Below are 72,089 nucleotides of genomic sequence, written 5' to 3' on the forward strand. Positions count from 1 at the left end.
AGCTTGTCTTTAGGGAGATGGTACTATGATTGATTTTCATCTGAAGAAATTAAGTTTACTCCAGAGATCCCTTGAGTTCTGGAACTGGTCACCCCTGGAAGTGCCCGAGGTGTGTTTCCAAGACCCTATACCAGCCAGGCTGAAACAGGACCAGATCATCTCTCAAATCTCCACCCTATGTTCTTGCTTGGCCACCTATTGCCCGGAGTGAGGGCCACAGAAGTGGGAGTGGAGAAAGACTTGCCTGCCCAGACTGAGCCACAGAATACGGGGAGCCAGCCTCAAGGTCCAGTCAAGCAGTGCTCAGACCCACTGCTAGGATTTAGAAGAAAGCAGAAGGGGATGATGAGCCATTGCAGATTTTAAACTAAGCTGGTGAGTACAGAGTCTCTTCTGTACCATGAGTTTTGTGAAGGTTCTAATTCTGTGGTCTTTTTCCAGAATGCTACATTCTTAATCACTAAGTTGCCTTAAGTGACTTGACTAATTAGTACCCTCAGGATGGGAAAGGCCTTACATGAGTAGCAGGAAATTTCCTGAGAATTTCTGAGAAAAGGTGGGCTGAAAGAAAGGGAAGGATCTGATAGGGGGCAGAAGAGTGTGAACAGAGCTTTGGCTCCCTTCTCCAGGTTTATGCTGTCAGCAGCAAAACCAAACTCTGCAAAACATTTCAAAGAGGTTTATTCTGAGTCAAGATGAGTGACCATGGCCCAGGGAAAACATAAACCCAAGAAATCATGAGTAATGGGTTCCAAGGGAGTCAGACTGTAACTCTGTTTTAAGCATTTCAAGGAAGCAGAAGCTACAGGCAAAGTTGTAAATTGATACATGGAAGTTAAACATTGGTTCAGTCCCAAAAGACGAGATATCTTGAATTAGGGGGCTTACAGGTCATAGGTGGGATCAAAGATTCTTTCATTTGTAATTGGTTAAAAAAGCTCTATGTAAAAACTTGGAGTCAGCATAAAGAATGTTTAAGTGAAAGGAAGGAAGTTTGCGGGTCAGAGTCAGGTTATGAGAGCAATACATATATATATTGGGTCAAAATGATGTTTAGCAAGATTGATGGTCTGTAGATATGACTCTCTCCAGGCCTTTTTGGAAAGAATTTTTAGTAAAGAGGAAAAGGTCAGAGTTCAGTACTCAATGCTCTCCACAAAGACTGCTCTGCCTGAACCCTATGATATAAGTCATGCCATGGGACATAGGCCTGCTCCTCCCCAAAGGCCATTGGCTGGGTCTCTTAGGGTCCAAACCAGAATCTCCTGATTCTCATTCTCATACAATATTATGCAAGGAAAACTCTCTTTTGGAAAAATTCCCTTTTGGAATTCTTAATTTGGCAATCTTCCAATTTGCTTAACATACTATAATAAATATCTGATAGGCCTGGCATGGTGGCTTATGCCTGTAATCCCAGCACTTTGGGAGGCCAAGGTGGGCAGATCACGAGGTCAGGAGTTCCAGACGAGCCTGACCAACATGGGGAAACCTTGTGTCTACTAAAAATACAAAAAATAGATGGGCTTGGTGGCAGGCATCTGTAATCCCTGCTACTCAGGAGGCTGAGGCAGGAGAATTGCTTAAACCCGGGAGGCAGAGGTTGCAGTGAGCTGAGATTGCACCACTGCACTCCAGCCTGGGGCAACAAAGTGAGACTTCATCTCAAAAAAAAAAATACTTGATAAAGAGGTAAGTGTGTATGCATGTGTGTGTAGGGGGACACCAGGGAGGTTGGGGAGAGGGTGTCATGTGACCCACACACTGCACAGTTCTCTGGCTACTTCCTCCCCCGACTCTGATTTGACTGGAGTGGACATTAATGCCCAGTCCAGCCTCATCACCTCTCCAGAGAGCTGACACTGCTTGGGAAGCTGAATTGTTCTTTTTGAAGGGAGAATTATATACGAGAGACTGAAAATTGAAACAAACTAAAAAGAATGCAAGGTCACTATGAATTAGTTAAGACTGCTGCATGTGTTATGGCAAATTTATCACTTTCTCCCTGAATTTTAGGTTCCCTTGGTTGGAGAAAGTAGATATGAATGAGTTCCCTAGGGCTGCCATAACAAAGTACTACAAACTTAATGGCTTAAATTAAAGCAACAGAAATCCATTCTCTCACAGTTCTGTAGGGCAGAAATCAGAAATCAAGATGCCAGCAGGGCTACGCTCCCTCTGGAGGCTCTAGGGGTCCTTCATTGCTTCGCCAGTTCAAGAGGCTCCAGGTGTTCCTTGGCTTGTGGCTGCATCACTCTAATCACTTCACATGGCCTTCTCCCCTATGTGAGTTTGCTGGAACTCCTTTGTCATCTCTCTTACAAGGATACATGTGATTGCATTTTGGGCCTACCTAAAAAATACAAAATAAACTCCTCTCCTCAAGATCCTTAATTAACCATCATTTGTGCCACGTAAGATCACATTTACAGAATCCAGGATTTGAATATGGGCATGTCTTTGGTGCCAATGTTTAGCCCACTACACTAGGTAATTCTTTTCTCTGTCTTAACACAGAACAGGCCCTCCTGCACATAAAGTTGGTTGCTTTCTAAATTCCATGAGTTTTCAAATTTTGTTTCCATTCTTCCCCTTTCTTAATGACCTAAATAGAAATATGATTCACGTTGACTTCTTCCTTTGTATTTAATCTTGCACTATGAAAACAAACTTCTGTCTCTGATGCCCTACCAACTTAATAGTGTTTCTGATCTTTTGAAAATCAAAGGTTTGTGTTTACAAGAACATACCTTCTAGACTCAAGCTTACATCTCTAAAAGCCTTGTGGCTGGTACATTAGGGTAATCAGCAAGAAACTAGTCCTGTTTCTCTTAAACTCACTTTGTCAACTGAGAACAAACTTGGAGATCTCCTACAAAACTGGAGTTGATGCTCATCTCTTGATTACTTCTACAGGCCTTTGAGAGTTCCAGAGAAGTTCTCCGTGTGCTCTATACATTAAACTTACTGTTTTTGTTTTTGCTCTATATTAAACTTACTGTTAATGTTTTCCTTTAAATCATCAAGAGCAGCACATTGGATAATGTGTTTATTCCTTTCTCTGCTCCTTAGGATTATCTTTCTTTTAAAGTCATAGACCCTTCCCCATCTACTCTAAATGAATGATTTCATGTTCCATCCTGACAAATCTGGTTAAAATGACATTGCATCTCCTTATATCATCTGTCCAAATTGTACAAAGAAAGAGTGTCTAATGGGCACTCTCTAGCAAAGTTACTGCCTATAAAGTGCTTAGAGATCCAGGCTGTCCTAAAAATAGAAGAAAGTCTTGAATAGGTTTCTCCTTTCTCTGAGGTTTACAGATTCAGAAGCAGGGGATGGGGAGAAAGCATTTCCCTCATTATCTTTCTAATATTCTTGAAGCATATTCTGCTCCTTGAAAACCTGATATTCAAAAGTTAGCTCTGGGAGTGTAGGATTGATTTTTTTCACTTTGTTTGTTCTAAATGTTTTAATTAATTTTTTTTTTTTTCTGAGGCAGTCTTGCTCTGACACCTAGGCTGGAGTGCAATGGTGTGATCCCAGCTCACTGCAGCCACAACCTCTCCAGCTCAAGCAATCCTCACACTTCAGCTTCTTGAGTAGTAGAGACTACAGACACATGCCACCATGCCCGGCTAATGTTTGTATATATATTTTTTAAGAGATGGGGTCTTACTGTGTTGCTCAGGCTGCTCTCAAACTCTGGGACTCAAGAGATCTTCCTGCCTCAGCTTCCCAAAGTGCTGGGGTTATAGGAGTGAGCCACTGCATCCAGCCCACTTTATTTATTTTAATGAGATGAACATTAGTCAATTAATGAAGCTTTTTTTTTTTTTTGAAACAGTCTCACTCAGTCACCCAGGCTAGAGTACAGTGGCACGATCTTGGCTCACTGCAACCTCCGCCTTCCAGGTTCAAGTGATTCTCCTACCTCAGCCTCCCAAGTAGCTGGGACTATAGGCACGCACCACCATGCCCAGCTAATTTTTGTATTTTTAGTAGATACAGAGTTTCACCATATTGACCAGGTGGGTTTCAATCTCCTGACCTCATGATCTGCCTACCTTGGCCTCCCAAAGTGCTGGAATTACAGGTGTGAGCCACTGTGCCAGCCAATTGGGCTTTTATTGGAGGAGAATGAATATCTGTGGTGATTGTTTATAGAATTAAATGTTGTTTCAAGATTTTTGCCCCCCTAAAGACAAGAACGGTAATATAATATTTGTAGACTGTTAGTTCTGTGAGTTCTAATTGAGATAAATAAAATATTAGAAATAGAATCCCAGGCCCAGGAAGAACCTTGTCTTCAGAGGAGCAACCTTGGTCCCAGTCCCTCTCCACGGCTGCATGAAGAAGCTTCACAGAAAACCCTCACCCTCACACCCAGTTCTGGAGCATGAAGGTAAGATCTACATCGTCCTGGTGTTGGTCATTGCTGGAGAGCTCTGGGACATGCAGGAAATAGCTCCAGGGCCTCTTCCTTTTTATTGACACAGCAGCAGCAGTTTGGAGCTTTCCAGGAAGACCTACTTTTTATTTCCCCCAAGTTTCAAGATTTGGGGCACTTGTGGGAACTATAGATAGGGTGAGGTTTGGCTCTTGGCACCAGGCTAGAGTTGGGCTTGGAAGGGATGGGGAAGGGCCCTAGAATCGCTGGTTTTCAGGGTTGAAGGAGACCTTGGGTGAGGGGATAGCAAGAGCCAGGGCCTGTCTTTCCCATGGCCATGGGGCAGCAGAAGGCACAAGGAGAATAGGGTATGTAGGGCTGTGTTGGAGATGGTTAGGGAGCTCTCCAGACCCTGCTCTGGGTTCCAGGCCTGGTGTGACACTCACTAGCTGTGTTCCATGACCATGCTGCTCAACAAGTCTGTGCCTCTGTTTCTTCATGGGTGTCATGAAGGGACTGGACTCCCTGTTTGTTTAGGTCTGTTCCAGTTCCAGTGAACGAACTATAAACAAGCAAAAAAACCAAGCCCGCCTTGTTTATTTTCAAGAAAGCATTTGCTAATTTCTTTCCAATACAGCCAGTCCCCTTATTTACCATTTTGTGCTCCTCTCAGGCCCCAAAATAGTGCTTTTTATTTTTAGAGATAAGCAAATAGTTCAGTTTGACTGAAGCATGGGAAGAAAGTGGGAAGGCAACCAACAGGAATAGAACCTGAAAGGGAATCTGGGGTTGGACCATGAAGGCCAAACTACTCCTAGATGTGGGCATAAGAACACACTGTTCTGGTGCCATTCTTTGACCAGAGAGAAACAGCCCCTTGGGACAGGAAAGGGCTGAATGAGGACCAGACATAGATTAGAGCTCTCCCTGATCCTCATCTAACCCCTTTCTTGACCCGAGGGGACTGGGAGTTTGTGTGGCTAAGGGACACTTCCTTATTTGTACTGTGCTCTGGATACTTGGGAATTCCCCAGCGAAGTGTCCTCAAATGCTATGAGCTTTTCCCTAGTTGCATCAGAGCATACAGTTTGTGTAGCCCTACGTCCTGCCGGTGGCCAAGAGCAGCTGCTTTCAGGCATTGGGGACAAGGACATGAGGGCTAGAATTCCCCATGCCTAAGTGTGGAGCTCCTCATATGTGGGAGGGAACTGGGAGTGGGAAGAGGACAAGGACAGCTGCAGGCTTTGCCAGCTCTTCTGAGGTGGTCACATACCAGCCCAGACCTCAAACACAAAGGAGTCTGAGAAGTGAGTACAAATGTATAGTATGGGGATCTGACAATTTAGAAATGAATATTTAATGTTATAAAAAAGTAGTGATGGTGGGCCGGGCACGGTGGCTCAGGCCTGTAATCCTAGCACTTTGGAAGGGTGAGGTGGGCAGATTACAAGGTCAGGAGTTTGAGACCAGCCTGACCAATATGGTGAAACCCCATCTCTACAAAAGTTAGCTGGGTGTGGTGGTGGGTGCCTGTAGTTCCAGCTACTCAGGAGGCTGAGGCAGGAGAATTGCTGGAACCCAGGAGGTGGAGGTTGTTGTGAGCTGAGATCGTGCCACTGCACTCCAGCCTGGGCAACAGAGTGAGACTCCATCTCAAAAAAAAAAAAAAGAAAAAAAGAGTAGTGCTAGTGATAAGCTCTACAAAACAGACAACAGCAGAGTTAGGGGGAGTATATGTGTGGATAACTATTTTAGAAAGGGAGGCCAGTGAAGTCTTGTGGGATGTAGTGGCCCTTAAGTAGAGAGTTAAGTGGAGTGAGGAAGACAGGGCAATGGCATCTCAACACAGGTACTTGGACCAGCAGCAGGGAAGGCCATGTGGCTAGGGTCAAAGTGGTATACATACGTAAGAGGGGCCAATCAGGTTGGGCTTTTGCAGATCGTGGTAAAGATTTTTATTTTGAATATGTGTGTGCTCTTTTTTACCTGCCATGAATACTATCCATTTGTTTATCTGATTAACTCATCAAAGTTTCTAAAAGTTATTTATTACTCTTTAAGGAAAAGAGGTTTTTATTTTGAGAATTGTGGGAAGTCACTACAGGGTTTTTAAGCAAGGGAATGAATGATATGACTTACTCTTTAAAAGCATTGCAGTAGAGCAGTGAGAGTAGAAACAGGAAAACAACTAAGGTGTTACTGTAGCATTCTTTTTCCTTTTTCTTTTCTTTTTCTTTTTTTTTTTTTTTGAGATAGAGTCTCACCCTGTCCCCCAGGCTAAAATGCAGTGGCACGATCTCAGCTCACTGCGACCTCTGCCTCCCAGGTCTAGCAATTCTCCTGCCTCAGCCTCCCAAGTTGCTGTGATTACAGGCACCTGCCACCTTGCCCAGCTAATTTTTGTATTTTTAGTAGAGATGAGGTTTCACCATCTTGGTCAGTCTGGTCTCAAACTCCTGACCTAGGTGATCCACCCACCTCAGCCTCTCAAAGTGCTGAGATTACAGGCTGTGCTTGGCCCTCTTTTTCTTAAGACTTTTAGTTAATTTTTGAAAACTATTTATCTCTAAAAATTGAGGTAAAATATATATGACATAAATTTTACCATTTTAATTGTTTTTTTAAAGTGTACAGTTCAGTGGCATGAAATACATTTACGTTATTTTACAACCATCACCAACATCCATCTCCAGAACTTTTCATCTTACAAAACAGTTTCCTTTAAACAACAACTTTCCATTTTCCTCTGCTAAAAGATAAACTGCAGCACACTAAGATTTTAAAGACTTTATTGGGGGCAGACAGCAATTTATTAATTGTGTAGTACCAAAGGAGTCAAGCGGAAGCCTTTTATGGGGTGAATGCAGAAGCAAGCTAAAGAATATTTGATTGGTTAAAGAGCAGTTTGGGGGAGTATTAGGAATATTAAGTCTTCCAATCCATGAATATAGGATGTCTCTCTATTTATTCATGTATTCTTTGTTTTGTTTTGTTTGTATATCTTTAATTTCTTTCAGCAATGTTTTGTGCTTTTCAGCATACAAGTCTTTCACTTTCTTAGGCGAATTTCTAAGTTTATTCTTTAAAGATTTTTTTAATTTTTTAATTTAAAAAAATTATAATTTTAATTGGCCAGTAATAATTGTACATATTTATGGGGTACAGTGTGATATTTTGATATATGTATACAATATATAATTAGGATATTTAGCATATTCACTACCTTAAACATTTGGCATTTATTTTTGAAAATATTCATAATTTGCTTATCTAGCTATTTGAAAATATACAATAAATTGTTGTTTATTACAGTCGCCCTACAGTGCTGTAGAACACTAGAACTTATTCCTCTTATCTAGATGTCCATTGATCAACTTTTGTGTCCGTTAATCAACCTCTGTCTATCTCTCCTTGCCTCCTCCCCTTCCCAACCTCTAGTAACCACTATTCTACTCTCTACTTCTGTAAGGTCAACTATTTTATCTTCCATTTATGAGTGAGAATATGCAGTATTTATCTTTCTGTGCCTGGCTTACTTCACTTAACATAACGTCTTCCAAGCTCATCCATGTTGCCACAGATGACAGAATTTAGTTCTTTTTAAATCAATAAATAGTATTCAATCAGGAATATATGACACATTTTTTCATCCATCTTTCTGTTGATGAACAATTAGGGTGATCCCATATCTTGGCTATTGTGAATAGTGCTACAATAAACATGAGAGTGCAGAGATCTCAACAAGATCCAGTAATTCTACTACTGAGTATATATCCGAAGTATGCTATTCATTTTGATGCTATTGTAAATGCAATAGTTTCCTTACTTTCCTTTTTTGGATTGTTTATTATTAGTGATATAAATGCAACTCATTTTTGTGTATTGATTTCCTATCCTGCAACTTTGCTCAATTTGCTTATTAGTTCTATTGGTTTTTTTGTGTGTGCATGTATGGAATCTATAGGTTTTTCTACATAGAAGATTTTATCATTTGCAAACAGAGATACTTATTTATTTCTAATTTGGATCTCTTTAATTTATTATTTTATTTTATTTTATTTTTGAGACAGAGTCTTGCTCTGTCACCAGGCTGGAGTGCAATAGTGCGTCTTGGCTCATAGCAACCTCTGCTGCCCGAGTTCAAGTGATTCTCCTGCCTCAGACTCTCAAATAGCTGGGACTGCAGGTGCACGCCACCATGCCCAGCTAATTTTTGTATTTTTAGCAGAGACGGGGTTTCACCATTTTGGCCATGATGGTCTCAATCTCTTGACATTGTGATCTGCCTGTCTTGGCCTCCCAAAGTGCTGGGATTAAAGGCGTGAGCCACCACACCCTGCGTTGTTTTCTTGCCTAATATTACTGAAGCTTTCCACCTAATAAATGAGGATTTGAACAGTGATGGGGAGCTGCGTAATGGTTGGATTTGGGACATATTTTATGGGCAGAACTAATGAAACTTGTTGGCTCACAGGTGGGCGGTGGAAGAAAGAGAAGTTAAAAGAAACTTCTAGGTTTATGGACAGATTAACCAGCTAAATTATTGTGGTACCATTTGCTTAGTCGGGGTAGATGGGGAGATGCAGGACTGAGGGGGAAGAGAAAAGCTCTATCTGGGCCACACTAAATTTGGCCATGACTGTGGATCAGATAGATAAAAGCAACAGAAGAAGGAGGGAAGAAGTCAGAACACAGACCTCTGGGGAAAGCTCACATGTAGAAAAGGGATGGAAGAGGAGGCATCAGAAATAGACGCAAAGAAGAGCAACCTGAGGGGTAGAAAAAGAACAAGGAACATCAGAGAAATGAGGAAAAAGTTTCAGGAAAGTGGCAATGGTCAACTATGCAAACAAGAGGGGAAGGAAGGTGAAGACTGTGAAAGGATCTTTTATGTGAACAACGAGGAGGAGGTTATTGGTGACCTCTGACAGAACATTTTCAGCAGAGTGGATAAGGTCTCTGCCTGAATGCAAGTGAGCTGAAAATGCAAATGAGTGAGGGAAGTGCTTTAAACAAGTCTAGAGTGCTGTATGTGTGAGGCAATGTTGCTATTACTGTTGCCACGGAAACAGAAACCATTTAGGAGAACTAAAAGCTACTGAAAACCCCTGACTCTAACCCATCATATCCGCTTGATCTCTTGTGAAAGATAATGATAAAAACCAGTCATTAGAGGGGCAGGGCAATTTTAAGTTTCTTCTTTTTAGACATAGCCCCTAACGAAATGTTCCCCCTTCTTGAGAAGGCAGATTGCACTGACATCTACACTGGCTTCTAAAAAGCACAGATGACCTGCTATACTTCCTGGGTTTCTTGCTATTGGTTGGCACCGTTCATAAATATACTTTGCTGTTTTACTTTTCTTTGAAATGAGCAAGCTGAATTACGTGGAGGAGAAAGGCAGGAGAGATAGAGGCAGCAGAAGCCAGGGTGGCTGAAACACAGAGACCTTCAGGTGGGCATTTTAATCTTTGTTTTGTTAATTCATTGTTGAGAATCAAGCCTTGATGATCACTTAATAATCGGAGGAGTAATTTTTGAAAAGTAAATTTGTTTTGTTCTACTATAAATGTTATTTTCCTATCATGTACATGATAGTTTAAAAAATACTGTAAAAGTACAAAAATGTTGAAGGAAGCAAAATTCCCCACCAAGATAAATTCCAAAATTCTCTACCAAAATTTTCCACATCTATTGATATTTTGAGGGTTTTCCCTTTGTGTGTGTGTACGCACATACAACTTTAATTATCATAGTTGCATCCCTGCACTATGGGCAAGTTTATATTCATTTCCTCTATTTCAGTCTATGGTTTTTCAATGTTGCTGTGAATTCTTTGTAATCATAAATTAAAGCTGTGGCATAATATTGCATTGAGGAACTTTACTATACTTCCTCCATTTTTGGCTATATACATTTTTCCTATTTTTCATAGTTTGGGTCCTTTTATTATATAAGATATATTTTTTCATTCAGGGTCTTGTTTTAGGAGTAGAAGTTAAATTTGAGAACATATACTTCAATGGATTTGCTCAGAGCCACAATGAGAGTGAAAGAATGTGTGAGATCATGAGTGTATAATCTGTTCCTTACCCCACTGGGTCCGTAATCAGTGTTTCTCAACTCTGGCTGTACATTTAGCCAGAATCACCAGACTCTGAGGAGATTAGAAAATTACCTCTAGAATAATTGAAGCTTAACTTTTGGAGATCAGCCAGTCATCTGCAGTATTTTGTCTTGTTTTCCAGAAACTTCTCAGGTGGGTCTAATGAGTGGTCAGCATAAAAACAGATGACCTAGGTCATTCAAAATATTTTCTATCTCTGACATATACCTGAGAGTAATATGTATCAGGAGAAAGGGAGGTATAATTTCAGGCAAGCCAACCAAATCTCCCTCTCAACACGACATAAATAGTGCAAATTATAGAATGATTTGTGGGAAACATAAGATTTCTAGAAATTTCTATCATCTACCTCAGCCACATAAACTGTTGAGATGAGAATCTACTTGAGTTTCAATTTACTAATGTTTTAAAGAGGTGGATTTATTTCCAGTGTTTCGATGGTTACAAGTTAGAGAAGTTAAGGCTGTAGTATGTTCTAAATGTATCTGAATCATACCCATATCTGCTAGAATCTGCCAGGACAACTAGGCTTCTTTTCTTTTGCAAACTCCTTTTTTTGAGACAGAGTTTTGCTCTTGTTGCCTAGGCTGGAGTGCAATGGCACAATCTCGGCTCACTGAAACCTCCGCCTCCTAGGTTCAAGTGATTCTCCTGTCTCAGACTCCCGAGTAACTGGGATTACAGGCATGCACCATCATGCCCAGCTAATTTTTTGCATTTTTAGTAGAGACGGGGTTACTCCATGTTGGCCAGGCTGGTCTCGAACTCCTGACCTCAGATGATCCACCCGCCTCGGCCTCCCAAAATGCTGGGATTACAGGCATGAGCCACCATGCCCGGCCCTTTTTCAAACTCTTTAAGATTAAACACAAGGTGGGCATTTAATGGCTGGCCAGTCACACACTGTGGGCATAGTGAAGATCAATGGGATTGGATTTGGAGGCAGGAGGTGGCTCACTCTGGCTTTTAGGAGCCCCATAAACATGGCACTTACCTTCTCTGGACCCCACGTCCTCAGGAGGAAAGTGGACAGAGTTTATGCCAGGGCTGTATTATGGTTTATCCCATTGGGGACTGAAAACAGCCTGAACAGCTAAACTACATTGAAGCATTTGCTCTTCCACTCCTAGCCTACTGCAGGCCAGAATCATCCCAACTTGATCAACAGTGTGTTAATTAAAGTTCTTCTTATTTTGACTCAGTGGAAAACACCTGTTTAATACCTTCTTTAATGAATGTAAACATTCACACAGTACTGTTTACAAAACACAAATGAGTGCCTGCATCAGTTCATTTGATCTATTTACATGCATCAGTTCATTTGACCCACATACTAGCCTTAAGAACTGGAGGGTGCAATTCTTATTTTAAAGATGATAAAGATGAGACCCAGAGAACATAGGATCTTTCCCAGGTGGAACGAGAACTGGTCCAATCTGGTTGAGCCCAGGGCACACGGTCTTTTTTTTTTTTTTTTTTTGAGACAAGAGTCTCACTCTGTCACCAGGTGCCAGGCTGGAGTGCAGTGGCGCTACCTCTGCTCACTGCAACCTCCGCCTCGCGGGTTCAAGCAATTCTCCTGCCTCAGCCTCCCGAGTAGCTGGGACTACAGGCGGGCGCCACCACGCCCAGCTAATTTTTTTGTATTTTTAGTAGAGATGGGGTTTCACCATGATGGCCAGGATGGTCTCGATCTCTTGACCTCATGATCCGCCCGCCTCGGCCTCCCAAAGTGCTGGGATTACAGGCGTGAGCCCCCGTGCCCGGCCTTTCTTACAACTTAAATAATAGCTACTGTGGGAAATTGGTTAAACAAATTTCATAATGTTTATGTAATGTTTATATAATTGGATACTCTGTAGCCAGTCAAATGATGACATTGATGTTATTAGTTGCCAAAGAAAGGTGATCATGACACAGAAATAAGAAAACAGCAAGGTACAAAACAGCATTATAAATGCACTCATTTTGTTTAAAAATATTTGTATATATTTCAAGGAAAAAAGCATATACGCAAAATTTTAGATATGTCTGGTTGGTGATAAACTTTGTAATTTCAGTTTATTTCAGGTTGTATTACATTGCAATTTTTTTTTTTTTTTTTTACCATGAACATGTACTACTTGTGTAATAAAAATAAAGGAAAGTAAATAGAATTGTTCATACCTTCCTGGTTGGCTCTTCTCCAGATGAAATAGTCCCAACCCCTTTCACTTGGCCACAAAGAAGGCTCCTATTTAATTCTCTGAGTTTTGTACATTATTGTCACAAATAACTAAAAGGCTGACTAAAAGGCATAATTGAAACTTAAACTGAGGACCCTTTTAACTCAGAAGCACATGCTTTCATTCATTATATCACCCTGCCTCCCACCCACCTGGGATCACATAAACAACCCCCGTTTTGGAGGAGAGATGATATATTTTTTCAGTGTACTCATTATTGTGTACGTGAGTACATGAGGATTAACTTGGGCGTTGTTAGCATTTCCTGTGTGCTCCAGAATCAAGGACTCTTTCTGCTTTTCTACAGTTTGCTCTGTGCACCAGACATCTGAGGCACTCTAGTTCCCCAAGGGTAAGACTTTAAGATAAAAGCCTCACAAGGGTCAATGGTCTTGGCATGAGAGCAGAAGGCAGCCACAGAAGGTACCCAAATGGTACACATTAACATCATTTCATAGTAAAAGACCATGGGAGTTCTTTCCCCACAGAAGATTTAATTATGAGGCATAAAATGATGGCTTTGGAAAACAGCTTCATTTGCTCATTTATTGATCATTTATCTGAGCACATTCATGTGCTTCACGCTGTGCTGGGGTGAAGCAGCAGACATGTGCTTGCCTTCCGTGGGCAAACAGTCTGGTGGGTAGGGATAGAAAAGAAGCAGCTGCTGCCCCTGGGGTAAATGCTGGACGGGAAGCCCATGGGGCTGCAGCCAGCCAAGACCTGGAGGGGTCAGAGAAGGCTTTTTCTGGGGGAAGTGATGTTTAGAAACCTGAGACTGGATAAGCAATAGCCAGGAGATGAGTGGGAGCTCAGAAGAAATGGGCAAGAGAGAGCCTGCTGTGTTGGGGGCCTTGAAATAAGCTTCATGAGACTGAGTGTCATTTACCAAGGGGATGGAGGGGAGAGAATATGATGGATAACAAGATCTGTAATGTGAAAAGCCTGGTGATGAACTTGATTCTGAGATGATAATGGATTTTAAGTGGAAGAGTAATGTGGTCAGATATGCATTTTGGAAAGGTCACTCTGGTCACTCTGTGAAGAATGAATTGAGAACAGCCGGAGTGGTGATAGGGAACAATTGAGGAGGCTGGGCTGTGCCCATTGTCCAGGTGAAAGATGACAGCCTATACTAGGTCGGTCTTGAACCGACCCCTGAGATGAAAGGAGGGAGTTGGTGGAGTCTGCTGGGTGAACGAGCCAGGTCTGCCACAAAGGAAACACTGGACAGCAGGATGAGCAGGGGAGGAGGAGAGCCCACGGTTTACTTTTGCTCCTGGCCCTCTCTTCTTTAGGTTTCAGATACCCACTGCCCCTATGCCACTGGCAGGTGGGGTGGAAACAGGAATGACAATGCATGGGGTGCCAGGCACAGTGCAGCTGCGTCCCTGGCTGTCACCTGTGCTGCCTCTTGGGGTCCTCTCAATTATTCCGAGAGGTTGAGTACTTGCTGATGATCACACAGTTTGCACAAGGAAGAGCTGGGATTCAGATTCAGTTGGGATTTATTCCAGAGGTTTTCCATGATATCCCAATGTATTTTGTAAATGCACATGATGTTTAACAAACTACCTTTGTAAATAATTTCTTTTCTCTAAGAAGTGAATTTAATAGTAGAATGCTGTCTAGGAGAAATGAGAAAGAGAGGGAGTTTTAATTTGAATAAATGGGCTTGTGTGGAGCCCCTGGGTCATGTCATTTAGTCACCTTGATTATGGACAGGGAGGACCCTGATGTTGACTAATCCATAGGGATTTACTAGAATAAGTAGGACAATGTCTCTATGATAACACTTACTGTTCTTCTGTCTTGGAAATCAGAAGACTTGAAAATCAGAGACTCAGGAGACTCAGATACAGAACAATTCTGTGATTCTGTGGTCTTCCTTAAATCAGACATTTGGTTAATAACAGATCCCTCCAATCCTTCTAAATACATGGATGAAGTGCATTAGAAAATGAAAAACATAGTGCTGAGATTTTTACATAAAATTAGATAATTGGCATCATAGACTCGTGTGGTATATTAACCAAGGAGAGTTGAGGAAACTTTTGAGAGCCAGAGAGAGGGCAACATTTAGTCAAAATAATGTTTATAAACAAAATGAAGCCATATCTCTAGGGAGCTCAGAGCTCTTCCTATATGTTGTTTTCATTGAGTTGAATTTCTATTTGTTTGTTTATTTGGTGGCTGAATGTTAGTGGTAGGATGATTGTGCAAGAGAAGCTAGCTTTTGGAATCTGTTAAAAGGAGGAGACATGGAGATTTAGTAAAGACAGAGGTGGGAAGAGGGATGTCTGAGATAATGCCGTGCCTTTTGTTCTTGAAGGCAGAGGTGTCCCCTGGCATGCTCAGATGCCAAACTTCTACTAAGTTTCAATCCTTGCTACATCCCTGGGGATAGGTTGTTCTCTGGGAACATTATCTCTTCAAAACAAAACAAGAATGAAATATTACAAGAACTCCCATTTTAAGGGGGTAATTTTCTGCAAATGTGTTCACAATCAACAGGCGCCTTTTCTGCACAGGGAATTTCTCAAGGAAGAAACTTCAGTGAGGTTGGGTATGGTGGCTCATACCTGTAATCTCAGCACTTTGGGAGGCCAAGGCAGCCAGATGGCTGGAGCCCAGGAGTTTGAGACCAGCCTGGGAAACATGGCAAAGCCCTGTCTTGACTAAAAAGTACAACAAATTAGCTGGGCATAGTGGCAAGCACCTGTAGTCCCAGCTACTTGAGAGACTGAGGTGGGAGGATCACTTGAGCCTGGGAGGTCGAGGCTGCAGTGAGCTGTGATTGTGGCACTGTAGCCTTGAGCCTCGGTAGTAAGAGTGAGATCCTGTGCCTATGAGCCTGGGTGATAGAGTGAGATCCTGTGAAAGAAAGAAATAAAAAGAAAGGAAAAAGAAAGAAGGAAAGAAGGAAAAAAGGAAAGAAAGAAAGAAAAAGAGAAAGAAAGAAACTTCACTGGATAATGTGCAAATTGACCAATCAAGACAACAGGGGGAAAAAGCTTGTCAGCAAAAGATAAAGAAAAGGCATCTATTGCTAAACTGCCACGACAATGCTGATACTTATAGGATCTGACATTTTGGCTGTTCAGACACTTTCCAAGCTGTCATTTTTCAGCCATGCAAACTTTTGTCCTAATGGCACTCTGACAGTACACATCTTCTTGAGGTGTCCCTTCCTCCATCTGCCTGTGTACATTTGTGAGTAGAGGACGTTATTTCCACACATGTGGTGGTCCGGGCAAAGTTCTCCTTTCAGTGGAAGAAGGCCACAGCCAGTTCACACTGCATGTCCACCCACTGTAAGCTGGGCCCAAGAGTCAGTGCTTCAAGAAGACCAGCAGCCCCAGGGAGAGTTCAGGCAAGGAAGATGGCTCCCATGAGATCTCAAGAGCCAAAGAACGTTCTAGAAATATTAAGAGGCAGACACAAGAAAGTAGCTGGGAGGAATTACTGAAAAGTTGGCAACCCAGGTAACATGATTTTTTTTTAAAGTTCTGATTAGAAAACTAAATATCATACAACACAGCATATCTGAACTTTAGAATTAAAAGAAGAAACCAAGATTTTAAAATTCAGAAGTTATTTGGGCGGTTTGTAAACCTTCTCTGTGCATTCTTGGATTTAGCCAGAAGCCAGGTCAGAGAGATGAATCAATAGCCAACATTTCCCAACATCCCTGATATCCTTGTCAAACCCTGGCGGATTACTGAGAATCTGAGGAGAGATGGAGAAAGGAGGCTGGAACATTGGCTTATATAAGAAGCCAATTTGATGAGGTGACTACAAGGGAGAAACTTCTCAATGCATCTGCTTCCCCATCGGGACCCTTTCCTTTTGTGGCAACTGCATATTAAAGCCACCCCAGTCTTGCCACAAGGGTTTACCCAGATCTTCCCCCAGTGGAGAACAGAAGAGTTTCGGATACTGCTCCTCAGGGGCTTCAAGCTACTCTTAGGAATCTGCAAAATCCTTTGAGCAACTCACCAAATTTTCTGTCTGCTGAGCTTCAGGGCAAGGCAGGCTCTGTTTGGTTGGAATCCCGGGGGAGAAGACTCTGTGAGCTTTGAGACTTCCAAATGTGGCATCTTAACTAATGGAACTGCTAAGAGTAGGGTAAAAATGAGGCAATTAAAGCTGTACAGGCCCCAGAGAGAAAACTTTAGCCTCGCTGCAGGGTGAATTATCAGGCCCCTGGACTCTGGCCGAGAAGTCCTTCCCTGTCCTAGAGCTGTTGAAGAGAACCTCTGCATTACAGAGAAAGTGAATTGGAGAATTTCCTCCTCAGGGGACTTCTGGAGCCGTAAATCCTTATTAACTGTACCAGTTTATAGCAGATCTGCCAGCAAACTCTCTACCAATGGCTCAAGGTGCTCACAGTTAAGTGGCATGTGGAAGCAAATGGCATTCAGAAAGCAAAGGGTCACTAGCTGGTGGCCCATGAAGTGACTCATACGTTAGGGGCTCCTTGAGGCACTTTGTGGGTGACAGGGTGAAGGAAGAACCAGTGCAGCAAAATTCTTCAAGGCACTGAGTCCATGAAAACAGGTCCCTGTGAGGTTCATTCCCCTCTACTCCACTTTGTTTGGAAGCTCAGAGACCAGTTCCGTTTCACATTCAAAATATGTCACAATTTCAGTTATTTTTATCTGTGTTTATGTTTTGATCTCCAAGAACTTAATTCACCTTGTCTTTTTGAAAAAAAAAAAAAAATTCTGAAAGCACAAGACCATTCCTGGGAGGCCAGAAAAGTCTAGAAAGCTTTGCATTTCTGATATGACATTTGGAACCTGTTACAAATGAACTCTGAGTTGTCAGCTTGGATCTCAAGAATAGACTCAATGATACTTCCTGTTTTGGAGGGCCATATTAGTTCAGCACTCTGGGGCTTCTGGGATTTTGAGGAACAAATGTGTTGTAGAATCCTCTCTGCACCACTTCAGAGAGCTTATTCTGTGAGCCTTTGCAATAACAACAGCTAACACTTATATGACACTTTCTCTGGTTCAGGCCCTGACCTAAGTGTCATTCATGCATTTATCTCGCTTCATCCTTACAACCCTAAGGGGGTAAGGACTATTATTAGCATCATTCCCTTTCTTATTTATTTAAATTAATCTTTTTTTTTTTTCTGTTTCTTTTTTATTGAGACAGTGTCTTGGTCTATTGCCCAGGCTGGTCTTGAACACTTGGGCTTAAGCAAACCTCATGCCTCAGCCTCCCAAAGTTCTAGGATTTCACTATGCCTGGCCACGTTTTACTGATAAGGAGCTGATGCTCAGGGAGATAATGTTATTTTCCCAAGGTCATAGAGGTAGTCCATGTACAAATCAGGATTTAAATCCTGAGGTTGCCTCTCTGCTACTGCTTCCCTGCAGCTGAGAGCAACACCTGTCATGCTTTTCACCATATTTTAACATTAAATCATTTCTCAGCTTTGCTTTTATGTTTTTACTAATGCCTGAGGAAAATTTTACCTCTTTAATCTTGCTTTAGGTCCCAATTCTGAGGTTTAATAATAATAGTTAACATCACTGAGCGCTCACCCTGTATGAGACAACTCACATTCATTATGCCATTTATAGATGGCATAGCTGAGGCTCAGAGAAGATAGGTCACTTCTGCAAGATCTCACAGCCAGCAAATGGCAGATGTGGCCTGTTACCTTGTACCAACTATCTCCTGTGAACGTTTCTGTTTATTTAAATTTGTTTGTTAAATTGACAAATGAGAATTGTGCATATTCATGGGGTATATATTGATGTTTCTATACGTATAATGTATACTGATCAGATTAGGGTAATTAGCATATCCATAATCTCAAATATTTATCATTTCCTTTTGTTGGGATTGTTCAATGTCCTCCTTCGAACTAGCTGAAACTATATAATACAGTATTGTTAACTAGAGCCATCTTACAGTGGTATAGAACACTAGAACGTATTCCTCCCATCTAGCTTTAATTTTGTATCCTTTACCAAGTTTCCCTCTTTCCTCTACCCTTCCAGGCCTCTGGTTTCCTCTGTTCTACTTTTTACTTCTATGAGATCAACTTTTTAACGCTTCCACCTATGAGTGAGAGAACATGTGGTGTTTGACTTTCTGTTTGTGGTTATCTCACTTAACATAATGTCCTCCAGTTCCATCCTTGTTGCCACAGATGACGAGATTTCATTCCATTTTATGGCTGAATAGTAATCCATTGTGTATATATACCACATTTTCTTTACCCATTCATCTGTTGTTGAACACCTAGGTTGATTCCATAACTTGGCTATTGTGAGTAGTGCTGCAGTAAATATGGGAGTGCAGACATCTCTTAGGCAAACTGATTTCAAAGCTTTTTGGGCAAGTACCCAGAAGTGAGACTGATGGATCATATGGTAATTCTATTTTTAGTTTTTTGAGGAACCTCCATGTAGTTCTCCATGGTAGCTATACTAGTTTACATTCCCACCAACAACTTATGAGTTCCCTTTTCTCCACATCCTTGCCAACATTTGTTTTTTGTCTTTTTGATAATAGCCATCCTAACTGGGGTGAGATGATACATCATTGTGGTTTTGATTTACAAAATCATTACTGATGATTAGTGATGTTGAACATTTTTTCATACACCTGTTGACCACTTGAATGTTTTTCTTTGTGAAATGTCTGTTTAAATCATTTGCCCGTTTTTAAATTAGATTTTTGTTTTCTGTTGAGATGTTTGAGTTCCTTGTATATTCTGGATATTAGTCTCCTGTCAGATTAGGAGTTTCAAGTATTTTCTCACATTCTGTAGGTTGTCTTTTCACTCTGTTGATTGTTTCCTTTGCTGTGCAGAAGCTTTTTAGTTTGATATATTCACATTTGTTTATTTTTGCTTTTGTTGCCTGTGCTTTTGAGGTTTTATTCATGAAATCGTTTCCAGACCAGTGTTCTGAAGTGTTTACTTCATGTTTTCTTCTAGTAGTTTTTTATCATTTTGGGTCTTATATTTAAGTATTTGATCCATTTTGAGTTGAATTTTGTAGAGTGAGAGGTTTGGGTCTAGTTTCATTCTTCTATGGATATTCAGTTTCCCCAGAACCATTTATTGAAAAGACTGTCTTTTCCCCAATGAGTATTCTTGGCACCTTCATCAAAAATCAGTTTGCTGTAGATATTTTGAATAATTTCTGAATTGTCTATTCTGTTCCATTGGCCTACGGTCTGTTTTTATGTTAGTAAAATGCAATTTTGTTTATTACTACTCTGTAGCATGTTTTGAGTTTGGTAGTGTGATACCTTCAGCTTTGTTCTTTTTGCTCAGGTTTGCTTTAGCTATTTGAGTTCTTTTGTGGCTTCATACAAAGTTTAGGGCTTTTTTCTAATTCTGTGAAGAATGGCATTGATATTTTGTTAGGAATTGCGTTGAATCTGTGGATTGCTTTGGGTAATATTTTCATTTTGACAGTATTTGTTCTCTTCCATGAGCATGGGATGTTTTTCCATTTGTTTCTATCCTCTTCCATTGATTTCATCAGTATCTTGTAGTTTACCTTGTAGAGGTCTTTCACCTCCTTGGTTAAATTTCTTCTTAGGGTTTTTGTTTGTGTGTTGCTATTGTAATGGGATTGCCTTCTTGATTTTTTTTTTCAGATAGTTCGTGGTTTGCATAGAAAACACTACTGATGTTTGTATATTAATTTTGTTTCCTGAAACTTTATTGAACTTGTTTATTAGTTCTAAGAGTTTTTGATAGAGTCTTTCTATACATAAGATTATCATCTGCAAGCAGGGACAATTTGACTTCTTCCTCTTGAATCTGAATGCTGTTTATTTTTTTTCTTTTGTCTAATGACTCTGACTAGGATTTCCAGTGCTATATTGAATAAGAGTGGTGAGAGTGAGCATCCTTGTCTTATTCCAGTTCTTAGTACAAAAATTTTTAGCTTTCCCTCATTTAGTAAGATGTTAGCTATGAGTTTGTCACATATGGCCTTTGTTATATTGAACTATACCTAATTATAAAAAGTTTCTATCATGAAGGGAGGTTGAATTTTATCAAAAGATTTTTCTGCGTCTATTGAGGATCATATGGCTTTTGTCCTTCATTCTATTCGTATGATGTATGATGTTTATTTATTTGCATATGTAGAACTATCCTTGCATCCTGAGATAAATCCCACTTGACCATGGTGTATTGTTTTTGATATGTTGTTTGATTGGATTTGCTAGTATTTTGTTGGGCATTTTTGCTTCTAATGTCAGGGATATTAGTCTGTAGTTTTATTTTTTTGTTATGTACCAGTTTTGGTATCAGGGTTATGCTGGCTTCATAGAATGAATTAGGAAGAATTAATTCTGTCTGCTTAAACTTTTTGGAATAGTTTGAGAAGAACTGATATTGGTTCTTCTTTAAAGGTTCAGTAAAATTCATCAGTGAAGCCACATGACATTGCTTTTTTGGGAGACTCTTTATTACTGATTCAATCTTATTATATGTTTTTGGTTTTCCCAGGTTCTGTTTCTTCATGATTCAGTCTTGGTAGGTTGTATGTGTCTAGGAATTTACCCATTACCTGTAGGTTTTCAAATATATTGGCATATAGTTGTTCATGGTAGCCTCTAATGATCCTTTGCCTTTCTGTGGAATCTGATATGATGTCTCCTTTTTCATTTCTGATTTTATTTATTTGGTTCTTCTCTCAATTTTTCTTATTTTAAACAGTGGTTTGTCCATTTTGTTTACCTTTTCAAAAAAACACCTTTTTGTTATGTGACTTTTTGTATTTTTCTTAGTAACAATTTTTTATTTCTATTCTGCTCTTTATTACTTGTTTCCTTCTAACTTTGGGCTTAGTTTGCTCCTGCTTTTCTAGTTCTTTGGGGGGCATTTTTAGGTTGCTTATTTGAAATCTTTTTAGTTTTTAATGTAGGCATTTATTGCTATAAACTTGCCTCTTAACACTGCTCTTGCTGTGTCCATAGATTTTGGCATGTTGTGTTTCTATTTTAGTTTGTTTCAAGGAATTTTTAAATTATATTCTTAATTTCTTCCTTCACCCATTGGTTATTCAGCATATTGCTTAATTTCCATGTATTTGTATAGTTTTGTTTTTTTTTTTTTTTCCAAGCCAAACTGTATCCAGCTTTATTAAAGATACTTTCCATAAACAATCATGGTATTTCAGGCAGGACATGGGCAGACAATCATTAACAGTATACAACAACTTTCAAACTCCCTTCTTTGATGGACTACCAAAAATCAGAAAGCCACTATAAAACCCAATGAAGTCTTCATCTGATGCTCTGAACAGGGAAAAGTTTAGAGTGAGGGTTGACATTTCACATTTAGCATGTTGTTTAACAACTTTTCACGAGCCGACCCTGACTTTCAGGAAGTGAAATGAAAATGGCAGAATTTATCTGAAGATCCACAATCTAGAAATGGAATCACTGTTCTTTTGACAGGTGCCATCTCAGTGGCATCACTGGCAAGTCCAGATTGCCTGACACACTGGTAACAAATGACTAGGGGTCAGGTCCCAACAGATGTCTGGGCTTAAGGGAGTTAAGTCTATGCTGAAAGACGGAAAGGGAGAAGAGGACATAAAAACGAATTTGTTTTTCCATACCACAAGGCTTTTGTGTGCCAAGGTGGCCATGTGTGTCAAAGTCAGGGAATCCCTCCTCCTGGTAGCCAAGAGGAAGTCTCTCAAAACTAGAAGGGAAAGGCATTTCCCCACATCAATCTAGCTTTGGAGACATTCTATTAGTGACATATGCCCCTTCCCCCAAAACAACAATGAAGTGTTCTGTGTGCTAACAACATAGCTTAAAAAAAAAAAAAAAAAGTAAAACAAAATTCTGCATTTTTATAAAACTTGATAAAAAATAGTATTTCAAACTGTACAGTCACCAGAAGTACACAGTTATCAAAAATGCACACACTTCACTTGGCATCTCCAGCACCTTCGGCTTTCTGTGCCTGGTCTGTTTTGGCATCTCCATTTTCTGCAGGGTTATTCCCTTCCTTGCCAGCATCAGCTTTTCCCTTTTTCCCTTTGGGTACCTTCTCTCCCTTCTTTGCAGGGGCCTTTTTAGGCTTGGGCTCTGGCTTTGGAGGAGCAGGTTTAGCAGACAACCTCGCGGATCTTCTCTGTGGTTCGTCCTTCACCTTGGCTTTATCTCCTTTAGCATCCCCTTCAGCCTTTCTCTTGGGCATGGTGGCGACGGTGGCGGGACGTAGGCGCTGGGCGCGGGATGCAGCAGCGCGTGGGCTTTGGTCGGTCCGGGGGTCGTTCTCGCCTCTTCTTCACACTGCTCCATATTTGTATAGTTTTGAATGTTCCTCTTGTTATTGAGGTCTATTTTTGTTACATTGTGGTCAAATAAGTTACTTGATGTGATTTTGATTCTTAAAAAAAAATCAAGAGTTGTTTTGTGTCCTAACATATCATCAATCATGAAGAATGTTTCATGTACTGATGAAAAATAAATGTGTATTCTGCAGCTGTTGGATGAAATGCTCTGTAAATGTCTGTTAGGTCCGTCTGGTATATGGGGCAGTTTAAATCTGATGTTTCTTTGTTGATTTCCTGATTAATCAGTCCAATGGCAAGAATTGGCTGTTGAGTCCCCAGATATTGTTGTATTGGGATCTATCTTTTCCTTTAGATTTAATAATATTTGCTTTATCTATTTGAGTGGTCTAGTGTTGGGTGCATATATACTTAAAACTGTTATTTTTGGTGAATTCATATTTTTATTATATAATGTCCTTCCCTGTCTCTTTTTACTGCTTAACTAGAAGTCTGTTTTGTCTAATATAAGCATAGCTACTCCTGCTGGCTTTTGATTTCCATTTGCATGGTATATCTTTTTTTGTCCCTTTACTTTCAGTCTATGCAAGTCTTCACAGGTGAGGTGAGTTTCTTATAGGCAGCATATGGTTGGGTCTTGTGTTTTTAAAATCTATTAGCCTAGTCTATATCTTTTAAATGAGGAGTTTAATCCATTTACATTCAAGGTTATTATTTATTAGGAGGTGAAAACTTCTATCATTTTATTGATTCTTTTCTGTTTGTTTTATATATCTTTTGTAATGTTTCCATGCTTTTAAATATTTGATGTGTCCTATGTTTATTTCTATATATCTGGTGGAAAAGTTGTTCTTTCAATTTTATGGAGTAGGTTTCAAAGGACACAGTTTATTCATGTAAATGTATCCTGGAGTATTGTAGGTGTACATTGTAATATAGTCTTCATGTGGTTTCTTTGGCTGTAATCCCCATTTGTGGCATTTGCAAATTTCTGAGTGGCCTAGGCTGTGGGAATTTGTAGTGATAGTGATTTGGCCTTGCCAGGTGTGGGCTTACTGGGCTGTTTCTCAGGCAAAGAGCATGTGTGTGCACATGATGTGTCAACCAACTAGGGGTTACGTTTGCTGGCGTTGAGGCCATGGGTCCAGGAGTGGCTTGCAGGGATATTTCTCAGTCTCAGGATGTAAGTTCGTAGCTGCTTGGATGGCCTGAGGGAACATCTGCCAGGAGCAGCCCATTAGATGTTTCCATGACTCAGAATGTGGACACAAGTCTGCTTGGCTGGCCTGGGGACATGCCTTCCAGGGGTGGCCACAGGGCTGTTTTTCAGGACTGGTATATAGATGCACAGTTTCTCAGCTAGCCTAAGACTGGTTTGCTGGGGGTGACCCATGGACATATTTCTCAGGCCCAAGACTCAGCTGCACAGCTGCTCACTTGGCCTGGGACCATGTTTCCTGTGAACATCACTATGAACTATAAAAAGTGTCCTCTTTGCATCTGCACAGTATGTGGTAGTTCTTGGAGCTAACATTTAAGTGACACTCTAAAGTTATTAGATAAAACATACAGTACTATTGTGGGAAGAGTTGCGAAAGGCAGGGTGGGGTATTAAAGTAGAAGCCTCTTAGTGTGGAGAATTTAAAACCACAATAACAGGGTGGTTAGATGAAAGTGAGGAGGAGAAGAGGAAGCCTAATGTGTCTATAAATTTGCCCGGACCATCAAATCCTATGGTTTCATGTCTAATACATGTGCTGTAAGAGCACACTACAGTAACACTTGTTTGCCTAATGATGATGAGTTTACCAGGTTCCCTCAAATATGTGCTCATCAGAATAGGGTATGCAGATTCAGTAGAAGACTGTCTTTTCCCCTGCAAATCTCATTATTTGGAGAGGCAGACATGATGTGTCTGCTTGACATACATCCACCAAAGCACAAGGAGAACTAATCTTAGACTGCAGTTGTTTTTATACAGATGCCAGAGGAATGAAAAAAATGTCAGTTGGTAAGGTGGTGTGCATAAGGCAATGTAGATATTGAAGAAAATGATGTGGATTGGCAAGAGTTAGACACATTGCAGGTTGAGGAAGAGGGGAGATTAGGAAGAGGGGCAGGTTAGAGACCAAAGAGAGTGGCATGAAAGGCACAGGAACATGCGTGAAGAAGTGTAAGTCCAGGTCTGGGCTACCTGGTGTTGAGGAGCAGTAAAACAATGACAATAATTCCAGTTTCACAGTTTCAAAGTGTTTTTGCATACATTATTATATTTGCTTCTCTTAGAGCCCTCTTCAGATATGGAGTTGGTGGGGAAGAGGGTCATGATTATCCTCATTTTATTTTTATTTATTTTTAAAAATTATACTTTAAGTTCTGGGATGCATGTGCAGAATGTGCAGGTTTGTTACATAGGTATATATGTGCCACGGTGGTTTGCTGCACCCATCAACCCGTCATCAACATTAGGTATTTCTCCTAATGCTCTCCCTCCCCTTGTCCCCAACCCCAGACAGGCCCCAGTGTGTGATGTTCCCCTCCCTGTGTCCATGTGTTCTCATTGTTCAACTCCCACTTATGAGTAAGAACATGAGGTGTTTTGTTTTCTATTTCTGTGTCAATTTGCTAAGAATGATGGTTTCCAGCTTCATCCATGTCCCTGCAAAGGATATGAACTCATCCGTTTTATGGCTGCATAGTATTCCATGGTATATATGTGCCACATTTTCGTTATCCAGTCTATCATTGATGGGTATTTGGGCTGGTTCCAAGTCTTTGCTATTGTGAACAGTGCTGCAATAAACTAAACATACGTGTGCATGTGTGTTTATAGTAGAATGATTTATAATCATTTGGGTATATACTCAGTAATGAATTGCTGGGTCAAATGGTGTTTCTGGTTCTGGATCCCTGAGGAATTGCCACACTGTCTTCCACAATGGTTGAACTAATTTACACTCCCACCAACAGTGTAAAAGTGTTCTTATTTCTCCACATCCTCTCCAGCATCTATTGTTTCCTTACTTTTTAATGATTGCCATTCTAACTGGCGTTAGATGGTATCTCATTGTGGTTTTGATTTGTATTTCTCTACTGACCAGTGCTGATGAGCATTTTTTCATATGTTTGTTGGCTACATAAATGTCTTCTTTTGAGAAGTGTCTGTTCATATCCTTTGATCACTTTTTGATGGGGTTGTTTGTTTTCTTCTTGTAGATTTGTTTAAAATCCTTGTAGATTCTGGATTTTAGCCCTTTATCAGATGGATAGATTGCAAAAAATTTTCCCCATTTTGTAGGTTGCCTGTTCACTCTGATGATAGTTTCTTTGGCTGTGCAGAAACTCTTTAGTTTAGTTAGATCCCATTTGTCAATTTTGGCTTTTGTTGCCATTGCTTTTGGTGTTTTAGTCATGAAGTCTTTGCCCATGCCTATGTCCTGAATGGTATTGCCTAGGTTTTCTTGTAGGGTTTTTATGGTTTTAGGTCTTACATTTAAGTCTTTAATCCATCTTGAGTTAATTTTTGTATAAGGTATAAGGAAGGAGTCCAGTGTCAGTTTTCTGCTTATGGCCAGCCAGTTTTCCTAACACCATTCATTAAATAGGGAATCATTTTCACATTGCTTGTTTTTGTCAGATTGTCAAAGATCAGATGGTTATAGATATGTAGTGTTATTTCTGAGGCCTCTGTTCTGTTCCATTGGTCTATATATCTGTTTTGGTAACAGTACCATGCTGTTTTGGTTACTGTAGCCTTGTAGTATAGTTTGAAGTCAGGCAGTGTGATATCCCCAGCTTTGTCCTTTTTGCTTAGGATTGTCTTGGCTATATGGGCTCTTTGTTGGTTCCATATGAAATTTAAAGTAGTTTTTTCTAATTCTGAGAAGAAAGTCAATTGTAGCTTGATGGGAATAGCATTGAATCTATAAATTACTTTGGGTAGTATGGTCATTTTCACGATATTGATTGTTCCTATCCATGAGCATGGAATGTCTTTCCATTTCTTTGTGTCCTCTCTTATTTCCTTAAGCAGTGATTTGTAGTTCTCCTGGAAGAGGCCCTTCACATCCCTTGTAAGTTGTATTCCTAGGTGTTTTATTATCTTTGTAGCAATTGTGAATGGGAGTTCATTCATGATTTGGCCCTCTCTTTGTCTATTATTGTTGTGTAGGAATGCTTGTGATTTTTGCACATTGATTTTGTATCCTGAGACTTTGCTGAAGTTGCTTATCAGCTTAAGGAGTTTTTGGGCTGAGACAATGGGGTTTTCTAAGTATACAATGATGTCATCTGCAGACAGAGACAATTTGACTTCCTCTCTTCTATTTGAATGTCCTTTATTTCTTTCTCTTGCCTGATTGCCCTGGCCAGAACTTTCAATACTATGTTGAATAGGAGTGGTAAGAGAGGGCATTCTTGTCTTGTGCCATTTTCAAATGGAATGCTTCCAGCTTTTACCTATTCAGTATAATATTGGCTGTGGGTTTGTCATAAATAGCTCTTATTATTTAGAGATATGTTCCTTCAATATCTAGTTTATTGTTTTTAGCATGAAGGGGTGTTGAATTTTATTGAAGGCCTTCTCTGCCTCTATTGAGATAATCATGTAGTGTTTTTGTCATTGGTTCTGTTTATGTGATGGATTATGTTTATTGATTTGCATATGTTGAACCAGCCTTCCATCCCAGAGATGAACCCAACTTGATTGTAGTGGATAAGCGTTTTGATGTGCTGCTAGATTTGCTTTGCCAGTATTTTATTGAGGATTTTCACATTGATGTTCATCAGGGATATTGGCCTGACATTTTCTTTTTTTGTTGTGTCTCTGCCAGGTTTTGGTATCAGGATGATGCTGGCCTTATAAGATGAGTTAGGGAGGTGTTTCTCTTTTTCTGTTCTTTGGAATTGTTTCAGAAACAATGGTATCACCTCGTCTTTGTACCTCTGGTAGAACTTGACTGTGAATTCATCTGTTCTAGGCATTTTTTGGTTGATAGGCTATTAATTACTTTGTCAATCTCAGAACTTGTTTTGGTCTATTCAGGGATTCCACATCTTCCTGGTTTCCTCTTGGGAGGGTGTATGTATCCAGGAATTTATCCATTTCTTCTAGGTTTTCTAGTTTATTTGTATAGAGGTGTTCATAGTATTCTCAGATGGTAGTTTGTATTTCTGTGGGATCAGTGGTAATATCCCCATTAACATTTTTTATTGTCTCTATTTGATTCTTCTTTCTTTTCTTCTTTATTAGTCTGGCTAGCAGTCTATCTATGTTATTAATCTTAAAAAAAAAACAGCCCCTAGATTCACTGATTTTTTTTGAAGGGTTTTTCATGTCTCTTTCTCCTTCAGTTCTCCTCTGATCTTAGTTATTTCTTGTCTTCTGCCAGATTTTGAATTTGTTTGCTCTTCCTTCTCTAGTTCTTTTAATTGTGATGTTCAGGTGTTGATTTTAAATCTTTCCTGCTTTCTGATGTGGGCATTTAGTGCTATAAATTTCCCTCTTAACACTGCTTTAGCTGTCTCCCAGAGGTTCTGGTACGTTGTGTCTTTGTTCTCATAAGTTTCAAAGAACTTATTTATTTCTGCCTTAATTTCATCATTTACCCAGTTGTCATTCAGGAGCAGGTTGTTCAGTTTCCATGTAGTTGTGCAGTTTTGAGTGAGTTTCTTAATCCCGAGTTCTAGTTTGATTGCACTGTGGTCTGCGATACTATTTGTTATGATTTCTGTTCTTTTGCATTTGATGAGGAATGTTTTATTTACAATTATGTGGTCAGTTTTAGAATAAGTGCTATGTGGTACTGAGAAGAATGTATACTCTGTTGATTTGGGGTGGAGAGTTCTGTAGATGTCTATCAGGTCCACTTGGTCCAGAGCTGAGTTCACGTCCTGAATATCCTTGTTAATTTTCTGTTTCGTTGATCTGTTTATTATTGATGGTGGGGTGTTAAACTCTCCCATTATTATTGTGTGGGAGTCTAAGTATCATTGTAGGTCTTTAAGAACTTGCTTTATGAATCTGGGTGCTCCTGTATTGGGTGCATATATACATAGGATAGTTAGCACTTCTTGCTGCATTGATCCCTTTATCATGATGTAATGCCCTTCTTTGCCTTTTTTTTTAATCTTTGTTAGTTTAAAGTCTGTTTTATCAGAGACTAGGATTGCAACCCCTGCTTTTTTTTTCTTTTTATTTGCATGGTAAATATTTCTTCATCCATTTATTTTGAGCCTATGTGCCTCTTTGCATGTGAGATGGGTCTCCTGAATACAGCACATCAGAGTCTTGACTATTCATCCAACTTGCCAGTCTATGTCTTTTAATTGAGGCATTTAGCCCATTTACATTTAAGGTTAATATTCTTATGTGTGAATTTGATCTTGTTATTATAATGCCAGCCGGTTATTTTGCGCATTAGTTGATGCAGTTCTTCATAGTGTAAATGGTCTTTACATTTTGGTATGTTTTTGCAGTGGCTGGTACCTTTTCATATTTAGTGCTTCCTTCAGGAGGTTTTTTTTTTTAACCAAGTCTCACACTGTCATCCAGGCTGGAGTGCAATACCACAATCTCGGCTCACTGAAACATCCACCTCCCAGGTTCAAGCGATTCTCCTACCTCAGCCTCATGAGTAGCTGGGATTACAGGCCTCTGCCACCATGCCCGGCTAAGTTTTTGTATCTTTAGTAGAGATGGGGTTTCATCATGTCGGTCAGGCTGGTCCTGAACTCCTGACCTCATGATGCTCTTGCCTCAGCCTCCCAAACTGCTGGGATTACAGGCGTGAACCACCACACCTGGCCCTCTTTCAGGAACTTTTGTAAGGCAGGCCTGGTGAAGACAAAATCCCTCAGCATTTTTTTGTCTGTAAAGGATTTTATTTCTCTTTTCCATATGAAGCTTAGTTTGGCTGGATGTGAAATTCTGGGTTGAAAATTCATTTAAGAATGTTGAATATTTTCCCCACACTCTTCTGGCTTGTGGGGTTTCTGTAGAGAGATCTGCTATTAGTCTGATGGGCTTCCCTCTGTGAGTCACCTGACTTTTCTCTCTGGCTGCCCTTAACATTTTTTCCTTTATTTCAACTTTGATGAATCTGACCAGTATGTGTTTTGGGGTTGCTCTTCTCAAGGAGTTTTTATTGGTGTTCTCTGTATTTCCTGAATTTGAATGTTGGCCTGTCTTGCTAGGTTGGGGGAATTCTCCTGGATAATATCTTGAAGTGTGTTTTATAACTTGGTTCCATTCTCCCTGTCACTTTCAGGTCCACCAATCAGACATAGGTTTATTCCTTTCACACAGTCCCATATTTGGAGGCTTTGTTTGTTCTTTTTCCTTCTTTTTTCTCTATTCTTGTCTTCACACTTTATTTCATTAAGTTGATCTTCAATCTCTGATATCCTTTCTTCTGTTTGATTTGGCTACTGATATTTGTGTATGCTTCATGAAGTTCTCGTGCTGTATTCTTCAGCTCCATCAGGTCATTTATGTTCTTCTGCAAACTGTTTATTCTAGTTAGCAGTTCCTGTAACCTTTTATCAGAGCTCTTAGTTTCCTTGCATTGGGCTAGAACATGCCCCTTTAGCTTGGAGGATTTTGTTATTACCCACCTTTTGAAGCCTACTTCTGTCAATTCATCAAATTCATTCTCCACCCAGTTTTGTTTCCTTGCTGGTGAGGAGTTGTGATCCTTTGGAGAGGAGGCATTCTGGTTTTTGGAATTTTCAGCATTATTGTGCATTTTTCCTCATCTTCCTGGATTTAGCTACCTTTGATCTTTGATTCTTGATGACCTTTGGATGAGGTTTTTGTGTGGGCATGCTTTTTGTTGATGCTGATGCTATTTCTTTCTGTTTCTTAGTTTTCCTTCTAACAGTCAGGCCCCTCTGCTGCAGGTCTGCTGGAATTTGCTGGAGGTCCACTCCAGACCCTGTTTGCCTGGGTATCACCAGGAAAGGCTGCAGAGCAGCAAAGATTGCTGCCTGCTCCTTCCTCTGGAAGCTTTGTCCCAGAAGGGCACCTACCAGAAGCCAGTTGGAGCACTCCTATATGAGGTGTCTGTCAACCCCTGCTGGGAGGTGTCTCCCAGTCAGGAGGCACGGGGGTCAGGGACCCACTGGAGGAGGCAGTCTGTCCATTAGCAGAGCTCGAGCATTGTACTGGGAGATTTGCTGCTCTCTTCAGAGCCAGCAGACAGGAAGGTTTAAGTCTGCTGAAGCTATGGCCACAGCCACCCCTTCCCCCAGGTGCTCTGTCTGAGGGAGATGGGAGTTTGATCTATAAGCCCCTGATTAGGGCTGCTGCCTTTCTTTCAGAGATGTCCTGCCCAGAGATGGGGAATCTAGAGAGGCAGTCTGGCTACAGCAGCTTTGCCATGCTGTGGTGGGTTCCGCCCAGTTCGAACTTCCCAGCAGCTTTGTTTACACTGTGAGGGAAAAACCGCCTACTCAAGCCTCACTAATACTGGATGCTCCTCCCCCACCAAATTCACACATCCCAGGTTGAGTTCAGATTGCTGTACCAGCAGCAAGAATTTATTATTTATTTATTTATTCAAAAAATGTTTACTTCTCATGTAGTTGTAAGAGGGGGCAGCAAGAATTTCAAGCCAGTGGATCTTAGTTTGCTGGGCTCCATGGGGGTGGGATCCACCAAGCAAGACCACTTTGCTCCCTGGCTTCAGCCCCGCTTCCAGAGGAGTGAATGGTTCTGTCTTACTGGCATTCCAAGTGCCACTGGGGTACGAAAAAAAAACTCCTGCAGCTAGCTCAGTGTCTGCCCAAATGGCCACCCAGCTTTGTGCTTGAAACTCAGGGCCCTGGTGGTGTAGGCACCTGAGGGAATCTTCTGGTCTGGAGGTTGCAAAAACCACAGGAAAACTGTAGTATTTGGGCCAGACAGCACCATCCCTCATGGCACAGTCCCTCATGGCTTCCCTTGGCTAGGGGAGGGAGTTCCTGACCCCTTGCACTTCCCAGATGAGGCAACGCCCCACCCTGCTTCTGCTCGGCCTTTGTGGGCTGCACCTACTGTCTAAATCCCAATGATAAGGGCCAGGTACCTCAGTTGGAAATGCAGAAATCACCCGCTTTCTACGTTTGTCTTGCTGGGAGCTGCAGACCAGAGCTGTTCCTATTTGGCCTCTTGCCAGTCACCCTATCCTCATTTTATAGATAAGCTTCCCCGAAAGAAGCTAAGTACTTTATCTATCCAAGGTCACCTAGTTAGAAAAGGCAGACCAGAACCCAGGCCTCTGTGCTTTTTCTACCATCTGTTCCGTCGTACAGCTCCACTAGTTGGTGCTGACTCTCATGTATGAGAATACAGATATGATTGGAACCAAGTGGTAGAAAGTCTTATATTTCTGGTTGAGGAATTTCCATTTAGTCTGATAGGCAATTACTGACTCTGAGTGAAATGAAAATTGCCTTTTAATTGATTACATCTAGCAATGGTGTATACATTTTACTGGTTAAATCTCTACAAGCAGAAGATGCTACGGTTTCTAGGCATCAGCTAACAAAGTCTAAGGTTAGGATAGTCATATTCTACATATAGAGTAGGGACAAAATATAAGAAATACAATGTAAAAACAGTGGAGATAACTCTGCCAATTGATTTAATGTGAGGTATAAAAGAGAGAAGAATTAAAGAAAACATCCCAATAATGATCATCAACTGAGTGGGATCAGTTTGAAGAGATGGATAAATTCAGACAGAGTTTGAGGTAGAGGCAGAATCTCCAAATAAGACTACCTTCTAGGCAACCAAAAATGTCGGAACTATAGCTCAAGTTAGAATTTAAGAAAAGCCACTTGAGTTCTCCTAGTCCTAGATTTTTTTATTTGTATAATGGAGGTAACAATACCAATTTAGCCTATGTCAAAGGATAGCCAGTGGAGCAAATAAGAAATCTGAAAAGAAAATGTTTTGCAAACTATAAGATGAAAATATGAGCTATCAAAAGGAATATCTAGGAGGCAGAGGCAAAGAGTGCAAAGTTTCCATCGTGGATAAATCCTTTGAGGAAATACAGACAGACGTGAGCCAAGGACATAGGTGGGTGTCCGCAATAGGGTGTCTACAATAGGATAAAGATGAAGTGACTGGGCATCAGAAGCATGAGCAGTCATGCAATGGAAAACCATGAGGCCTCAGGGCTATAGAAGTCAGATGAGTAGCGGTTTCAAAGACATAAGAATTGAAGTCGGCCGGGCGTAGTGGCTCACGCCTATAATCCCAACACTTTGGAGGCCAAGGCAGGCGGATCACCTGAGGTCAGGAGTTCAAGACCAGCCTGACCAACATGGTGAAACCCCATCTTTTAAAAAAAAATAAAATAAAAAAGAATTGAAGTCTACAGAGTGACTGAAAAGGAAGTTCTAGAAAACACCGATATAACAGGCTGCTGAGCAGAAATCAATTATCTTAATCTTAGTCATGTAAAATTCTGAGGAGGGTCTCCTCTGAGGTGGAGGGCATGGGGCAGGGAAGACATATTGCTGTAGATTAGGAAGAAGATGATAAGAAAGAAACAACACCAGAGTCCTCTGGTTCAGGGTGTCTAGGTGCAGAAGAACAAGAAGAAATGGTACAGAATTTCAGTTGGTCACAGAATTTTGTAGGAGGAAACACTAGCATTTGGTTGACCACCTGCTATGCAGAGCAAACACGTCTTCAATTTAAAACTCAAAACAATCCTAAGGGACTAGCTGCATTAGCTTCATTCTAAAGATCAGGAAGCTACAGCTCAGAGAGCAAAGCTTACACGGCTACAGAGTGGGAGGGCTGGAAATCAAGCCTGGTCTCCTGGATTTCTGTTAGAGTATACATTCTACCTACCATACTATGGCTCAGATCTATGATGTTCAAACAGAGAGGAGGAGAGATGAACAGAGGAAGAAACTGAAGTTACGTGATAAAGATGGATTGAGAGTAAGAGTGAAGATGTGCCAGGGTGAAGTACACATCTTACATCTTTCCTCCCTGACTCAAAGTCTTTCTCCAGCAACAAATCTTTTGCAGCAACTGCAGAACTCAAAAGCATCCTCTCTCCTTCCTGAGGTCACTGTCTCAACTGCTGCTGCTGCTTCTTTTTTTTTTTTTTTTTTTTTTTTTTTAATCAGCTTCCTGCCTTCAGCTTTCTACACCACCCCTCTGATCACTGATAACCTTCTTGTTGCTGAATTGCCTGGTACTTTTTTTTTTTGAGACAGAGTCTCACTCTGTCACCCAGGCTGGAATGCATTGGTGCCATCCCAGTTCACTGCTGCAACCTCCACCTTCAGGGTTCAAGAAATTCTCATGCCTCAGTCTCCCGAGTAGCTGGGATTACAGGTTTGCACCACCATGCCGGGTTAACTTTTGTACTTTTAGTAGAGATGGGGTTTCACCATGTTGGCCAGGCTGGTCTTGAACTCTTGACCTCAAGTGATCTGCCCACCTTGGCCTCCCAAAGTGCTGGGATTACAGGCATGAGCCACCGTGCTGGGCCCACCTGGTATTTTTTATCCCCATTGAACACTTGGTTCTCTTTAAAGCGGTCTTTTTCTCAGCCTTCATGACATTGTGTTCTTGACTCTGCTCGTATCATTTGACCAGTCTTTCTCAATCATCATTCCAGCCTCTTCTCTCAGCTGGTCCCTTAATTGTTGGTGTTCCCCAAGTTTCTATCCTCCTTTGTTCTCACACAACCCTGTGTGAGCCTCTTTACTCCTCTGGCTTCAGTTACCCCCAAGTGCTGACAGCCTAACATTCATCAGGTTCACCTAGTTCCTCCTCCCCAGCTATATAGAGCAACAGGACAGCACCATTTGCCTATTTCTTGAATGCCTCAAATCCAAAATGCCCCAAATTACACTCCCCATTTCTTCAGCCCAATCAGCATCTTCTTCATAGGTTCCTTTTATTCATGAAAGGCACCACTTCCCTCCCCTAATACCTAAGAGGAACCTTGACTTTGGTTTTCCCTGACCTTCCGTATTTAGTCCACCCACAGTCTGGTCAGTTCTCACTCTTTTATAGCTCTCAGTCCCATCCAGGTCTGTGGAGCTTCTATGTCCTGCACAATCACAAGAGCACCCCTACTCACCTCTCTGCACTGGAGCTTGCCTCCACCAAACTGTCCTCATCTGCTGCCAGTGCCACCTCTCTAAAAAGCAGATCTACTCTCCGCCTTTCAGAGGCTCTCACTGCCCTCAAGATGAAACCTCAATTCCTTGGTATGAGAAAGGCCCCTCTGGAACCCCTCTCTGCCCACCTGTCCTCCTTGCATGCTTCACCTAGGCTCTACTGTATTATTTACACTTCCCCAAACCTGCCATGTGCTCTCAACCTGGGATCTTTGTACATCGTTTTCCACTGCCCAGACTCCCTGCCCCTCTCTCCTTAGTCAATTTGTCTCCCCCAGAACCTTAAAAAATGCCCCCCGCCCATTCCTCAAGGCTGGCTATGGCCCTCCCCTGCATTCTCATAGCACTGTTGATGTTTCTTTCTTTGGGCTCTTCTTCCTCACAGAGCTTTGTCCTGTTGATTTGTTTGAGCCATTCACCACCCCAGAAAACAGATTATGTTTTCCTCACTGTCATGTACACAGGGCTGAATATGTGGCGCAGAGAAGCAGGACAATGTTTTGATTAAGCTGACAACTGGGTTCAAGCCACATCCTACCACTAACTTGCAAGGGAATTTGGTCACAGAAGCTATTCCATGCCTGTGCAATTTGGCCTTCTCATGTATAAAATCATCAAATCAGAGTACCTACAGCTGTTATCAAGTAAGAGTAGCCAGGATTGTTTGAGGACTAATTGAGTTAATATCGTAAGGAGCGTGGCCGAGTGCCTGGCACAGAGTGACTGCCATACAACTCGCTGTTGTTGCCTCTTGTTGGGTGAAGGAGCATCTGTGGCTTGAGGTGGAGTGGGATGACAAAGGAAGTGCCCTTCCCCAGAGCCCTAGGTTAGGTTTGGCCAAGACAGATGGCTTGAAATAAGGAGCCATGAGATTAGCAATCAGAAAGTCAAGGACCCTGATGCTAATTTACCAGAAAGGTTTCCAATGTGGGAGCTACAGCTGCCAGAGACAGTGGGCAAACAGTAGACTCAAAAGGTCCCTGAGTGGCAACTAGGGAGACTTCTGCATGGCAGGACGACCAGGTTTCCCCCTCTGTCTCAGGGCTGCTCTACACAAAAGCCTATCATTCATTCTTTGTAAAGATGATGCAAAGGGCACCAACCTCTGTCCTCCAGATTATTTGCCCGGTAGCCATTTACCACAATGTCAGAGGAGCTGGTTGTCTAATTGCACATCGCTTGCAGCTATTCTGGGTATGTTTGAGTGAATGCGTCTTCAGACTCTGCGGGCAGGACACAGGTTCAAATCTGGAAACCGAAGGTGGGCAAACCCATCTGCCCATAGTCAGTGTTGACAGAGAGGGGTTGGTGGGGGAGGAGTCTGTGCCAATGTCTAATGGTCCCATGAGAATGTATCAAAAGATATAGTTTTCTAAGTATAAATAACAATAACATCTGTGAGATCAGGAACAGTTGCAGCTTTGCTATGACTGTGACAACATTCTAAACATCGGCGTAAGCTATTCACCCTTGTCAGACTTTAACTGGTCACGCAGCATGTTTGGTTTTCTTCCTAGCTCAGATATGGAATCTCCATCTGCTGCTGCTCCCTGTTCCTTCTTTGTTGTTTAATTACCAGCAAAGCTGCAGGAGATGAAGTCTTAATTCTGTCTTTGTTCTGAATCCCCTTTCAGTACAGTAAGCTTGCACATGCTCACTCCTCTCCCACTAAGGCAGTGGAAATTTTGCTGCCAAATTATTTCCCAGTTTCCCTTGAATTTACCTCTTCATATATTTCTCAGCTTCCTGTCACATACTTCATTGGTTTGGCTAATTTTTACAGTTATATCTAGCAGGTGATTTTCTTTTCTTTCTTTTTTTCTTTTTCTTTCTCTTTTTTCCAGTCTAGTGAAAGGTTGCAGTGTGGTGTAGTCAAATGTATTTTACATGAGCAGGAAAGCACAAGCAAAATATTTTAAAGGTTTCCCAAGAGAAAGTGTTGAGCTAAATGGAATTTTGAACCTGGGCTGGCCCTGCTTTTTGGTGGTAGCCTTTAGCTACATGAGGTTTCTAGGAAGGATTTTTTTTTTTTTTCTTTAGCTTTCAGGGGAATAAGATGCTCTTTGTATCAAAGCCCTCAGCTTCTGTGCTTATACTCTCACTACAACTGCGGCTGCTTGACAACCATCTACCACTCCCATCCATTTCCCACTCCCATCCAGCCCCCTAGAACCAACCCCAACCTCAAGCAGAGGAACTGAAACAACTCTAGGACTCAGTGTTGCCCTTGGTGTTGCTCTGATCTTGTGCCTCAATTCTAACATTAAACTTCTCTTTTGTTCCTGAGATGTCATTCCCAGTTCATTAGGGGAAATGGACCCTTGTCTTCACATTCTTGGCCTGATCCTCTGTGCTCAAGGCTTTGTCTGACTCAGAACTCGGGACTCGGCCCACCTGCACTAGCCATGCCTCCTCCTAAGTCTAAAGTTCTGTCCTTGCACTGTGGCCTGGTAGTAAGGGCCTTGCTGCTTACAGACTGACTTCTCCAGTGAGGTCTGCCTTCTTTGCCAGTTGCTTAAGAAGTCCTTAGTGCTGTGGTCCATTTTTGGTCTACCTGCTCCCCTCAAATCTTTGGTGGATCACCTATTACCATTGTTTTTGGTGACCTCTCGTCTATGGTTATGCCTGCTGGATTTCATGCACTGCCTTTGACAAAGGACTTACCTCCAGCATCTGCAGCTGACATTGTCCCTGAGGGATTGCTATACCCCAGCAAGGAAGGAGTCCAGGGCTGGGTCCTGCCTCTCTCGAGCTGCCCTTTTCACTGCAATTCACAGCCCTATTGATCTTGAGATGGAACAAGTGGTGATCTTCATGGTCAAAGAGTTAAGGACTTGATTGCTTTCAAGTCTATTTCTACTTTTTCAGCCCCTTCTCTAATTTAAACTGTAAGCTTTCCTTAAGATTCTAACAGAATCTTGGCTCCAAAGTCAGGTTCTTTAAGACTACTATGGTCCATGTGGATGGACAAGACTCTGTCCTTTTCAATAAAAGGCCATTTGTAATGAAACCTTTTTGTGAAAATTCCTCTGACAGTTCCATATCAATCTTAGTACTCTTAGTCCTCATGCCTTGTCTCCTTGTCCACTAGGCTCTGTGTTAACTCTGGTTCTAGTCCCCTGACCATCTGGAGCTGACATGTAATTGTGACATTAATCTGGCTCTGCATTTGCTTTATTGACCTGGCTTGTACATGCTGCCTGTGCCACCTCCAGTATTCCAACGGAGTGCCTTCTGGTTGTGCATCTAGACCTGCTGTCCTGGCTCTGCCAACTGATAGAAACTTTAATTCACTATAAGATTGAGTTAAGACACTAACTCCAAGCTTATGGTTTTGTTGTATTCACTTTCCTGAGTCAGGCTCACAGAGTTCCACCCTCTATGTGACTATTTCCCTGAATTATATCTGCCACCCTGACCTGTCTTCTGAGTTCTAGAGTATGTGCTTCCCATTCCAGCTAATGGCCTCACCATTCACCTTACAATCTAAGCTAGGAACCTCAGATTTGCTGTGAGATAGATCAAAATGAGAGAGCCATTATCCATGTAATCAGAACTAAGGCCCCAGCAGTGAACTCAGAAATAGGATTGGATGCTTAGCTCTGCACATGAGAAATTTCATCTTATCAGTTCTTAAATCAACTTACACCCACAGAACTATTAGGGAACTAATTTTTTTAAACTTTTATTTTAGATTCAGGGGTACATGTGCAGGTTTGTTATATAGGTAAATTCATGTCACGGAGATTTGTTATACAGATTATTTTGTCACTCAAGTACTAAGCTTCGTACCCAATAACTATTTTTTTAATAAAAAAACTCCCTTCTCCCACCATCCACCCTCAAATAGACCCCAGTGTCTGTTGTTCTTCTCTTTGTGTTCATCTGTTCGCATCATTTAGCTCCCACTTATAAGTGAGAACTTACAGTATTTGGTTTTCTCTTCTTATGTAAGTGTTCTAAGGATGATGGCCCCCAGCTCCATCCATGTTCCCACAAAGGACATGATCTCATTCTTTTTTATGGCTGCATAGTATTCCATGGTACATATGTACCACATTTTCTTTATCCAGTCTACCATTGATGGGCATTTAGGTTGATTCCATGTCTTTGCTATTGTGACTAGTGCTGCAGTGAAAATATGCGTGAATGTGTCTTTATGACAGAAAGATTTATATTCCTTTGGGTATATACCCAGTAGTGGAATTGCTGGGTCAAATGGTAGTTCAGTTTTTAGCTCTTTGAAGAATCCTCAGACAGCTTTCCACAATGTTTGAACTAATTTACACTCCCACCAATAGTGTATAAGCATTCTCTTTTCTCTGCAACCTCACCAGCATCTGTTTTTCTTTGACTTTTTAATAATGGCCATTCTGACTGATATGAAATGTTATCTCATTTGATTTTTATTTATCTAATGATCGTGATTTTGAGCTTTTTTTCATATGCTTATTGGCTACATGTATAATATGTCTTCTGAAAAGTTTCTGTTCATGTCCTTTGTCTACTTTTTAATGGAGTTTTTTTTCTTATAAGTTGGTTTAAGTTCCTTATTGATACTGGATATTAGACCTTTGTCAGATGCAGAGTTTGCAAAAATTTTCTCCTATTCTGTAGGTTGTCTGTTTATTCTGCTGATAGTTTCTTTTGCTGTGTAGAAGCTTTTAAGTTTAATTACATCCCATTTATCAATTTTTGCTTTTGTTGCTATTGCTTTTGGCATCTTCATCATTAAACCTTTGCCAGACAAGGAACTAATTTTTAACCCAGAATTCTGATTTGTAAATTTAGAATGGGGATTATAACGGGGTATTCCACTTTCCTTTTGTTGTATTCTTCCAGTTCACAATCTATAGTCACTTTTTTAAAAAAATTACTTTTACAGACAAGAGTCTCACTCTGTCACCCAGATTGGATGGAGTACAGTGGCATGATCATAGCTCATTGCAACCTCAAATTCCTGGGCTTAAACAATCCTCTTGCCTTAGCCTCCTGAGTAGCCAGGACTATAGATGCATACCACCACGCCTGGCTAATGTTTTTAAATTACCTTTTGCAGAAATGGGGGGGTCTCACTATGTTGACTGGGGTGGTCTTGAACTCTGGGCCTCAGGTGATTCTCCCACCTTGGCCTCCCAAAGTTCTGGGATTACAGGCCCATACTCACTTTTCCAGAGAAACTTCACTGAGCAGATGAGTTATCAGAGAATTTCATGGAAGAAACAGGCTTTGAGCAAAGGAGTAGAGAAATCTTGAGAGATTCTCATTATGAACATGTCAGAATGATCTGAGAGTAATCAGTATTTCTATAGAGAGATGACATCAACTCTCACATTCACATAAGGTATAAAAAGTAAACAACTCTTGATGCTTCCTAGAAAGACATCAAGAGGAGTTTACTTTTTATACCTTATGTGAATGTGAGAGTTTCTGTCATCAACTCATCCTTGGTAGCTAATGGGATGACAGGTGTTGAAGTTAGATATCTCTACATTCATTCACAAAGGTGGAACAGTGAGGGAGCACTTAGTGCCAAATACCCTGTGAAGCATACACTGTCTATCTCTCATAATACAACAACTCTATGAAATATATGTTACATATCCTTGTTGTGGTTGAATTATGTACCCCCAAACAATATGTCCAAGTCCTAACCCCAAGTACCTGTGAAAGTGACCTTATTTGGAAATAAGGTCTTTGCAGATGTAATGTTAAAATGAAGGCATACTGAATATGGTGGACCCTAAGCCCAACGTGACTGGCATCCTTATAAGAACAGGAGAAGACACAGAAAACACAGAAAAAAGACGATGTGAAGATACAGAAGGAAAATACCACATAATGACAGAGTCAAGAGATTGGAGTCACATGTCTATAAGGCAAGGAATGCCAAGGACTGCTGGTAACCACCCAAAGCTAGAAGACGCAAGGAGGGATTCTTCCCCAGAGCCTTCAAAGGAAGCACAGCTCTGCTGTATTAGTCCACTCTTGCACCACCATAAAGAAATACCTGAGACTGGGTAATTTATCAAGAAAAGAGGTTTAATTGACTCATGGTTCCATAAGCTTTACAGGAAGCATGGTGGCATCTGCCTTTGGGGAGGCCTCAGGGAGCTTTTATTCATGGTGAAGGCAAAGCAGGAGCAGGTGTCTTACATGGCAGGAACAGGAGGAAGAGAGAAGGGGGAGGTGGTATACACTTTTAAACACTCATGAGAACTCACTCACTATCATGAGAACAGCACTGAAGGGATGGTGCTAAACCATTCATGTGAAATTGTCCCCATGATCCAATCACCTCCTACCAGGCCCCACCTCCAACACTGGAGATTACAATTGAACATGAGATTTGGGTGAACACAGATCCAAACGGTATACCCTGCTGACATCTTGGTTTCAGACTTCTGGCCTTCAGAACTGTGAGAGAATAAATTTCTGTTGTTTTAAGCTACGCTGTTTGTGATACTTTGTTAAGACAGCCCTAGGGGACTAGTACAATCTCCATTTTTCAAATGAAGTAAGGGATGCTTGGAAATGCTGATTTACCCAATTGCAATTACTTAGAGCTCCCTAACTGCAAACTCTTGAAGCCCATGCTCCCTTACTCTCTTGCTGGTTGATCTAGCCTATTAGGTGATGGTTCTCTTTCTCTACTGTTAAAATCATATTCGAGATAAATGACAGCATCTTTGAGATAAATTTCATAACAACATCAGCATTTCCTCAAGTCTGATTGTGCAGAACATTAGTTCTATGAGATGTTAGACTGCGTTAGCATGCAAAAAAGTTTTCAAGGTTAAATAAAAGAGAAATTCTGTGTAAATCAGGCTTTTTTTTTCCTTCCTGTAGGACCTTATAGAACCTTTAAAATGTACTGCAAATCTCCAAGAGGGGCATATTAGAGCTTGCTATGTTTCTCAGGCTAATTTGACCAAGAAAGCCTTTTCTTTTACAGAGCATCTCATGGATTCATGTTTGGTAGACGATAATGTGGGAAGTGCTAACTTAAGGATTAAAAAAAAAAAAAAAACCTCTTTTTTTATATCTACATGTCAACCATGTTTTTTGAGTATGATCTTCACATAGATGTCCAAAGAAGAATTGAAAAATATTCTTGCTGCATCAGAAATATGTTGACAAATCATCTTTTGGGGTAGGTTAAATTAACTACTGCTTTACCATACCTCTTTTATTCTTTAGATCATTATGTGGATTCTCAGGATCAAGGTCTTCTAGTCAAAGGCCATTAGGAACATGGCTGTAGTTAACAAAATTGAGTTTACAGGCTTCTTGTATCCAGAAAAAATGCACACCATTGGAAACTGGGATGTCTCAGGAAAGAGTGTTAGTCAGGGATTATATATGTTATAGGATTTGTGCTTGTATTAGGTAATTTGAGGGTAAGATTCAAGGAAGTAGGACTTTGCAGAAGCAAATGTGGTTTTTAGTTCTTCTAATAGACTCTGAAAACAGGGACCCAGATTATCATATTCGAGCAATGAAAATATGTCCCCCAAATCTGGGTGCTCTTTTCTAGGTGTCCAATAGGCTTTCCTCCCATAGTCATGGGCTGCTCCGATTTCTCTTTGGCTAGCTAAGAAGAGATTAAAGGCTGTGTGATTATCCATGACAACTCTGCCTTACAAATTTCAATTTAAACCTAGGCTTCCAGAGCAGAAGTAGTGTAATTTATGACTTTCTCCAGGCTCAGAGGCAAGTTTTAGATGATACTTTCCACCTTTAGTAGTCATTGCTTGCATAGTGTCATTTTAAGTATCAACTTGACTGGATTAAGGAACACCTGGAGAACTTGTAAAGCATGACTTCTGCATATGCCTGTGAAGGTGTTTCCAGAGGAGATTATCGTATAAATCAGTGGACTGTGTAGGGGACCTCTGCTCTCAATGGGTGGGCACTATCTAATTGGCTGGGAGCCAGAATAGAGCAAAAAAGAAGATAAAAGGGTTTGCTCTCTCTTCCTCCTGGCCTTGGATATTAGAACTCCAGGCTCTCTGGCCTTAGAACTCTAGGACTTTCACTGGTGGGCCTCCCAGTTTCTCAGGCCTTCAAACTGAGCCTGAGAATTACACCTGGTTCTAAGGCCTTCAAACTTGGATGGAGCCACGCTGCCAGCATCCCAGGGTCTCTATCTTGCAGACGGCCTGTTGTGGGATTTCTCCACCCCCATAATGTGTGAGCTATTTCCCCTAATAAATCTCCTCTCATCTCTCTCCCTCTCTCTCTTTCTCAATTATTATCTATTATCTGTCAATTATCTATCAATCATCTATCATCTATCTGTCTCTCTATTAATCATTTATCATCTATCAATCATGTATCAATTTTCTATAATCTATCATCTGTCAATCACCTATCATCTATCATATATCTCTCTATTATCTACCTATTATCTATTGATTATTATCAATTATCTATCAATCATCTATCTATCTTCTATCAATCTATCTACTATAATTCTATAATATCCTGTTGGTTCTGTCTTTCTGAACAACCTTGACTAAAACACACAGTATGCAACACAAGAATGCAGCCTTCCATCTGGAGAGTTTTCTTTCCTGTGCTTGCATTTTTTGGAGATTTCTTTCCATTCTTTTTAGGGAAACATGATCCACTAGAGGGGTGGTAGTTTTAAACAACTGAAATTCTCTAACAATTTTCCTGAATACACAGGAAAGTTAGTGTGTGGCAGGTAGGTGTTAGCCTTATGTCCACCTGAGAAGGACTGTCCTCGTGAAGCAGAAACTGTATTAATAGTGGAAATTTAAAAATCGTTAATTACAACAGGAATTCGCCTTTTTCTTTATTTGGTCATTAGGGGGTGTCACTAGAGGTGGGAAAATTCTTCAGTGAAGTCAAACAAGTCCTGCTAAGCAGGCTGGAGTGTCTCTGAGTAACTGTTTTTACCCAGGATAGGCCTAATCTTTGTTCTCACTCCTGAAGGATTAGGTTTTGCTGATAGGCTTGTCAGGACCTCAGCAGAAGTATTTTGCTGGAGTCCAGTGGTGCAATCATGGCTCACTGTAGCCTCAACCTCCTGGGCTCAAGCAATCCTCCTGCCTCAGCTTCCCAAGTCTCTGAGACTCACCGTCTATTTTATAGGGGTTCTTGTAGCATCAAGAGACCCCTTCTTTTTTAAAGCATTTTGAATTCGTAAACTAATCCCAAATCATGTGCCTATATCAGGGTATAAATATTTTAGTTTTCCTTTGTCAGCTGGCAGGTCTGCATGAGGGCAATTAATTTTGCCATCTGAACTTATTTTATGTCTAGGTAAAGCTCACATTACTTTTGAAATATAAGCTTTACCTAGACTTGCTATCACCAAGTCAGTGATAGCATAGTCTACTAGGCAATTTTTAGTTTTTGTTTATTTGTTTGTTTGTTTAGTCTGAACCAACAACAAGCAAAGTTAAATTGAGGATATCCAAGGGAGTCTATAGAAGGTCCGTGCAGTGTGTGGAGAGTTCCTCAACAGAGGTAACCAATCATCAGCTTCTTTTTCTATAGATGAAGGAAGGAGGGTCATTGGGTTTAGAGTGTTACAGTGATGAATATATTTGAAGGGAAACCAACAACATTTCTTAGGAGATAAAGTGACTTGCTGAAAAATCCTGAGTTATATCTAGCAATAAAACAGCAGGGTAATTATTAGGGTTAGTGTAGATCCTAGAACTAATTTGACCAAATCACTCTGGCTTCCACAAGCTTTGCTGCAGCTGCTAGAGCTCTTAGATGAAACAACTATGCTGTGGCTATTGGAGCTGATGAAAGACTGAAATAAACAATAGATTTCTGATGAGTCCCACGTCATTCAGTCAAAGCTTCTAGTGTTTATTATGACTTTTCATGACAAAAAAAAAAAAAAGTGGGGTCGCTAATTGAGAATCCTGGAAAAAGATATTTTGATACGCAGTTATTATAGTAATCTTTGTGCTTAAACAGGAGTATTCTTTTTTAACTCAAAAAAAGTATATAATCCTTGAAAGATATTTATATTAGCATTTAATTAAATATAATTAACTTAAGACAAAATATTTTTATTAGCTTTTTATTACTAAGTTCAGTAAATAAAAGAGCTTTCATAATGCTTTTAAATTAATTTAAATTCAAAGGATATTTGAATATGTAATTATTCCCATTGCCCTTCCTTTCATAGGATGACAAAACAAATCTTGTGTTACCTAATAGCCACTACAATAAACCCAAAGATAGTTCAGGCACAAAAGACATATTAATAGCTTGATTATTTTGAATTTGGGACCTGAATTTTGGAAAGAATCAAGAATAGTTGTTCCAGGAGATAAGATGTAAGTCATAAGTATCTAGAGTCCAGAAATAATTACAGATGGCATTGTAAAAACACATAGCAATTCACAATAGTCATTAGAAACAACATTTTATTAAAGCAAGGAGTCTTTTTAAAATGATTTAAAAGTGTCAAAAGCACTACACTGAAAGTTAATGGAATATTTTATTCACAAAAAAATTTACTAATATGGGCATAGCATAACTTATTTTTATATATTAAAAAGACTCAAATTCTAATTTTACTGTTTTTGTACATTATTCTTGTAACAGTCTACAGGAGACAATTTATTAATATGTTTTTACCTGTATGCATTTAGGCATACACAGATATGTAAATATACAAATAGGTAATACATTTTAAATGTTTAACTATAGCTTTAAAATTAAATCTATTAAATAAAATAATATGTATGTCAAAATAAAATTTACCCTCTGAATAAATGGTTTCAACTTTCATGTAAACAGAAAATCATATTTATCCTGTATGCATGTTTGTGTTTCTCTGTATTAAACATTTATATTAATTATCATCTTTAACCAAAGTAATTAACCTTCCTTTTCTTTAGGCGCAAAAGAAAAAGGAGAGAAAACAGAACTTACTTAGATATTTTTTGGTCTACTAGAATTTATTTCATACAATTTAAACAATTTCAATATATAAATATATGATGTCATCCAAAGGAATTGCATATTTTGTTAATCTATTGTCATTTTAAGAAACAAAAGTAATTGTATTTAATGACCAGGGTTTTTATGTTTCTTATTTAGAGATTGTCTAGGCATCCAAAGGATTATTATCAATTAACCATTTGTCTAAGGCCTTAAAGTTAGTTAAGGATCAGGAAATTACAATTTTAGTTAACAAATGAAATCTTATGATTTGTAGCATTGTAAGAATTTCATAAAAATTATAAAGGCATTTATTATTATCATTCACTTTAGTTTAATACAATTTCATATGTATTAAACTAAAATTCTAAATTTTAATTAAGTTTTATAAATAGTGGAATCTTGTTGAATTCTTACAACTAATGTAGAAAATTCAGTTTAATAAAAAAAAATTTAACTCCGGTCTTGTAGAAACCAAAATATTGGTGTGACCCTAGTTTTTATATTAAAGTAATTTTTGAAGACTCTGAATCATGCCAAAAATGTAATCTTTTGATTTATAGATAATGCCTTTTCTTCTTTGCTCATGACTGTAATAAAGGCTACTATGTAAATATACTGTTAGTGCCCACAGAAACACAGTTTAATAACATTTTCCCTTTTTTTCAGACATTTTGACTATCTGAACTAGATATCCCTCCAATGTGCACATAAAAAGTGAATGACTCATTTGATAAGGTAACGATTAACTTCTGAAGAGAGGGGAAAAGAAGGGGGGAGGAATAGAGGGGAAAAAAGGAAAGAAAGAAAAGACAGCCTGCTGCAGATGAATATGAAATCAACACCAAAAAAGGCTAATTGTGTTCCTGCTGAAAAGAGAAGGAGGAAGGTCCCTTAAAAGTATAACTTTTGAAATATAAAAAGAGCGACATTAAAATTGGTTTAAGCCCTTGCCGATTTTATCGATTAACCAGCACTTATTAATTCTCAAAGTATGGAAATAAAAGGAGGGGCTATCACCAACTTTAAACAAAAAAATCACTGTTAGACAAATAAGACAATCTTCTCTTGAAGGTTTCTTCATACTTTTCTGAAGTGCCTCTAAACAATCGTATTTACATCAAAAGTTCCTCAAGGTGGCCATTGCAATCCCATATTGTCCTTGGTGAAACTGTGCCAGTTGTAGAGATAAACACGCATGTTTGTGTTACGGTGAGGAAATCTGAAAAAAAACAGGCATCTGGCCTGGAAGGAGTGCAGTTTTAGTTTGAGTGGAGCCCATCAGAGATGCAATGGTCTGTAAGGGTGGCACCTGTCTGACCTTGATTCTCTGATCTTGAGTCTCCAGAATTTGAGCAAAGGTCAGCTGTCTACAATGAGGGCTGAGAAACGAAATAAAGTAGTTCTCAAGGTCACAAAGATAAGACAGAGGAAGTCCTTACAAGTTTTGAAATGGTGACCTCACACAAAGTTTATCCAAAGGACAAAGTTTGTCCAAAGCATGTCAGTCCTGAATTCTCAGTCCCTGGAGCCAGAGAACAGACTTATGGGGACTTTGCTTTTGCTTTCCTTATGGACTTTTCCTTGTGGAGACCAACAACACTCAGGACAATGACAGATCATAAAACAGATGTTAGAGGCTAGAAAACAATTTTTCAACCGACTAGGTTTACAACAAGTTTTACAGGCTGAAAGGATTATGAGGATTTATTCCTAGGAAAACAAAATAAACACATTGCTGATAGTTCTCAACAAAATAGCAGAGCCTAGCCATGAACAGGGTCCCACATGCATGCATCCTTACTGAGTCAGGGATACTTGCTCAAGGCAGCAAGGACTTCAAAAGAATCTCATGAAACTCCATTTCTGTTAATTCTTCAGAGCCCAAGAAAACCAGAAACACTCCTGTAATGGAACAAGTTGGCTTTATTACTAATTGCAACAAGGTTTTTGAAAGCTTTCTCTCATCTTCCTGGGGATCACCTCTCCAGGTGTACAGAGACAGCATGGGTAGGTTGTGGGGAAATGGAGAGGAAGAGGAGCTTCCCTACGTGAAAATCTAAGGTTTTCCTAAACACAAGCACCATTGAGCAGTTTCTAGATGAAATTTTGCAATCAGAATTGCAGGGTATTTTGTTCAAGCCACACCTTTTTTTTTCTTTCCATTTTGAGATGATTAGAGATTCCCATGCAGATGTAAAAAAAATAGAGAAATCTCTTGTACCCTTTCTCCCAAAGGTGACATCTTGCATGGTATATCAGAATCCGGCTTTGTTTTGTTTTTGTTTATTTGTTTTGAGTCAGATTCTCACTCCATCACCCAGACCAGAGTGCAATGGTTTGATCACAGCTTACTTCAGCCTTGATCTGGGCTTAAGTGATCCTCTCATCTCAACCGCCCAAGGAGCTGGGACTACAGGCATGCTCCACCATGCCCAGCTAATCAATTTCCCTTCCTTCCTTCCTCCCTTCCTTTTCTTTTTTCTTTCCTTTCTTTCTTTTCTTTCTTTCTTCTTCCCTTCCTTCCTTCTTTCTCTTTCCTTTCTTTTTATTATGAAGTATAACATTTTCCTTCCTTCCTTCCTTCCTTCCTCCCTTCCTCCCTCCCTTCCTCCTTCCCTCCCTTCTTCTCTCCCTCACTCCCTTCCTTTCCTTCCTTTTCTTTTCTCTCTCTTTGCTTTCTTTCTTCCCCTTTCCTTTCCTTTTTCCTTTCCTTTCCCCTCCCCTCCCCTCCCCTCTCCTCTCCCCTTCCTTCTTTCCTTGCTTGCTTGCTTGCTTGTAGAGACATGGTCTCACTGTGTTGCCCAGGCTACTCTCTAACTCCTGTACATTCCAAATATTGACATTGATACAGTTATGATGCAGAACATTTCTGTCACCACAAGGATGCCTCAAACTTCTTGTTTTAGCTACCTCTACTTCCCTCCCACCCACACCACCTTCTTAACCCCTGGCAGCTACAAATCTGTGTTCTCCATTTCTATAATTTTTTCAATTCAAGGATGTTACATAAATGAGATCACACTGTATAATTAGTTTTTATTTTCATATAGCTTAGCTACCTAGAGATCTATTCTAGTTACTGAATGTATTAATGGTTCACTCCTTTCATTGCTCAGTAGAATTCCATGGTATGCATGTACCACAGTTTGTTTAACTATCGAAGGCTATCTGACTTATTTCCTGTTTGGGGCTATTACAAAGAAAACTGCAGAATCATTGATGTATAGGATTTTATTTCCCTGAGATAAATGCCCAGGAGTATAATTACTGGAATGCGTGGTAGTTGCATGTTTAGTTTTTTAGGAAATAGTCAAATTGTTTTCCAGAATGACTATCATTTTACACTTTCACCAGCAATGTCTGAGTGATCCAGTTTCTCTGTATTTGGTGTCGTCACTATTTTTTATTTTAGTCATTCTAATAAGTATGTAGTAATATCTTATCATGTTTTAATTTGTGTTTCCCTAATGGCCAATAATGTTGAACAATTTTTCTTGTGCTTATAGGCTATCTGTATGTCTTCTAAAGTGTTTGTTTCTATCTTTTGCCCATTTTCTAATTGGAGTTTTTTATTTGCTTGTTTGTTAGCTTGTTTTACTGTTGATTTTCAAGAGTTCTTTGTATATTCTAAATGTTTCTGTTTTGATAAGTGGTTTGCAAATATTCTCTCACAGTCTGTAGCTTTTATTTTTATCTTAACAGAGTATTTTGTGGGGCAAAAATTTATCATCTTGATAAGCTCCAATTTATCAATGTTTTCTTTCATGGATCATGTTTTTGGTGTCAAGTCTGAGAACTCTTTGCCAGTCCTAGATCCCAAAGATTCTCTCTAATTTTTTTCCTAAAAATTGTATAGTTTTACATTCTACATGAAGTCCATGCTGCATTTTAGTTAATTTTTGTATAAGGTGTGAGGTTTAGTTTAAGGTTTGTTTTTTTTTTGCCCATGGCTATCCAATTGCTCCAATGCCTCTGAAAAGACTATCTTTCCTCCACTGAACTGTTTTTGCACTTTTGTGAACACTTAAAAGCAAGAATATTCTACTCTTGTTGGGTGAACTGTTTTATAAATGTCAATTTGATCCTGTTGGTTGATGGTGTTTTTAGTTTTTCTATGCCCTTGCTGAGTTTTTGTCTATTTGCTTCATCAATTGCTGAGAGAGGGTCTTGAAGCCACCAAATAGTTCTCCTTTCAGTTTTTTTTAGTTTTGCAAACTCTGTTGTTTGGTGTATACCCGTTTAGAATTGGTATGTCTTCGTAGTGGTTAAACCCTGTTGTTATTATATAGTGTCCCTCACTGTCTCTGGCAATGTCCTGTGCTTTGAAGTCCACTATATTCGATACTAAAAGAGCCATTCCTGATTTCCTTTGATTTGAATAACATGCATTTTTTCATCCTTTTACTTTCAACCAGTCAATACTGCTATTTGAAGTGTTTGTGTTATAGGCAGTACATAATAGGATCATTTAAAAATGTATTTCAATCCTCTGTCTTTTAATTGGTATATTTAGACTACTTATATTTAATGTAATTATTGATGAATCAGGGATGTCTGCAATTTATTTTTTGTTTTCTGTTTTTATTATCTGTTTTCTTTTTCCTGCCTTGCTGTTGGTTATCTGAACACTTTTTGAATTCTATTTGTATTTATCTGTAATGTTTTTGAGTATACCCCTTTGTATATCATTTTAGTGAATGCTCTAGGTATCTCTCTCTCTCTCTCTCTCTCATATATATATATATATATATATCCTCTACATCCATTTAAAACCAGTCAGACAGCATTAACATTTTTGTTTCAAAATGCTAAATGTAACCTAGACTCTAAAAGAGATGAACAGCCTATTGTATTTACCCATATTTTGGCTTACCATGTTCTTATTTTCTTATGTTCTAAGGTTCCTTCTTTTATGAATTCCTTTCTGTTTAGAGAACTTCCGTTTTTTTCTTTTGAGAAGGAGTTTCACTCTTGTTGTCCAAGCTGGAGTGCAATTGCACAATCTCAGCTCATTGCAACCTCCACCTCCCAGGTTCAAGCAATTCTCCTGCCTTAGCCTTCCAAGTAGCTAAGATTACAGGTGCCTGCCATTATACCTAGCTAATTTTTATATTTTTAGTACAGATGGGGTTTCACCATGTTGGCCAGACTGGTCTGTGAACTACTGACCTCAGGTGATCCACTTGCCTCAGCCTCCCAAAGTGCTAGGATTACAGGTGTGAGCTACCGTACCTGGCCTAGTCATTCTTTAAAGATAGGTTTACTGGCAACAAAGTCTTAGTTTTCCATCATCTGAAAAAGTCTTGATTTTCTCCTTGTACTTGAAAGATATTTTTGCTGGATATAAAATGCTAGGTTGGCAGATCCTTTCTTTCAGCATTTGAGAAATGTGTCATCTTCTTCTGTGCTCCACAGCTTCTGATGAGAAATCTGCTATTCAGTAGTTTTAGGTTCACAGGGAGGTATTCATGTCAAAATGGGCACTAGGTCATAAGTTCCCTAAGTTGAAGCTTCAGCTTCTGCCAAACAAATTAATGGCTATTCTACATTCTATAAATCAGAAAATGTAAATTTATTATGAAATATAATGCAGCATATAGTAAAGACTTAACCAATATTTTAAAACTCAACTTTCAAAGAAAAGATTGTATTGCTCCCTGTTTTATTAAAACCTAGAGAGATATAATCAGTAAGCAAGAAGGACAAAGGGAAATTCACGGAGTAACTTTTTGTGTCTGTTTCTTTTTAACCCAGGATGGAGAGAACATTTATGTCCTTACATCCATCCATCTCCTTATCAGAAATGGAACCAAATGGCACCTTCAGCAATAACAACAACAGCAGTAACTGCACAACTGAAAACTTCAAGAGAGAATTTTTCCCAATTGTATATCTGATAATATTTGCCTGGGGAGTCTTGGGAAATGGCTTGTCCATATATGTTTTCCTGCAGCCTTATAAAAAGTCCACATCCGTTAATGTTTTCATGCTAAATCTGGCTATTTCAGATCTCCTGTTCATAAGCACGCTTCCCTTCAGGGCTGACTATTACCTTAGAGGCTCCAACTGGATATTTGGAGACCTGGCCTGCAGGATTATGTCTTATTCCTTGTATGTCAACATGTACAGCAGCATTTATTTCCTGACCGTGCTGAGTGTTGTGCGTTTCCTGGCAACTGTTCACCCCTTTCGGCTTCTCCATGTCATCAGCATCAGGAATGCCTGGATCCTATGTGGGATTATATGGATTCTTATCATGGCTTCCTCAGTAATGCTTCTGGATCATGCCTCTGAGCAGAATGGCAGTATTACATTATGCTTAGAGCTGAATCTCTATAAACTTACTAAGCTGCAGACCATGAACTATATTGCCTTGGTGGTGGGCTTTCTGCTCCCATTTTTCACACTCAGCATCTGTTACCTGCTGATCATTCGAGTTCTGTTAAAAGTGGAGGTCCCAGAATTGGGGCTGCGAGCTTCTCACAGGAAGACACTGATCACCATTGCCCTTGCCTTGATCATCTTCTTCTTGTGTTTCCTGCCCTATCACACACTGAGGACGCTCCACTTGGTGACATGGAAAGTGGATATATGCAAAGACAGGCTGCATAAAGCTTTGGTCATTACACTGGCCTTGGCGGCAGCCAATAGCTGCTTCAATCCTCTGCTCTATTACTTTGCTGGGGAGAATTTTAAGGACAGACTAAGGTCTGCACTCAAAAAAGGCCATCCACAGAAGGCAAAGATAAAGTGTGGTTTCCCTGTTAGTGTGTGGTTGAAAAAGGAAACAAGAGTATAAGGAGGTCTTAGATGAGACCTGTTCCTATATCCTTGTGTCCATCTTCATTCACTCATAGTTTCCAAATGACTTTGTATTTACATCATTGCCAACAAATGTTGATTGATTCTTAATATTTAGTTGACCATGACTTTTGTTAATAAGACTTACTTCAAAAATTTTATTCAGTGTATTTTCAGTTGTTGAGTGTTAATGAGGGATACAGGAGGAAAAATCCCTACTAGAGTCCTGTGGACTGAAATATCAGACTGGGAAAAAATACAGAGCACATTGGATCCTACTTTTCTTCAGATCCTGAACCAGATCTGTGGCCCATCAGGCTTTCTAAATTCTTCAAAATGGCCACAACTTCCCCAGCTTCTACAGCTCCCCTGCCCTCTTCAATCCCCTGAGATATAGCCAACTAACAATGCTACTGGAAGCCCCAGAGCAGACAAGAAGCACGTCCTAAGATTCAGGGAAAGACTAACTGTGAAGAGGAAGGCTGTCCTATCACAAAACAACGTCAAGGTCCCAAGAAAGGACAGTGAGAGTAAAGAGGGAGAAGGATTAGAGAAAAAGAGAACTGGTGATAAGTAGGAGGAAGATCTGTGGCACTGCCATAGGAAATGGAAGAATTGTGTGTAGAATGGGAGGGACAGCATCAAGGTCATGTATCTCAAATTTTTTTTTGAGATGTAGGTTAGTTGACCTTGCTTCTGTTCTTCTTCCCATTAATTCACTGGGTTGGAAGCCAAAAATAAAAGAGGTATCTCTGGGCATTGGGGTTGGGCACACAAGGGAAACATGGAGTAGAGGGCAAGTTGCAAAGGTTGTTGCGCTCCTGAAATACTATTAACATTTTGGCAGAAAATGAGTAGGGTGATGCTGCCTTCCCTCTTGAGAGAGTAGAAAAATGCTAGATAGTGTGAGAGATTCCTTTCTGTCCACTGAAACAAGGCTAAGGATACTACCAACAACTACTACCACCACGACCATTGTACTGCCAACAATTGAGTGCACTACCCCTGCCAGGCAGATTATGCCAGGCACTTCACATTCATTAATCCCATTTGACATGCACATATAAAGCTCTGAGTTTCCATTTTACAGCTGAAGAAATTGAAGCACAGAAAAATTAAGAAACTTTTTTAAGTTTACACAGCTAGTAAGAGTTCTCTGTGCAGTATTGGCTGGGTGCTCTCCCCACTGCTACCCTTGTAAACTTCCAGGAAGATTGAAAGTCTGAATAAAAGCTCTCCTCTCCTACCAGCTTCCTCCCCCTCCTCACTTTCACAAGAAAACCAAGGTTTTCTCCTTAGAGTTGTTGACTCCTGGTACAGTAAAGGGTGAAGATGACATGGCATTCTGAAGGTTGGGATGGACTAAATTAGTCTTCCTACTAAACACAAATCCCAGTACCCTTCCCTTATTTAGCTACCAGAATGATGACAGACAGACTCAAACCCTGTCAAGACAGCACCCTGTGGAGGATCCTCCTATGGAAAACTGCGTAATCTGAGAAAAAAGGCTGATTGATACAGATAGCTGGGGATCCTTCAGCACAAAAGCTGGATGTCTGCCCTATTACTCACCTGACAATGAAGCCCACAATGCAACGAATCCATTCTATTCACAGTGTTTGGTCAACCAGTCAGAGCCTCATTCTTAATTATGAACAACAGTCAATGACCACAATACATTTGAGGAAAAGGCCCTAACATGGAAAGCACCAACAAATAAATGTGAGAGTAGATAGAGACCTTTTAGTATAAAAGGTCTCAGCATTTTCATCACCCTTACACTTTTATCAGAAAGCTAGTGGAGGATGTGTTCATCCAAGATAAGAGATTAAACCAAGATAGAGGAAAACACAGTAGCTAGGAAACAAGGAATCCAACACAGGAGAAAGGTGAAGGGAATTCCCAGGATGTTGATGTGTGGCAGGCTCAGAAAGCAACTCATTCATGTTGGAGCAGGATTCTTAAAGGGCTCTAATATGGATGTCTCCCAGAAAAAGAAGAAATTAATTGATTCATACACATTAAGAGGGATTTATATTTCTTTTGGAGAGATTTAGATAAACTAGTGACAAATACATAGAAAAACAAGCAAGTGAAAACAAAATACAGTTATTAAATGCTAGAGGAAAAGAAATTTTTGTGTTAGGAAATATAACCATAGTACACTACATGGCTCAGCTGTGAATAATATTTACATAGTGAATAATGTGACTATAGTAGTCTCCCATTATCTGTGATTTTGCTTTCTTCAGTTACTCATGGTCAGTCTGAAAATAGTAAATGGAAAATTCCAGAAATAAACACGTCTTAAGTTTATGCTTGTTTGTTTGTTTGTTTTTTCCTATTAGCCAAGAGACTGTCAGTCAAGAACAAGTCTTAAGTTTTAAAACACGTGCTATTCTGAGTAACATGTTGAAGTCTCACACTATCCCACTCTACTCATGTTCTGGGCAGGGAAAAGTGGGATGGTGTGAGATTTCTCCAGTGGAGCCACAATATGTATGCTACCTACCCATGAGTCACTGAGTCATCATCCAGTTGATCAAACCAACTACTGTGGTGCAATCATGCTTGTGTTAAACTCACTCTTATTTTACTTAATAATAACCCCAAAGCATAAGAGTAATGATGCTAGCAAATAAGATACACCAAAGAGAAGCTGTAGAGTGCTTCCTCTAAGGGAAAAGGTGAAAGTTCTTGACTTAATAAGGAAAGAAAGAAAAAAACATGCGGAGGTTGCTAAGATCCACAGTAAGAACAAATCTATCTGTAAAATAGTGGAGAAGGCAAAAGAAATTTGTGCTGGTTTTGCTGTTGCACCTCAAGCTGCAAAAAGTATTTATCACACTTCACAGTGTGTGGTAAATGCTTAGTTAAGATGAAAAGGTATTACATTTATGGGTGGAAGACATGAACAGTAATGTTTTCCAATTAACAGCAATCGAGTTTGGTACTATTCATAGTTTCAGGAATCCATTGGGGGTCTTGAAATGCATCTCCCACAGATAAGTGGGGTGGGGTGGGCTGCTAGAGTGAAATACTGTGATATAACCTTTTTTCAGAAAATAAAGGGAGAAGATATGCACGTGTGTGGGAGAGGCATAAGAAACCTAAGTTGCCATCTTCCATCACAGAAAATGCATAATAACTAAAGCTGGAAAATGATGAATAGCTCTACAAACATTTTATTTAGCAGTAAGAGGTAAATGCAAGTAGAAAAAGAAGAAAGAATGGGCAGAGATTACCTCTGTGGAGAAGTTGGAGGTGGGAGGATAGGGTGGGGACTTCTTGTTTTAAGAACTATGTAATTGCCTAACTTGTGAATAGGTATTTCTGAAGTAAAATAAAAATTAAGTTAAAATTTTAAAATTCAAACTAATTCTGAGTTTTTTTAAACAAAAACAAAACGCAAAGACAAGAAAGGCTGCCAGAAATGGAAACTGATCATTGACAGAAGAAAGGAAAGCAGGAAAAGGACTAGAGTTGGGTTTGGGTTCTTGAGAGAAGCCCATCTAGTCCTGACATGGGAGGCAAGTCCTCTCTTGAGGGGAGGAAAGTCACTTTCTGGGTTTAGAGGAGATTTGTTATGTTACTTGGGATATTTTTAGTTGCAAGTAACAGAAAACCCAACCCCAAGTGGCTTACATAATAAAGGAATTTGACTATCTCATATAACTGAAATATACTAAGGGAAGTTGGACTTCAGGCCTTGTTCAACCAGGGCATCTGTGGGCCTTCCTCCCCAGATGTTGGCTCTGCCACATACATGGCTGAATCTCCTTACAGAAACAAGCCTACTGCAAGCATCCTGGGGCTACATACTTCCTTATTTGTTTCTAAAACAAACTAATAAAGAATGAATTACTCTGAATGAGGATGATGACAGTACACATCTAAAGTAGTTGAGGTGAAACCCACTGAAATCTCAGCTGGGAAAGGGGTGAAATGGAGCTTGCAGAGGGCACATATGTCCTGCAAATGAGGTGGAGAGAGAGCTGTTAACCAGCCAGGTGTTCACACCAGGTGTGGCCTGTACCTGATCAGTCAGCAAGGCAGCTTCGGAGGGTGGGGGAAAATATGGGCTCTAGAAAGAAGGGCAAAAGCGAAGTTTTAAGTTTCTGTTGTGAAGTCATAGGGATTTTCAACTGACAATGAGAAACCTTAACAATGTTCCAAGGGTAAATGGCCCAAACAAAGCTGGGAGTAACAGAGCAACCAAGGTCCTTAGGGTGAGCAATAAGGGAAGGGTTGTGAATTATTAGTGTCTGTGGGGTGTGTGTGTGAGAGAGAGAGAGAGAGAGAGAGAGAGAGACAGAGACAGAGACAGAGAGACAGAGATGTAATGACTTACTTTTCCTTTCTCTAGCCAGAGTGAAGCCTCCTATTTGTTGAGCAATGTCCCTGGAGAGGAAAGAAAATGGAAGTCTTTATTTACCATAGCAAAAGCCAGAAGTGTCCTGGGGTTTTAGACACAGTTGTTTTTGTTTGAGAGAGTAGGTATTTCCTCAAGCAAATACATACACTGTGCAACTGGGAGAAAGGATTTTTGTTGTGTAAACTTCAGTAGAATTATGAGACTGGACTGTGCTTTCTCAATGGGGACTTAAGAAGCAAATGCCATGATATTTTGTAACTGTGTTAAATGACCAATTCTTTATTTTGGATTTGGATTTTCAATTTATTCTGAAGTAGAGATTATGTCAAACTGGCCAAAGATGGGTTAGGAGAGGACATGGCTTTCTATAAAGAATTTATTTTTTTTGTTTGGAAAAGAATTTGAAAATAGAGACTCAATCAGGGGAAAATGAGAGTGGGGAGATGTAGGCAGCTGCTTGGGGCACCAGGAGAAATATCATGAGAAAAAAATCTGTTAGAATGGTAATATGTATTTAAAAGCGCTAATAGGTTTTCTTAAAGTATAGCATTGGCATAAGAATCCACAGAGAGATTAAAGAAACAGCTTGGACACAGATACTAATTTATCTGGGGAGTTTGAAAAGCCTCAGAAGGGGTGGCTGCATGATGTGCTGAGGAGGCTAAATTCTAAGCCCAAGAACCTCCATCCACAACCCCTGAAGACCTCTACATCCCAACTGTGGGATGACAGCAGGGAGAACCTGCAGCTTAGGTCAGTGGACCAGTGGGGACCGGTGGCTGACTATCAGAGGAGTCTCCCCAGTGAGCTGGCTCATGTATGGCCTCAGGATCTTTGCATAACCTTCAAGTTAGGGAAAAACAAACCATCATGTTACTCTCAAATTGGAGAGCCGTTGTAACAACCAAGACTGAATTTCCCATTAGCTTAGTGAGACAGGTGCTTAAAGTTTGATATAAATTGATGTAACTTAACATTCTTAATATTAAGTATGATGCCTTGGAGCCATCTGGGCTAGAAGTTTCTATTTATTCTGGGCCTGTGGCCCTGGAGAAATTTTTCAGAGAAGTTCTGTCTGACTGCTCCAGCACAGTGTTTCAGCTCACAGTTAATATATGGACTATAGAGGTTTAGTATGTAGACGATCACATCAAACTTGCTCAGAAGTTATATCAAAGCAGAATGTTCAGGTATAAGGGCACCTGGTTATAGATTTTTTTTTTTTTTTTTTTGAGACAGAGTTTTGCTCTGTTGCCCAGGCTGGAGTGCAGTGACACAATCTTGGCTCACTGCAACCTCTGCCTCCCAGGTTCAAGTGATTCTCCTGCCTCAGCCTCCCGAGTAGCTGGGATTACAGGCACCTGCCACCACGTCCAGCTAGTTTTTGTACCTTTAGTAGAGATGGGGTTTCACCACGTTGCCCAGGCTGGTGTCAGACTCCTGACCTCTGGTGATCCACCCGCCTCAGCTTCCCAAAGTGCTGGGATTACAGGCGTGAGCCACCGCGCCCGGCCAGTCCATTTTCATGCTGCTGATAAAGACATAACAGAGATTGAGCAATTAACAAAAGAAAGAGGTTTATGAGACTTTCAGTTACACATGACTGGGGAGGCCTCACAATCATGGTGGAAGGTGAAAGGCACATCTCATATGACAGCAGACAAGAGAAGAGAGCGTATGCAGGGAAACTCCTGCTTTTAAAACCATCAGATCTCCTGAGATTTATTCACTATCATGAGAACAGCATTGGAAAGACCCAACCCATGATTCAATTACCTCCCACCAGGTTCCTCCCCCAACATGTGGGAATTGTGGGAGTTTCAATTCAAGATGAGATTTGGGTGGGGGCACAGCCAAAACATATCACCCTGAAGCTAAACAGAATTTATTCTTGACTATCTTTAATTGCATATAATTCATTCTTTCTCCTCTGTTAGAGGACATAAGCACACATTAATTTTATAACGTTTGCCTGCAAGGAAATGGAACACATCTTTGAACATAGAAGCCATTCACTTTGAAAATCTATGACTCTCTCAGCATGCCTCAGTCTGGCCACATTTGGATTCATGCTTTTCAGTTTGGGCTATCCACTCTTTAGTTTTGAAAAAAGCAAACAACACAAAATCATGGAACCAACCCAAGTGCCCATCAATCAACAAGTGGATAAAGAAACTGTGGTATACATATATGATAGAATACACTCAGCCACAAAAAGGAATGAATTAACTGCATTTGCAGTGACCTGGATGAGATTGGAGACTATTATTCTAAGTGAAGTAACTTAACTCAGGAATGGACAATCAAACACCATATGTTCTCACTGACATGAGGACGCAAAGGCATAAGAACGATACAATGGACTTCGAGGACTTGAGGGGAAGGGTGGGGGAGCAAAGGATATAAGGCTACAAATAGGGTGCAGTGTATACTGCTCGAATGATCGGTGCACCAATATCTCACAAATCAGCACTAAAGAACTGATGTAACCAAATACCACCTATACCCCAGTAACTTATGGAAAAATAAAAAAAATTAAAAAGCAAACAACAAAAGCTACACCTGGAAATTCTTATTGAATGTATTTGTAATCTGGCCTGGTCATCTGTTTTGGGTTTTTACTTTAAATGTTACAGTTGATTTTGTGTGTCAACTTGACTCCAGTTAAAATATTATTTCTGGGTGTATCTGTGACGTTGTTTCTGGAAGAGACTAACATTTGTATCTTTGGACAGAGTAAACTCCATGGTCCTCTTCAGAGCAAGAGGGCTTCATCCAATCTGTTGGCAGGCTGAACAGAAAACAAAAAGACAGAGGAAGGGAGAATTCCCTGTCTCTTTATCTGACTCCTTGAGCTGGAACACTGGTCTTCTCCTGCCCTCCAACTGGGACTTACACCATCATTTCTCCTGGTTCTCAGGCCATGATATTCACACTAAAACTATCCTACCAGATTTCCTGGATCTCCAGCTTGCAAACAGCGTATTGTGGGACTTCTCAGCCTCCATAATCACATAAACCAATTCCTCATAATAAATCTCTCTATTTGCAAAGATAATTATATATATAAATACTGAAACAGATATATATCCTATTGATTCTGCTTTTCTGCAGAATCCTAATAAAAAAGACTTCACTGGTGATTCTGATGAAGTATATTTTTATATCTTCTTCTCGAAACATTACAGATCTCCAACTACTGTCTTAGGAAGTCAAATTATTTTTATACAAAGATTTTCATTTCAAATTTGAATATACTCCAAAATAGTTTTTAAGTATCTGACTTCTGTTTCAAAGGAAAACATATATCTGAAAAAGAAGTATGCATCCAGAGGAAAGTGTAATTTGACAAGGAGTCAAGGGACTGAAGTCTAGCCTCACCTCTGATGCTTTCCAGCTGTGTGACCTTGGGCAAAGGACTTGTCTTAGCCTCTCAATCATGTCACATGGCAATAACAAAACATGCCCCATCCTGCAAAGTAGTCATGAGGACATCAATAAAACTCTACAGAAATGCAAACTATCATATGCTACTTGCATGTTATACAAATAAGATTTTTATTATTCAAACTACATTTTAAATGCCCTTGGGGAGTTTGCCATACAAATGAAGTAATCAGTGAATCATTATTTTAAGGAAATTATTATTTTTGTATTTAAAGTCATTCTCTAATTTGTCTGTTCTTTGTGTTTGAGTTTGGCTATTTCGAGTGTTCTGAAAATAGGGCATACTCATGTTCCTATTTAAAAGATTTGCACTAGTTATGCCGAGCATAATGCAGCCCTGGACAGAAAGAAGCTCAGAAGTCAGACCCGCCCTTGTGATGAGGGAGAAGCAGGCCTCTGGAAACTCCTCCAGCTGGCTCCTTGTGGCTTGTGCAACAAATGACTTTAATCTTTTCTGCGTAAAAAGTGATGTCATAGAAACCAAATTTGTTATGACTCAAAGCAGGTTAAGGAGACCCAGAGTCAAAGCAACCCTGGGTCTCCTTAACCTCCTCTCAAATGCAGGCATTTATAAACAACTTCTTCCATAAATATATTTGTCACTTTTAGAAATAAGGGAATAAAGCCATAATCTCAAAAGAGAATGATGAGACTATCAAAACTGCATGCTAGAAACAATGAGTGGCTCAAACTTGGTTGAATTCCGTCCTGACCTCCTGCTCTTTGGGAATGGTTAAAATCCGTTTACCTTAAATCAAAGGCTTGGAATTGTATTTCGTTTTGTTTTTTTTTTTCCATTTTGCCACAAAGCTGCAGGAAGGAGAAAGCCACAGAATTGGGAGGACAAGGCTGCAGTACTGCTGCAGACAAGGTTGCTGCTTTCAGAAGTCAGAGGGAACACCCTTCCCAATCTGATGGTGAGGTAGGCCAAAGCCAGGCTTGCTAGAGGCCCAAGGGTGCAATAAGAAATGGACTTCAGAAGGGACTCACTGGAGCATACATCACTCTTCCCAGGTTGCTGCAACATCATAACACGACTACGTGGCTTAATAGCAGACACTTATTTTCTCACAGTTTTGGTGGCTAGAAGTCTAAGATCAAGGTGCTGACGTGGTTGGTTTCTGGTGAGGCCTCAGCCTGACTCTCAGATGGCAGCTTCTCGCTGTGTCCCCACATGACCTTTTCTCTGTCTCTTGTATCTTTCCTCTTCTTAGAAGGATATCAGTCCTTATCACTTTAGGGCCTCACCCCTATGACTTCATTTAACCTTAATTACCTCCCTAAAGGCTCTATCTCCAAACACAGTCACACTGGCAACTAGGGTTTCAACATGAATTGGGGGACACAACTCAGCCCAAAGCAGAGTGCACCAACACCTGGGAGACTGAGCCCCGAGGTCAACAGGACCTTCCTCTGCCTCGTAGTTTGAGGTTCCTCTTGATGGCAGATTCCTCACTCCTTATGGGTTACAGTGACTCAAACTTCGCAGTGTGAACCCTGTGAAGAATAAAGGGAGAGTTATTCTAGAACTCTTTGTCTCTCTTCTTGATCTTATCTATAATTTTTGCTCTGCTTGTTGGTTGCAAGTAAACGGAAGTGAACACAAACATCGAGAATCCAAGCCACCGTTTTTGCCCATCTTCAAAATTGGACTATCTTGTATGATAACCCTTTGAAGAGAGCATGGTGCAATGAAAACAGCACTCTACGTGGAGTCAGAAATCCTGGATTCAAATTCTAACTATTCTCAATGGCTTGTACATTCCCATGTGACTCTGTTCCCCAACCCCACGATATCTCTTACTTTCTCCAGCAATGCTGGCTTCCTGCTTCTACTCAAAACCAGCAAGCATGTTCCCACCCCAGGGTTGGCAAGGACTATTACCTCTGCCCGGAATGCTTTCCTTTAAATATCCACTCAGACTACTTCCTTGTTGCATTTAATATTTTAATTAAATGTCACCCCTCCAAGAACGTTCTTCTCTGACCATGCTACCTACAACAACACTCACCCTCCATGTCCATCAGACACCTCGATATACCAGACAGTGCTTTATTTTTCTTTACAGTATTTATCACTATCTAACATCATTGTATACAGATGCTTCTCAATTTATGATGGGGTTACGTCCTGATAAACCTATTGTAAATTGAAAATATTTTAAGATGAAAATACATTTAATACAGCTAACCCCCTGAACCTCACAGCTCAGCCTGGCCTACCTTAAATGTGCTCAGAACACTTACCGTACAGTTGGGCACGATCATCTAACACAAAGCCTATTCTAGAGTAACATGTTGAATATCTCATGTATTTGTTGAACACTTCACTGAAAATGAAAAGTAGAGTGGATATATGGGAACTTGAAGTATAGTTTCTATTGAACGCTAATTGCTTTCACACCATGGTAAAGTGAAAAAGTTGTAAGCTGAACTATCTTAACTTGGGGACCATTTATGTATTTATTTCCTCATAGTTTGTCTTTTCCAATATATGCAAACTTCGTTAGGGCAGGTTTATTAGTTTCATTCATTGGTGCATCCCATGCTTAGAATAGTCCCTGAAACAAAGAAAGCAGTCAATAAATATTTTGAATGAACTGAAGAAATGACTATGAATGAATGGGGTACTTGGCCTCAGTTTCCTCTTCAATAACTTGGCTCTTCCTTGCTCAGGTCCAGCCCTCAGGGGCCCCTGGCCTGCTCTTGGCCTCGCTGGGCCCTGGCATCTCATGCAGGGCCCCGAGGGACCACCGCCCTGCTGTTTCTACGACTTGCCAGTTCTCTGTTTTCATCAGATGGTGAAGGGCAAGGCTGTGTGGGTATGTGAGCAAAGCCAGAGAGGCCAGCTTCTCTAAAGAGATGTGGCTTCCTCATGTAACAGCATGGAGAGTATGGATGAGGAAACACAGAGTTGCTCATGGCCAGCTCACCTCTTAAAGGCTCGGAACACAATGGGGAATGGCAGGCAACGTGGCCTTGAAGAGGAACAGGGTAGGAAGGGGCTGCCAAAGACAAAACACGAAGCAAAACTGTGTCCAGGCCATATCTGCCCAAGATGAAACTGTTTCTGGGAAAAAGGCAGATGTCTACAGACAAAGCAGCAGAGCCCGAACGAGCCCAAATAACAATGCAGAAAGGATAAGATGGAAAGCCCCATGAAGTAAAGCTTGCTCACTGCTTTCGCCCAGCGCCCCGAGCAGGTGCTCAGGCTATGGGGAGGCGCATTGTAGGGGATGTGGGGTTGAGACCAGCAAAGGAGGCACATTGGAAAGCAAGTGAACAGGGACGTGAAGAAGGTGCTGAAAGCTACTTAAAAGAGTCATCAGGGATGAGGTGGAAAGACAGGCAGCTATGGGGTCACACCCTGGTTCCATCGATCACTGGCTAGGGGAACCTGGGCAAGTCACTGAACTCTTTTGTGCCTTATTTGTCTCACCTGAAAAACGGGTATAACGGTACTACTTTGTAGATTACATCTTAATTATATACCAATTTAGCATCGTGGCCCTGACACATGACAAACCACATGAAGGAGAGAGAAGGAAGGAAGAAGGACCTTGGTGGAGATGTGGGTTTAGACCAGGATTAAGCACTGAGTCAGTGGAGAGGAGGATGCAGGGTGGGTGGACACAGGGAACTAGTAGAGACAAAAGAGGATTAAAAAGAGGTCTGAGTTCAAAGAATCAAGGAGAGGGAGCTTTGTAAAGAATCAAGGATGGGCAGTATAGGAAGAGGGAGAAGAAGAATCTAGCAACCCACATAATGCAGACCCTTGACAGAGACACAGGGACACAGCCCGTCTTGTGCTGCTGCTGAGGCCCAGGGAGGCCCTTGTGCCACCTGGGTACCCAGAGCTGTGCTGGGCAGACGAAGGGCAATTCAGCCCTGTGGGAGACATATAGGTCTCGGCAGGAGGCAGGGCAGTTTGTTAGCAAGGGAATTCATCAGGCTTGGGCACCTGCTGGGGAGGAGATGGAAACACAGTCAATGCATCTCATCATCCATAACAGGAAGGAAATGAAACATTTTGGAAGTCATTGAAAGGCAGGTTTTATGTTAATCTGAAATAAAATGTTTGCTTAACCAACTGCTCTCTGAAGACTTCTTGATTTGGTTTGTTGGAGACAGACATCACCCTGACGTACATTAGGAGGCCTGTGATCTCAGGCTTGTTCCAGCTGTGATTCACTTCACATCTGATGCACTTTATCAATTACTCAATTCGTCATCCGCTTCTTTGAAAGCAGAGTAAAACCTCTCATATTCTCATGAGAGACACTTTCTCCAAAGACCAAGGTAACTCATAGAGTGTCCTATGTTCCAGGCTGGACTTGCCACCTAGAAATTTGGGATGAGATGATGCTTCAGCCTGGCCCCAACTTCCCATTTATAAGTTCACAGGAAACAACATAATCACTACAGCTTATGGAGTACCAACATGAAAATCTTTAGATAATATACTAAGATGTTATTGGTACTTTTCACTCCCATTCTTTTACAGTGTACAGAGTTTTCTAGAGACTATGTGATGTGTGATATCACAACAGGCTGAATGCAGAGACAGATACACAAACCCAACTGTCTTTTCTTAAGGCAGACATTAAAGAGATTCGCAAAAATGGAAAACACTGTCACTGCCGTTCTAACAAAATATTTTTTAGTTTGAAAATACAGTTATCTTTCTTAAAAACCTTTTAGCATGATATATTGATTTTTTTTTACTAATCAAGTAAGCATTTCAATTAGAAATGCAAATCAAAACTACATTGAGATACCATCTCACGCCAGTTAGAATGGCGATCATTAAAAAATCTGGAGACAACAGACGCTGGAGAGGATGTGGAGAAATAGGAACACTTTTACACTGTTGGTGGGAGTGTAAATTAGTTCATCCATTGTGGAAGACAGTGTGGCGATTCCTCAAGGACCTAGAAATAGAAATTCCATTTGACCCAGCAATCCCATTACTGGGTATATATCCAAAGGATTATAAATCGTTCTACTATAAGGACACATGCACACGAATGTTCATTGCAGCACAGTTTACAATAGCAAAGACCTGGAACAAACCCAAATGCCCATCGATGATAGACCGGATAGGGAAAATGTGGCACATATACACCATGGAATATTATGCAGCCATCAAAAACGATGAGTTCGCGTCCTTTGTAGGGACATGGATGAACCTGGAAACCATCATTCTCAGCAAACTGACACAAGAACACAAAATCAAACATCGCATGTTCTCACTCATAGACGGGTATTGAATAATGGGAACACATGGACACAGGGAGGGGAGCACTATACACTGGGGTCTGTTGGGGGCTGTGAGGGGGACAGCGGGGGGTGGGGAGTTGGGGAGGGATAGCATGGGGAGAAATGCCAGATATAGGTGAAGGGGAGGAAGGCAGCAAATCACACTGCCACGTACGCACCTATGCAACAACCTTGCATGTTTTTCACATGTACCCCAAAACCTAAAATGCAATTAAAAAAAAAAAAGAAAAATTTAATTGAAAAATGAATGTTAGTTTCAAGTGTGGTAACTATTGTTAAATAGAACTACATGAACAGAAACTCTTTGAGTCCTCAATCATTTTTAAGAGTGCAAAGAGGTCTTAAGACCCAAACGATCTCAAACTGCTGACCTGCTTTGGGCAAGATTACGTACTCACCTTTCCTATTCATTCTCTTTAGTCTTCAGAACAGACCTGAAACAGCCTAGGTGTCCGGCGTACGGAAAGCAAAAAGGAAGCTCAGAGTAAAGCTGCACCTCTAATAAGGGATAAAGCGGGGATTGGACATCACTTTCTCTGCTCTACCCATTTTGCTGCACTGTCTCTCAATATTCATTGTGGCAAAAGGAAGTTTTATGGAAGAAAAAGCAAGCCGCAACCATTAAAGATTTTGCAAGAGGCAAGCTTCACTCTCCACTGCTTCCTGAAAAATATTCTCTGTGTTCCTTGGTCTCCAGGGAAGGAAACTAATTTAGTTCAGAAAGAGAGATCTCTGTCCCTGGCTCAGCCCTGGGTGCGGGCTCCGGGCGTTGCTGGGTCTGTGTTGCTGGTCTTGGAAAAATCTGGACGCTCCACGTCTGCACAGCGCCCTCTGCTGGTCCCTCTCTGCTCCAGCCGGCACTTGGTCCAGCCTGGCCACCTTAGATGCTTCCTCCAGATGCCTTCCGGTGAGCATCTCTAGGGACCATAGCAACTTACAAGGGCTTGGGCATTCCTCCGCGGGCAACCGGGCTTTTATGCAAATATACAAGGTTGCCTTCAACAGCTAACCGTCCCTGGGGGCCTCCCTGGTTTGCAGCTCCATCTTTTCTGCATTATTTTTCACATCCAGAACTCAGAACCTACACAGAGAACGGCCCTCTCCACTCTTGCTTGTAATTTGAGAAGGAAGCCTGGCGTGAGCTTCAGACCTACACAAACTTATATTTAAATCCAGGCCCTCTGCCCTGCAAATTACTTAACCTTTCTGAGCCCCACTCTTCTCAGTTTTAGAATGGGCGCTTAAAGCACTTGGCACAGGAATGAACGGTGCTGGTTTCTAGTTTCCTATGTCTGCTCTGGGCTGTGGGAGGACCAGTCGTTCCACTGCAAATGGAATCACTGTCACTGAGGGCCACTTAAACTGCACAAATCCTCACCACAAGCCTGGTTTCCTTCCTGTCGGTCATCAGCCATTCAGCTCCTGCTACGGGGCAGGAGCTTGTGAGACTCTCAGGACATAATGTTAAAGGATGTTATGGTCTCTTCTCTCAAGGGGCTTACAGTTTAATGAGGTGGTACCCAACCTTTGCTAAAACATTTCTCAGATCATTCTTCCCTTAAAAGACTTTTTAAACAATATCATTTTTAGAGCAGTTTTAGGTTCACAGCAAAGTTGAATGGAAAGTACAGAGATTTGCCATTTACCCCCTCCCTCCACACAGGTACTCTCAACTTCCCCAAGCAGACCGACGCTACGATCGATGAGCCTACACTGACACCTCCTCATCATCCAGAGTCCATAGTTTACATTCAGGCTCAGTCTTGGTGTTGTTCATTCTATGGGTTTGGACAAATGCATAATGACAAGTGTCCTCCATTAAAAACTATTGAACATACTAAATTGGATGTCTCTCCTTGGAGATGCACCCACTAGTCTGGGCCAGAGAAATGCTCGTGGGGACAGAGAGTGGGTAATCTCACTCCAGCCTGATGGCGCCACCTGGCCGATGATTCACCCAGGGACTCCCTGGCAGAAGACCTGCTTTCGGTGGGCCTTATGGTGGCTCCTGATTCTCAGCCACATGTATTTCTAGTACAGGAAGTGGGTTACATGGAGGTTTTTATAGGAAAAACTCTGCCATAAGCAAAATAATGCAGCCTCCAAAAAGATGTTCATGTCCTAATCTCCAGAACCTTATATGGGAAGAGAGACTTTGCAGATGAGATGAAGTTAAGGAGTTCAGGATGCAGAAATAATCTGGATTATCCAGGTCAGATGAGAGGGCAATGTCATCACCAGGGTCCTTATAAGTAACATTAGGATACAGGCGAGTCTGAGAAGGGTCTATGATGACAGAAGCAAGGGTCAGAGTCAAAGACAGATCTGAAGCTGTCAGGCTGCTGGCTTTAAAAATGGAGAAGTGGATCATGAGCCAGGAATGTAGGTGGTCTCTAGGAGCTGGGAAAGGTAGGGAAATTGGATTCTCCTTGAGGGCCTCCCAAAGGAACATAGTCCTGCCAGCATGTTGACTTTAGCCCAGTGAGATACACGTTGGACTTCTGGCCTCCAGAACTGTAAGAGAATGAATTTGCTTTATTTTAAGCTACTGGATTTGCGATGATTTGTGACAGCAGCAATAAGAAGCTAATACAGGCTGAGAGAGGCATGCACCTCTGGGGCTCACAGCATTCCCGGTTGGCTGGAATGTGAGAGCAAGCCCAGAAGAGAGGAGCTGGGGCCTTCAGGGCAGCAGCAGCAGATGTTAGCTGAGCTGTGAGGGTCGTTGGGAGAATTATCACAGATTACTTAGACTGGGAGGTGACTCATGGCTATCACCAGTTTGATTAGCTGTGATGACCATAACTGAGGAACCACGCTGTCAGCAACCTTGGGCTGCACAAAGCCTCCCAGATGAGCAATGGTGCAATGAATGCTGCAGCGAGGTGGCGATAAAGCCAGAGGAATGGCTTTGGCTGTTATGAGACCCTGGAGTTCTCAGAGGTGATAGACGGTCAGCGTGAAGATTCAGGAGAAGACAGGCTATTACCAAAGGAGTGGGATGGAGGCCACACAGGGTCATGACAGGAATGGTGGCTGACATTTTCTGAGCATCCGCTGTTTGCTGGGAGCTGTGCTAGGCAGTGCCCACCCTGTCCCATAGAATCTTCACAACGATTCTAAGAGGTAGACACTATTATTATTCCAATCTTCCTGGTGAAGACGCTGAGATTTTCCATGGTTAATTTTGACCAAGAGCCAAAACTAGCAAGTAAAAGATCTTACTTCTGCCCGCTCAATGCTTCCTCCTCCCCCATTTTTTCAATTTTTATTTTAAATCAACTGTTGTAGAAAAAACATGAGGTTTGGTGAGAGCAAGACTTGTGTTCAGATCTTGTCCTACCACTCTGTACCCTCAGCCTGGTACCTTAACCCCTATAAGCTTTTGTTTCTCATGTGTGCTATGGGGAAAATAATATCTCTCTTTAGAGTAAGTAGAGTGGTAGTTAAAAGTGAGGGTTTGGGAGGCTAACTACCCTGTATTTGAATCCTGGCTCAGCCTCTTATAAGCTGTATAACATGAAGCTACATATTTAATCTCTCTGTGCTGCAGTTTATTCATCTATACAATGAGGATCGTGTTTTATTAGCCAAATGGGGTTGCTCTAAGGAGCAAATGGCATAGTATCTAAAGATCTTTGCACAGTACCTGGTTCACAGGGAGCTTCCAGTGGTTACTACGTAGAGTAGGGCAGAGCAGACGGGGTTGGGGATAGAAATGGCCTGGAGTAACCCCGGGACACGGGAGGTGTTCATGCTGTGCTTGCTGTTGCTTTGATCTGTGATAGGCAGGAAGCAGCTCCAGCAAGAGGCGAGACTGAAGTCCTGGCAGTTGAGGTGGGAAAATCTCTGTGTGTTTTCGGGGGTAAGAAGGTGCAGTTAGATGGCTGGGAAGGGCTGGGACTGCAGGGTCCCTATGGGTCACAAAGAGAATTAGAAGCCGCTGCTCCGAGAGGGCTGAGGCTGGGATCAGGTGCCAGAAGCCAACAGTATGGGGAGTTATGCAGGAACCCCAGGCTTCACCTTCTCCTTCATTTTTGGATCCAGTAACCTTGGGCAGAGCTGCCGAGGCAAACTGAAGATCTTGGCCCCCGTCCTTCACCAGAGTGCATCAGAGCCAGAAGCCAGCTTTTCATTATCATTAGTACTGTTTGCTTCATAAACTCGGATTTTTGCATTTTAGCAGTCCTCAAAATGAAGCACCTGTGGCATTGAAATTATTGTTTTCCTCATGGAAGGGGTTATTTATCACATTATCCTATTTGAAGTGATTATTCTCATTCATCAAATTGAATTTAATTAATTTTCATAATTCAAGGGCTTCATAGCTGCTAACTATATACACTTGGCCAATAGCTCCGTAAAACAATCTGTGTTTTTCCCTCTTGCATTTATTTGCATCCTAAAAACTATATTTACTTCTCTAGAGTAAAACCGCTCTGTGTGCCAGGTCGTACTGGCAAATTTGCTGGAGAGAAGAGAACCCGCTAGTAAAGCACAGCTCAAGAATTAGTGGCAAACAGATGCACACTCAGAACGTTGTTTTAGCTGATGGAAGAGGGTGGAAGGGAGAAGGCATCTGTGAAGGAGACAGTACTTTTTCCTTAAGATCCTGAAAAGCATTCTTTTCAGACCCCAGACCCCAGAGCAGAAACAGTTGCACAGAGCATCTGGACAAACAACTCCAAAGTTGCTTTCCACTCTGTGGAGCCTGTCTGGCCTTATTTGTGTGGGGAACCTTACACATGGCTTTCCATATTTGTTTCCCCATTGCCCTAAAGGAAGCCCATGTGTGAGGATGCTTTCAAGCCAACCCTGGCCATTTCAGATCTCCTGAATGCTGCTTTCAGGGTTAACTTCCTCAGGCTCCCATCAGGGTGTTTGGGGGTCTGATGTTTTGTTTTTATTTATTTATTTATTTATTTGAGACAGAGTTTCGCTCTTGTTACCCAGGCTGGAGGGCAATGGTGTGATCTCGGCTCACCGCAACCTCCACCTCCTGGGTTCAGGCAATTCTCCTGCCTCAGCCTCCTGTAGCTGGGATTACAGGCATGCACCACCATGCCCAGCTAATTTTTTGTATTTTTAGTAGAGACGGGGTTTTACCATGTTGACCAGGATGGTCTCGATCTCTTGACCTCATGATCCACCCGCGTCGGCCTCCCAAAATGCTGGGATTACAGGCGTGAGCCACCGCGCCCGGTCTATTGATGTTTTGTTTTTAACCTCTGACATGTAGAGCAGCATTTATGCCCAGATTGGCCCAAGGATTGTTCTAGAAAATGCTTCAAAACAAAAGGAGAAGTCTATTGTTGGGTTTATGTGATACACAATTAGAGCAGTATCTATCATGTAACATATGATCATAAGTGTCTATAAAATGTATGTATCTACTAACATATATACACACCCATAGAGACATAGCATTAAGGTGCAATTTCTTTACAACTCCACCAAGATTGTACTGTCAACACTTTATAACCTGTAATCAGTACTCTGGTCAATAAGGTTATAATTGGAGACTAATACTTTTGTATTCACTCTGTTTTCCAACTTCCACCATAACTGAATATTGATATAACACTTTCACAGGTTACAAAGCACTTTCACAGGCATCATTTCACTTGATCCTCACAACAGCCTGGTTTTAAAGTGAAAAGTCTAAGGCTAAGAGTGTGATGTGTCCAAGATTAGAAAGCTCCCAACTGAGTGGAGCTGGAGTCAGCTAGGTCTTCCCAATCGACATTTGCTATTTCTTGCAAATCAAAACCACAGGGAGATACCATCTCACACCTGTCAGAATGGTGATTATTAAAAAAAAAAAACAAAAAGAAAAAAAACAGATGTTGGCAAGGTTACAGAGAATAAAGAATACTTTTACAGTATTGGTGGTAGTGTAAATTAGTTCAACCATTGTGGAAGACAGTGTGGTGATTCCTCAAAGAACTAGAGGCAGAAATACTATTTGATCCTGCGATCCCATTACTGGGTATATACCCAAAGGAATATAAATCATTCTATTATAAAAATACATGCATATGTATGTTCTGTGCAGCACTATTCACAA

General features: G+C 40.8%; 2 protein-coding genes across 8 annotated transcripts; one reads left to right on the forward strand and one right to left on the reverse strand.

Moving 5' to 3' along the window:
* Positions 1–5,495: 5,495 nt before the first annotated feature.
* CYSLTR2 (cysteinyl leukotriene receptor 2) lies at positions 5,496–55,236 on the forward strand. Of its 7 annotated transcripts, none has more exons than XM_012465132.3 (3): positions 5,496–5,697; positions 42,134–42,331; positions 51,874–55,236. In XM_012465132.3, the coding sequence occupies exons 2-3, from the start codon at positions 42,228–42,230 to the stop codon at positions 52,916–52,918; spliced, it is 1,149 nt and encodes a 382-aa protein (XP_012320555.1). In that variant the 5' UTR covers positions 5,496–5,697; positions 42,134–42,227; the 3' UTR covers positions 52,919–55,236. The 7 variants fall into 7 exon arrangements, with proteins under 7 accessions (XP_012320555.1, XP_012320559.1, XP_012320554.1 ...); XM_012465131.2 differs by lacking the exon at positions 5,496–5,697 and adding an exon at positions 8,828–9,845; XM_012465134.2 differs by lacking the exons at positions 5,496–5,697; positions 42,134–42,331 and adding exons at positions 8,828–9,845; positions 46,786–46,854.
* On the reverse strand, positions 21,831–23,041 carry LOC105725917 (non-histone chromosomal protein HMG-17). Its single transcript, XM_064373476.1, has one exon. The coding sequence runs from the start codon at positions 22,944–22,946 to the stop codon at positions 22,674–22,676; it is 273 nt and encodes a 90-aa protein (XP_064229546.1). The 5' UTR covers positions 22,947–23,041; the 3' UTR covers positions 21,831–22,673.
* Positions 55,237–72,089: the final 16,853 nt, after the last annotated feature.

This window comes from Aotus nancymaae, unplaced genomic scaffold, assembly GCF_030222135.1.
Source record: "Aotus nancymaae isolate 86718 unplaced genomic scaffold, 86718_ANA_hifiasm-v0.15.2.pri h1tg000009l, whole genome shotgun sequence".
Taxonomy (NCBI): Eukaryota; Metazoa; Chordata; class Mammalia; order Primates; family Aotidae; genus Aotus; species Aotus nancymaae.

Bases quoted from the DNA above. Each gene is read 5' to 3' on its own strand.
- LOC105725917 (XM_064373476.1), bottom strand. From the start codon at position 22,946: ATGCCCAAGAGAAAGGCTGAAGGGGATGCTAAAGGAGATAAAGCCAAG.
- CYSLTR2 (XM_012465132.3), top strand. From the start codon at position 42,228: ATGTCAACCATGTTTTTTGAGTATGATCTTCACATAGATGTCCAAAGA. The intron at 42,332-51,873 runs GTAGGTTAAATT...TTTTTAACCCAG, and splicing joins TTGACAAATCATCTTTTGGG to GATGGAGAGAACATTTATGT.